General features: G+C 44.0%; 1 protein-coding gene across 1 annotated transcript; it reads left to right on the top strand.

Annotated features, from left to right (window-relative positions):
* Window positions 1-23,754: 23,754 nt before the first annotated feature.
* ntn2 (netrin 2) lies at window positions 23,755-53,165 on the top strand. Its single transcript, XM_063894198.1, has 6 exons — window positions 23,755-24,989; window positions 35,525-35,713; window positions 41,477-41,626; window positions 43,879-43,932; window positions 48,380-48,454; window positions 48,545-53,165. The coding sequence occupies exons 1-6, from the start codon at window positions 23,951-23,953 to the stop codon at window positions 48,928-48,930; spliced, it is 1,893 nt and encodes a 630-aa protein (XP_063750268.1). The 5' UTR covers window positions 23,755-23,950; the 3' UTR covers window positions 48,931-53,165.
* Window positions 53,166-72,089: the final 18,924 nt, after the last annotated feature.

The following is a 72,089-nucleotide window of genomic DNA, read 5'->3' as shown; positions in this document are numbered from 1 at the left end:
CACATTTGCAGACTGTAAGGAGAATTAAAGAAAGGCCTGGAGACAATTAGGATTGGGGATCATGGGGGAGGAGATGGGTGGGGGGGGGTAGCAAGTTTTGTGGTGAAGATGATGAGGCTCTGTCTCCTGACGAGACTCGATTATTATGAAGGATTGCAGTCCGATTGGGGATGATTGGAGTGCGTCGGCGGGTGGGTGGTAAAGGGTCTGCGGTGACTTTTATTCAAGCTAACATGTGAAAGAAACATCCATACCTGTGTGTAGGTACTCATGTATGCTGATTGCATGCACCAATCAGTCCCACACACACACACACACACACACACACACACACACACACACACACACACACGAAAGAAGGTGTGTGTGCACACACACACCTTCTTTCGTGTGCATGTGTGTGTGATCACTGGGCTGACAGACAGACAGAGACGGAGACAAGGGTCTGTGGCTGTAAGTAAGGCCCAAACCCCATGGTTGTAAAAGCCAGTGAGTCAGCACTGCTGAGGTTATTGATGATGACAGGGTATTAGATGGAGCAGAGGGGAGGGAGGGCACACACACGCACACACACTGACATGCAAACACACATAAATGCAGTCCCTGCAGATGATACGCGGCATTCTGTCAGACCACCAACCCCGACTTGTGGTGTCTGGAGGTGTGTGTATCAAGAATTTGCTCATGTGTAAGAAGCGAGAGATGCATCTAAGAGAGGGTGTGTGTGTGTGTGTGTGTGTGTGTGTGTGTGTGTGTGTGTGTGTGTGTGTGTGTGTGTGTGTGTGTGTGTGTGTGTGTGTGTGTGTGTGTGTGTGTGTGTTTCTCCACAAATCCCTTACAGACTTTTTCACAGTCTTCAGTTTATTGGACTCTCTAAATCACAGCAAGGCTCAAATTGGTCGATTATTCTTCCCTGTTCAACTTTAAGCCTGATATGCATGTGTGTTTTTATCTGAGTGTTAAAGATGGGAACTCTTTCATGCCTCTTAACACACCTCCACTGCTTCAGGACTGATCCAATGATGTCAACCGTCCATCTCTGCAAGATCTCACACACCCCGACCTGGAGTCTGCAGCAGCAGCGGGCGCCGAATTCATGACATGCCACTACATCAACACAGCGGCCATCTTTGCAACAGGTGACTGTAGTCAAATAACTTGTGATTGTAATCAAACTCCGGTCACCGCAAACGAGCGGGGCTTCTGATAATTAAGCAGACTGGTAATGCCATGGGAAATGAATGCAATTTATGCCACAATAAGTCATGAGCACATTCATCATTCACAAGACTGTGTTGCTTCAATCTCAACGTTGCAAAGACCGCCTGGAGTTTAAAGAGCGGTTTGTGATGCCGAGCGGGCCTGTCCTGCTTAGAGTGCAGAGGGAAAGCCAAAGTCTCCTTCCTTCTTGTTTGAAATCATCTCGTAAAGCATTTCTCTGTGCACACAGCTATTATTTGCTGCCTTATTTACTCTTCTGCGCCCTATCAGTTTCCGTTCTACTATTTTATCGCCTACTCCAAAGCTCTTGACACCAACAATTTCAAAAGTAATAATGAGATAAACGGTGTCGATTGTATGCCGTTGTTGTCCTTAGGAGCTGCCATTAAACGCACTGCAGTAAGAGCACGGTTGGCCTATATGCTCTTACGCTGCTACCCTTTTAATCAGACGCATAGTGTCAGAGTCACATTTCTGTAGTCATGCTTGCTGATTACTCAGTTTAACTCTTGTTAGATGTAATAGATATTGTAAGCCCAAAGTAAGGCCTAAAAATAGAGCTGTGGGTGGCGTGGCACTCGCAGGGCTGGGAATAGTGCATATTCTGAGCCCTGTTTCCATGGTTACTTGTGCTTTCTCCCATTGCCAGCATGGGTCTCGAATTCAGAAAATAGTCCTTTTGCATCAATGGCCGTGTTTTTATCCCTTTAAGAACAGCCTAAGTTTACTTTTTATCCTGTTTTTTTTCCCTCACCGACCAGGAAGTGTGCGTTAAAGTTTGTGGACCGTGTTTGGGACATGCCGATGTCACAGACTGAGGATTGTGAAAGTGTTGAGCCCCGGGGCTAAAAATGTGTGGACACAAATACGGCATTAACCACCTACTGACTTTACCATCTTTACCTCATCAAACTAAAATCAGAAACCTGGCTTGTCAGTCAAATGGGACACAAATTTGAGACTGTTTTAAGCCAATTGACCTCCACGGCCCCAGCAAATTGAGTACAACACACACACACACACACACACACACACACACACACACACACACACACACACACACACACACACACAGCATCTCAGGATATAAATTAGAGTTGGACAGCACTCAACCCCAGCCCACACAAACACAAGGTGTTCCCAGAGTACTCCCGATACCTAATTGGTCCCTGGTCGTCATAACGACACACACAGGTAAACTATCTTTAAGTTGTTTACTAGACTACTCAACCTGATCGTGATTGCCTTGGCTGGATTATATACACACACACTTATGAGTTTTTCCCCAATTAAAATCTATATTTTCCATATCCATCTCCTCTCAGCTCACTGATTGCTGCTGTACTCCCAACACACACACAGACACACACACACCTCCCCCTCACAGCCTGTCCGGCGGCTGTCTCCCTGTACCCCTCTGTGCGCCTAGATGGCATGCTGAGAATGTTTACTTTCGCCACAGTGTGTATTTACAGAGCCTAATAGTTTTTTAGGCCGCAATGGCGCCTTGCTTCGTAACATGTGTACAACCCACCTACTCCCTCTCACTCCCTCTCTCTCTCACACACACACACACACGCACAGAAAACATACATTGCCCCCACCTGACAACAAATCAAACCTTTGGTATTTTGGGGTTTGGCAATGGTGCGAGCCCAGGTGACACACAAGGAAGCGGCTACAACAGAATGGGATGTTCCCTCTGCTGTGATCGGAGTGAATGGATCAGACGAAGCCAGAGATGCGAGTGTGTGTGCTATTAGAGGTTGAATGAATGCACGAAGGGCCCGCAATGAATGGACACATGATGTCTTGAATAGTTATGCGTGACATGGGGCAACCAAAGAGATTTGGGAATGTGTGTACACACTGTGTGTGAGCAAGTTTGTGCGAGGGAGAGAGAGTGAGGGAGATCGCGATGTGTATTTGAATCAAACTGATTATTCAGATGATGTGGCTTGAATCAGAATCAGAATACCTTTAATCATCCCAAGGAGGGGACGTTTTCATTTGTACAGCACAAAGAGCCAAAGACAGCTAAATATCACACCCTAGATACTGAAAAATATACAACAATCACACAATTTACAAAATACACAAAAATAGACCTCAGAAACCATTCTGAGTATAGCAGCCAGGTATATATGGCACAGTTATTAACACAACAGGGGGTGTTATAGTCAGTGTTGTTATATGTGTGGGGGTCTACCGGGGGCCATGATGGTTATAGAGTCTGACCGCTGCAGGAAGGAAGGACCTGCGGTATCTCTCCGTGAGACACCGCGGGATTGAGTTGGATTTTTGATGGCAGATTACTCTCCAGATTACTTAGTATGTAGCTTTTGATCATGAAACATGAGCATATAGACAGCCGGTCATGATTACATACCGTGTAAAGACCTCAATTAAGAAAGACTAAGTCAATTGTAATTCTGCTCAGCCTCTTCCCTAACAGGTTCCTCTCCAGCAGTCGTTAAAAAGGTATGTTCAATTAATGTTTTGTCCCCCTGAGCAATTAGGTTTATTAATGAACAAGGTAGTGTTTGAACACTGAATGACATTATGTCATCAGTATCCTGTTTCTGTACCACTTGAATTTACACATAATTAATGTTTAATTTGAACTTGTTGAGACGAGTAAAGCTGAGGGAAGTGATGGGGATGGAAAGCTGAAATTACACGTACATCAGAGCATCCTTATGTTACTTAAACAATCGTGCAATCTTGGGTGTTTTTCCAATTAAATCCATTGTAGAGAACCAGATGTGGCAATAATGCATCATCAATGAGGAACTGGTCAGAATCTGGGGCAGCTGAAGAGACCATCCTGGTGAAAATGAGGGAAATGGGTGCCATCTTTGTGCTGCTTTAAGCACGTTTAACTCTCTGTTTTGTATCCAACGCACTATTCGGGTGGTCTTTATAGCAAGATCTGCACTGACATTAGTACTGACAAAAAGGTTGCATACGAAAGAAATGATCACAATTAACTCCTAGAAAACACTATGGTGGAATAACGATGTACAACAGTGTGAGCGTATCAGATGAATGTGTCCTTTAACACTGATCCCTATAAAAGGGGTGAAGAGGGCAGTCTACTCGATCCCACTGAAAGGGCAGAATAGGCATTAAGAGTGGAGTCTGAAACACTCGGGCCATTGTTTTATTTTCTTTCTCCCGTAAGACAAAGAGCGCGAGGGAACAAACAGTTGAAAATAACTGGCTGTGTTTTCCCCACTGGGCCGCCGTGCACGACTCGGGCTGCTGATCCTGATGTACTGACGCCTGCCTGTCTGTCGTATTCAGCCGAGGTGGTCTATTCAGAGTGAGGGACCAGGGGACACACAGCCCAGGGGGTGTGGACGTTCGTGTGTGTGTGTGTATGTGTGTGTGTGTGTGTGTGTGTGTGTGTGTGTGTGTGCTCATGTATGTGTGTAAGGGGGAGGGAGGAGGCACTGTGAGCAGCAGAGAATGCTTGGTGATGGGTTACCAAAAACAGAGCACCAGGGGACAATAGGATCCAGGACATTCCTGACATAACCCCAACACACCGGGGAGGAAGTGGAAGGGGGGATTTATTGGTGTCAACGGCCCCTCGCCCCGAGAGGAGGAACGGGTGCCTCTTTTGTCCCCTCCGGCGTTGGAGATGGACTGAATCGAGACGCCTTGCACAGAGAGGACGCCTCTAAACACATACACACATAATCACTCCTTTGAAAGAAGAACCACCAATTAGGGAATGGACATATATGGCTATAGAGGTTTATGCTCAAAGGGGGGGCAGGTTTTTGTGTGTCTGTGTGTGTGCTGTTGCATGCCATACTGCATGCACTTGTCAATAGGATCTGAATGTAAAGGGAGAGCCAAATGGGATGCTTTTCAGCTCAGATTGCACGAGGGTTGACCCCATGGGAACACTGCTATGAACTTGTTTGAGTCAGAGGGCATTTAGTCTCATTTAGGAATGGTTCACATTACACTGAAAGAGACCGCAATGAACAAGACAATGTAATACTCTCGTAATTGGCCGGACAATTGACAAGTGAGTTTCCCATAGTGTGACCCAAAACTTTGTATGTGCCACTTAAGACATGGGTCCTAATCTACGTTGAGTGAAATGAGTTATGATATTTATTTAATGCCTCAAACCGAACAGAAAAACACATGGTTTGAAGTCAGTTATGTTTCACTTTCCCACGAAAAGGTGGAATACCACCCATTATGCCCATTTAATATTACTCCACTGGTGAGAAGAAACATTCTTGTAGTTTTTTAGGGTTGGTTTTGAATTGCATTGTAATTACTGACCCACCCTGAGCCTCCTTACAGCTTATGCAAACCATATTGAAGGTAAATACCCCTTTTGTGAGCGGAAAGGACTACGGAAAGCTGACCACTGGGCCTGACATAGAATACCTTTTCTCCATAGATACTCAAGACTTAAACCCTAGAAAAACATCCACACCGCATTGGCCGAGCACTATAATTAAGGTGATTGATTTAGAAAATACCAATATACCTATATATATATACGCTGGATAAAAGTGTCAGGAACCTGCACAGGAGTTCTTATAGACCAACATCACTTTTCATGTTCTTCACCACAAATGTTTACACAAACAAAATAGAATTCCTCTCGGTAAATCCAGAGAAACATACAGCTATCTTTGAGGATTTAGACCGGCAGAGTGCTATATTGATGACAGACGCCCTAAATCAAGCTTCTTTTTTTTATCCCAGCAGCTATAGGAACAACCTGGGGTCAGTCTGAAAGATTTCCTATACTACACGTGATGGTTCTGGTCAATGGTCTCATACTTTGACCTCCTCAGCAAACCCCGAAACAGGTGGAAGAAAATGGCAAACTAAACCAATACTACCATCTAGTGGTAACATATGATGCTATCTCTTGCTGTCATTGTTAATGTAGAGCCAAACTACACTGAGATTATCATCGAGAAAGTTAAGGGATAACCCACTAACCTGTTGCTCTTAAGAACCCTTGTAAAATACTCTTAACTTAAACAGCATACAGTATCTGTTAGTAGCAGGGATCACACAGTGTTTTCTAAGCAGTGAACTGACTCTTACTCATTTCTGTTTTCTTTAATCAACACATCCTCTACTTAACTTTGTAGCAGTGTGTCATTCAAGTTGGATATCTTAGAAATGTGACTGTCATGGCAATCAAACAGCTATTTGGACATTTTACTGATATGAACACATGTCAAACTCATGGTGGCACAATGTCAGGGATCAGCGTTTGTACACATCTGATCCAAAGTGTGTCCCAATGCATCATTTTGACAGGAGACTAGAAAAATGGTACCTGCTGTTGGAGGGAAAAGAAACAAATCAGGAAATCAAAGAAGTGGTTAATCCTCTGGAAACTCTGAATGTAGTTGAGATATTTGGATCTGGACTAAAGTGGTGACAATAGACACTTGCATCCCAAGAGCTAAACTCCTATCATGCCTGAAAAGATGATCAATTTCAATCGGAAGGAACATTGGTGACTCGATTGCCTAGGGTTTAATGATGACAGCACATTATGTAAGTCACAGTGTGTCCACTCTCTCCAATCTCCACAAATGTATCAAATGAGTGAACACCCACTCTTCATAACTGCTAAACATTTCCATTTTTGATGTTGATGAACTTCGACAAGTGGGAAAATCTGAAGCATTTCAAATTTTCCTCTAATAGACTACATATTTATTGGCTGTTATTTACTATCAGTTTGTTTGAATTGAACCTCCGCCATCATCCACTTCCAGCTCACTGGATTACATCTAATTCATATAGAGAGGCCGCGTAGCCTTGGGTGGCATTGTTGTGGCCGCACAATGTATTAGCTAATCGACAAGACAGTGCCAGATTCTGCCGCTCATGAACATCAAGGCGGAATGAGAACCAGAACACGCGCGTTCATTAGAGCGTTTCGGCTCTCTTGGTCTTTCTACATCTTCAGAACACACATCGAGTTCAAATGGGAACTCCCAAGCACTTCCAGCTGGCAACACTTTGGGATAATGATGCTGGATTCCACACAAATGAAGGGTCTAAATACCACCAGAGAGGCACCTGAACCCCCTCCTCAATGCACAGACATGCATACATGTATGTAAAGACACACACATACTTCCAAGTACTCTTTTTTTCCCCCTCTGTGGGTTAATCACACATGCACTGCACACCAAGTGGGAAAGCCAATTTCCCACCGTCATCCTGGACGGTCGTTGCTGTCAAATGTAAGCAGTTAACCCAAAAATAATCCCACAGCAAGTCAACAGTATCCACACGCACACGCACACACACACACACACACACACACACACACACACACACACACACACACACACACACACACACACACACACACACACACACACACACACACACTTCCTCCGAGTCTTCAGGACTGCAGATTGGGTTACTGCAGATTCCTCTCTGCGGCCTCAAGGTATCCTCATTTAAAAACTCTCTGCGGTTGAGTCATCAGTGTGAGTTGGGAAGAGACCACCTTCCGTGGTGTGATGTCAAAATGATGGATGGGACAATAATACTGGCAGGAGAGCTATTGATAGCTCTCTTTCCTTAATGTTGACATGTTGATGCCGCACACCCCGAGCCATGGAAGTGCAAGTGTGACACACGGAGGCAGAACTACACACACACACACACACACACACACACACACACACACACACACACACACACACACACACACACACACACACACACACACACACACACACACACACACACACACGGACATGATGGTATTATAGCCATTAATATCTCTTCCATTCCCATTCAGGCCCGGGGTCTTTGAAGTGGAGTGGCAGCTGAGCCCTGAGCGAGTGAGTTTGTGAGAGGATGTATACAATAACGCCAACACGCCGTCTTGACTTAAGATGAGTCGGCAGAGGGAAAGTAAACAGACGGGGTTCCCCGAGAGGCTGTCGTTATAAACGGGGTGTGCTGAGAGGGACTCAAGCTGTTTATTTTTACATGGGACCTCAGTGTCGTTTGAAGTGCCCTTAGTTGTCCCTCTCTTTCTCTTGACCTCCTTTTCCCGTTCCCCCCCAAAACCTTGCCATAACCTTACCCCCTTTCCCCACCTTACACACACCCACCCCCCTCCCTGGGGTTTTTGCCAGCAGCAGCTAATTATCAGTGGGTTGGTTCCACCGTGCCCCTGTGTTCGGCCCACTCCTCTACCACTCACTGTAAAGGTGTGTGTGGGGGTGCAGTGTGTGACACAGAGGCTCAGTGCTGAGCTGAAGGGCATCAGCAGGAGGTGCAGAGCAGTGATGAACTGCAGCATCACAGTGGGAGTCAGGTGTGTGTGTTTGGGTGAGATGCATGGAAATAGTTTACATAAATAAAGTTAAGAAAAGTACCTTTACTCAAGTACTTAATTTTGTTCTGTTTTTAATTGTATATTATTCCTGATCATTCTGCATAATGAATACTTTGGAATATAATCACTTTGTTGCTAGGTAAATATTGCACATCTGGGTGTTTGTATTACTTGAAATTTGAAAAAGTACTTAATTATGCACGTTAATAATGGCAATATTTGCACAAAACATGTTCCACATTGCATCATTTCACATGTTCCACTACTATATCTAGTAATTGAACATGGATTACGTGTTTATTGAACCGTTTTAGTTGTATTGATTGTGTTGTCGTCTGTCTGGTGCCGTCATGGGTAACCTGCTCTGCCTGAAGGAGTGTGGAATCAGATCAGGCTCTGATAATACAGTTTGTGTGTGTTAGTAAAATGAAGTGCTCTGTCGAGGCCTAAACGTGGATTGAGTAATCCAGGAAGTGTTCAGTGACGCGCGTAACGGCTTGTATCGCTTTAAACCAATGAGGTAATTGATGACATCCGAAGCCCTGTATGGGTTCAATTGTATATGGGTTAAACCACTCCCACTTCCCCATTTAAGAACACAACTATTGCCCCTCTTGCCATTATTGGCACACAAATTAGATACTTTACTCACAAGACACTTTAGGTTATTATACATTTTTAATATATTTAAAAACTTACCTGTCCCGTTAATTCACGGTCGGGCGTCCTTTCACAGTGTTTGGCCAAAAGATTCCCACAGGTACGAACACAAACACTACCGTTCCGGGAGGAACCAAATGGTAACGTAGGGGGGTTCGGACGCTTGGTGAGGATGTATGTTTATTGTATCGATGTTTGATATGTTCATTTCGGAGGAAACTAGCAGTAATTAAGGCAGAGTTAGATTATATTCTATATATATTGCCTATGGTTATTAGCCATGCAATTACATTTAGAGAGTTCCTGCTAATGGAAGCATCCAATCAAGTATAGCAGGGACACAGTATAAAAGCACACCAGTTGCATGGCTGCCATTTTGATATTGCTTGTTGTATGTGTGTAAATAAACACCACACATGTTGGTTCACTTCACCACTGCCAATTGGCAATTTTTCCCCACTGTATCATACAGCTGCTAAATGGTCATTATTGCAGGTGGTGTGAAGAAGCTGGGTCCCACAATGGAGTGTAGAGAGGACAACAGTTGGAAAGAAAAATGGTGGTCAGTTAACCCAGGCAGCATGGCATAGGCTAAAACAGGAGGGAAGTTGTGGAGCTGGCAGGCCTGGAGAAATCTCAGTTCTCAAGCAGTGCTAGATCAACTATTGGAGTCCTCTCTTTAAGATCAACAACAGAAAGTAAGCAGCATCCATCTCTATAAATACAGCATCTTTTTCAAAATATGCCTAACAGGATCTCACAGAGTGGGAAACGTTTGTGTCAAAGCTTTTCCAGCAGGATTACCTTTTGCTAAAGTTGATCAAGGAATATTTTGTGAATAATGTGTTAAATGAGTCATTTCCATCAAAGAATTGACCATTTGGTTCACAATGATCTATGATCTTAAGACTCTAAAGTAAAGCAAGTTCTCCAGGAAATGTGTTTGTACGAGTGTCGAAATGTGTTACTGTTTTTAACACCAAAGGACAATCTTGAGAAAAGTTAAAAAATACATTTTGGAAAAGTTCAATACCTAATTAAAAAGAGTGAAATATCTCATTTCAATCAGGTTCACATTTTAGGTTTTTGTGTTTTGTTTTGACTCTGTGTTTTAATTTGAAGTTGGACATTGGCTATGAATACTGCTTTAATTTAATGTGGTGCAATGTACTGTATTCTTTATGAATTTTCTATTAGATTTTTGATGTCTTTTTTAAAATTATTGAAGTTTTACCTTTCATCAAATAATTGTACATTTAAAACACAGGTGCAAATAATAACATTACGATGACTGCATTCCATTTAGGTGTTTTGGTGGCGGTCCGCTCTGTTGTGTATGCTGGCTCACTTGCAGGGCTTAGTCGGAAAACTTAAAGGAGCAGGGCTTCATTAACATTATTAGCAACACCTGTTCTCTTGCTAAGACAGGTCTAAATGCATGCATTAACGAACCCGGCTAATAAACTACGTTGATGCATCTTACATTATTAAGATAGTTCTGGTTTTACGAGGACTACAACAATAAAGAATTAGAGCTTATTAATGTAGAGCGTTCTGCTGGTTGGTCTCTGTTCGGAAAGCTAGCCCTACACGTGCTTAGCCACAAGAGGGCGCCATTCCTCCACTATAACCAGGTTCTGTGTGACCCCCGGGACAACGGTAAGCATCTCTCCTTGCGCCCAACAGCAGGGGCGCCAAACAGCAGGGGTGCCAAAAATGAAGTGAGCAAAAAGCCGGAGGCTGACATTTTTCTCCAGGGTGTCCGCCGCAGGGAACCCAGCGCTGAGAGCCCCAGGCTTTGAACAGACACACCACCGAGGCTTGTTTTGCAGACAAAAATCAGCCGACTGATCCAAGTGCAACAACTCTAAAGGACCGAGGAGAGCTCCCCTCTTGAATCCCGTCTGACAGCAAGTGAGTTGCCTGTTGTTAGTCCTGCTTTCTTTAATTCTGTCTTTTTAAAGCATTGTAATGTCTTCCAATTGTAACTGGAAAGATAATCTAACTAGATTAGTGCCTGGCTGGTGGAGCTCTTTTATTCCACAGAAATGTGTCAAAATTGGCATGTATGGGAAATGCGTGAACTGTCCCAGTGTAGAAAGACACAGAAGTGAGTCAAGGACATACGTCACAGCAGAATGCTTCACTTTATTGTTTTATTACTGAACTACTTGCAGTTTTGTGTTCAATTCCAAGAAACTCTGTTGGACCAAATTAAAATAAGCCTGTAGTGATTGTTCCAGTTTCTCTGTTTACTGGCCTACTTTCTAAAATGGCTCAGTTCAAACTCAAGCATTTTAATTAAAAACATAGTAAAGTTAATGATAAAAGTGTGTCTACAGAATCATTCCTACACACATTTTAGAGGGTTGGAGAATAAAAATAAAGACCAGGGATCATTGGAAGAAAAGCAATTAGAAGGAATAATGAAGATTCATTAAGAAGCTAATAGACTCTTGTATTACTGACGGAAAAGTAATTTTAGGCTCTGATTCACGTGAGAAAATCTCAAGAAAGGGAGGAGAAATGAACATTGATCGAAGCCAAACAGGAGAATAAGTAGACTAGAGGCTTGTATCGATAAGAATGCACGTTTTCTGGCATAACTTGATACTGACATTGCTCAAATGTTCTAATTACTCTTTAAATAGCAGTTTTATTTACATTGACTTGATTTAAGCCTGGTTTGGATGAAGCTGGCATCACTTTTACCTTTTGTGTTTAAACCCATTAATTGCCATTGTCTCCTTAATATGTTCCCGTGTTGTTGCTTCACTGGCATCGTCAATTAGTATTGGCTGCAGGTGTGTATTCATGTAGGCGTTGCACTCCCATAAATAGGATTGAGGTTAATGCGTATTATCTCAAATCATCCGGGGGTTTGAAAACATATTTAAACGCTCTTTGTTGAAAGATGAATTACTGCAATAGAGGTACCAAAGCGCAGCTCGGTCCCGGGCCGGGCTGATCCCCCAGAGGATGGTACAGTGCAGGGGGGCAAATACAGGAGGAATGTTGATCAGCTTACAGGGAGCCGGGACGTGCTCGGGATTTGATCGGCCGCGATGCTCGAATAATGCTCGCCCGGTAGGAAGGCTGCACCTGCAAAAACATGGAGCAACACGCATGCTTTTACCTATACATGAATGGGAATTCCAAGTGTGTCCGTGTCGACTGGTTTTACAAATGTTTTTCTACATGATTTGGAGAGTAGTCCTAATGCTCAAATGTGATTGGCTGCGACCATTTGTATGTATATCTATATCCCTTTTTGTTCATTCACTGCTTTGTGTAGATGTATATCAGTTTAAATATATTCGGTACTATTGGCTGCAATTAAACACTGTTCTACAATGTAAACCAGTGACCTCTCCAGTGCGCTTTTACGCACGCTCTCCCCGGATAGCCTACATAAAATTGAAAGCTCTCATCACGGCAAACCACATTAGCTGTTGCTATTTAACCTACACACTGAGAGAAGTATAAAGCCATGGGAATGCAGTTAAGAAGTTAATGTGCTGCTGTCATGGCCGAGGGCGCAGAGCCACATTTTCTGTGCCAAAACGAACCTCTTTCTCTCTCCGCACACGCACTCGCACACACAACCCTATCTTCATGATGCAACAACGAGTCAATACCATGATACGTTTAATTTGATGCCACTTTAATTATCGTGTATTAATAAGCCATCTTAACGTCAACATTGCTGCTGCTTTGACGCACAGGCCTACCCCAATAAATCCAACATGTGTTGGGCTCTAATTTTGATTAATAAGTTATAGCATTCTGCATCTGCCTCTTGTTTCTCTGAGCCCCGGAGCACCTACTCTTTTCCAACAGGTTCAACGTTGTGTTCTCATTACGACCTCCATATGGCTGCCTGTGAGCACAGCGAGCCATGGGGCATTTGGAGCTGGCAGCACAGTGAGAATCAGTCCGTAAAGCGGCGGAGGTATTTGTTGTAAAAGTGAGACCAGTAGTGTTGTTGGAGGTAAAATAATCTTGAAGCAAGTGGTCGTTTGGTCAAGTGTTTATGTTCGTGTGCGCGTTATTTTTGGCTACACGAGTTAATTACACGCATCGCCAAATTGCAGGTAAAATGAAACTTAAGTTAACAAAACACAGAACACAGCGGGATTTCGGAATATTTAAACCCCTCACACACACACACACACACACACACACACACACACACACACACACACACACACACACACACACACACACACAACCACACTCTGTCTCTCTCTCCTCCTTCTCTTACATGGTTGGGAAAATCTGGGTTTGATTTTAATGGGGAGTAGCCTACCACGGGCTCGCTTTACAACCTATGGATGTACTGGAGGGATTTCATTCTGTCAGAGCTTCGGGCGCAGATGCAGTGGTCCTCCTCCTCTCGTTGTCCCCTCACTTTTGACCGTGTTGCACGCGTTTCTCTTTTCCTTTTTTAACGATGCGAGTGTGAGAAACACGAGACACTTTTGCGTTTGGAGAGGACCTTTTCTGACGGAAGACAACCCAAAGGCTAATTGGTGTGGATCTCGGGGGACGTCTTTTTTTAAATTCAGACACGGCGACATTCACGATTTGACACCGGGGGTAAGTTTGTAATTCTTGGTGTGTGTTTATCTGACATGCTGCCTGTTTTGGATGGGAGCAGACTTACATTTTACGCACCACTTGCTCTCTTAGAAAACAAGTGACTCAGCTCTTGTCATGACACACTGTCCATTACTTGCCATTTGTTTTAAATTAAGCCAATGACTGTTATTACTTCAGTAAAGACTGAGGTCGTGTGACTAAGTAGGCGTTAGGGTCGCTGAATCAGCGGGACGCGCTGCATCAGAGCTGCGGACCACAGACAGGTGTCTCCTCGGTTTACAACCAGCGGGTGTTAGCGAGGAAATCGGCCCGCGCCGAGGATTTAATACGAGGTACAAGAGGTGGACTATACGGAGCCATGAGCTTTAGTAGCGACTTGGATTCAGAGCCAAATGCAGATGCCAAAGCAAGCAGCGCGCTCTCGGTTCCCCTCTTCCTCAACACTGCCCTGGCCGAGGCTCGCAATGCGTTTGTCACTTCTAATATTTTCCCTTTTGCTTTAACACCACGACTGGTATGTAAAAAAAACATTTATAGATTCTGTAAAGCAACGTTAAAGAGAAAATCGGTTGTCCATAAGTTGTCTTCTCTGGGGTTCAATGAGGATTATAGTGATGATGAGCTGGATTTGACAGGGAGAGTGTCAGGAAACCGCCTCCACAGAAATGATGAGCTCTCTAAGCTCATCTACTCTCCTCACAAGCAGCAACAAGCCTGGAAGTGAAAGCGAGAGTCCATACGGATTGCTTATCTTCCCTGCTTCAATAGACTTAAAGTATGCCCCTGTTACACACTGAAACAGTGTCAGCCACTTGACCTACTTCTCACTCTCACCGCAAATGACTGGAATCAGTCCATAAAGAGGGCCTCTGAATCCTCAGCGTTCATTGAGGTCAGAGGGAATGTGAAGTGTAAAAGGCTCGAGTTTAATGCCTGCGGTGAAGAGATGTGATGTTCATCTCTAACGTGGCTATTGTTTCTCTGTTTTTATAAATTAATATCTAATTAACAATTGAATTGCATCACTCCCTCTTTCCATCAATAACAAAGCGAGGGAGGTAGAGCCAGGAGCAGCTGAGGGCACATGACGTGGAAGCTAATCCAAGGCAACATAGTGCAGATTTGATTCCCTCCTAGGAGTGTGTGTGCACTTGTATGTGGTATTTATGGACCCCAAAGAAAAGTGTACGGCTGGAGATTGAGAAAGCTGCAGTAACATAAGTAGATAGTTTTCTTGTGCTTGGAAAAGCAGGATTCCTCAGAACTGTTGGCTCGGTCCACCTGAGCGAGTAAAGTCAACACACCAAATATGTTTCTCTCCTTTGGGTTTACAACGGGGTGAACTGATCTTTCGTTCCGTCAGTCCTTCATTTGCAGTTTTTCACTAAATGTTAACATCCCTCACATCTGTGTATTTTTTTTGTCACTTACAACAAATTACCTTGAGGCGCTTAATAAAATTAGCTCAACCGTGACCTTGCGTAGAGGCTGTCAGTGAGATCAGAATGATCACCTTTCATTTTTCAGCTGCTTCTCTGCAGCCCCCATATCAGGCTCTGGCACCAAGAATAAAACGCTCTTGAGTTTTCCTGAATGGCAGTTTAATATTTAGATTGGACTCCACTTGGAATTTCACATGTAGAGATTTTATGTTCTTTCCTTCCTGGGTCATTTCCATCCCAGATATGAATCAACATTTAGATCTGCAGATGGATGTGGTGATAAAGTAAACTCTTTTCACACAGTCTCATACTCACACATTCATTGCCTCCTCTCCAGAGGTGAGAGTGCTGTCTTGCTGACTTAAGTGGCCGTGTGTTTTCTCTTTGGGTGACAAATTGGGTGTATGTGAGCTTGCGTTTCCTGTTAAAATACCTGTCGTTCGTCAGCGTGACACCCAAGATGTCTCTCACCGTGTGAAGAGCATCCAGGGGCAAAGATTCTCATGATTCATCCTGCCGCTCCCCGCGCCCTGCTAGGCCAGCATGTGTCAACTGCATATTTCCTCCAGATGCAAAAGGGATAAGTGTGTGAGGTCCGCAAGTGTCTGTGCCCACTTATTAGCTATCAGTATCTTTATCTGGCACACTGTCAGACATGGTGATCAGATTTTTGACAAAGGAACTACATTTATTTACTTGCTGTTTTGTGCGGATAGGCCATGACCACTTATGCTCATATTCTCAACATGTATTGGGCATTTCAGCACAGAGGGAAGAGCAATTCATTGTTATACAGATTATACAGCTGGACCTCCTCTTTGTTAGCATGCTAACCTGTTAACAGAGAGTGTCAAACAGGAATCAGTCATTTTTAAGCTCCCCAAAATGACAAATGTTCCTGATCAGGTCATAAAGACATTTAGTGGCCATAATGATTATCAAGTGAGCAAAGGAGGATCTGCATGTAGGGATGAAGTCAGGTGAGGATGCTTAGGTCAACATCTGAAATGGGAGAAGGCTATTTAGTACTGTTTTTAAACACCACAATCATTTCTTAACCACATTTTTTTTAGCATTGATGTCAAAGCTCTCCTAACCCGTCTAGTGATTTCTTTTAAGAGTCAGCTAAAATGTAAGAACTATCATAAGGGATCCCAAAACTTAATGCGAGGGGATACATATTCCCACCATCACTCCTCAGGGGCTCTAGATTGTTGTGCCAAAAACCGTAGCGTTGCCTCTTCATAAACAGTGACGGGGATTTGTAATAGTTACAGTAGTGACATGCCGTCGGCCTGCAGAAAGAGCCGTTAAAGATAACGGCAATGAAAAGATACTTATTTGTGGTTGAAATTTGAAGCAGAGACAAAAAACCGACGTGGCTTCTTTCCGTTTTTCACAGGGAGGCAACGGACCTCTGACCTTTAGACAAACGGTGCGTGTTAAGAAAGAATAATGAAAGATAAAGAGAGGAGGAACAAGGGAAGAGGGGAAAGGGAGTTTTCTGATGAGTCACCAGCTTTGGCATCCTTCAATGTGTCTTCCTGTGAAAGCGAGGGCACATATTGAGAATGAGAACTAGCGTAGAGAGAGCATGTGTTTGTCCGACAACAACGTGTGTGTTTAAGTGTAATGTACGCAACCGTGCCAGTATTCCAAGCACTTAATAAAATGATTTGTGGTTTTTTTTTTTCCCCCTGTGAGTTCAAAGCGGGTCCTTGCTTTTGGCTTTGGGGTAGAGGTTGCTCTTGTGCAATGGAAAGAAAAGAGGCTGTTTTCCTGTTAGGGGGGCTTTTTGGGAAAACCGCGGCTCTGCCTACCGCAGCCAGCCTTCAAAGGGCTTTGAAGGAGTGCTCACCTCTCCTTAAATCCTTCCATGCCGCTAAACGAGCCACTTCCTCTCAGGAACACCTCACCTGCCGCTCCCCGTCCAACCACACTGCTGCGGTCAGGGTTAAGCTATGGTCCATGGGAAATGTTCAATCAAGGAGCCCTCAGTCCACCCACACACTCTAAAAACAGAACACTCTCAGCTTTTTAAAAAATGTCTCTATCATCTCTGTAACCGTGCTGCATGGCCTTCATCCAGCGACAAACAAGAGGAAGGAATCTGCCTCTGCCCAATATGGCAGGGCGGAGGGTGTCATCCTTCTGTCTGCGCATCTTGACAGCACATGTAGAGGAAATATTTCTTGTATTTGAAGGCAGATCATAGTTTGACATGGAAGGCCGTAAATCTTTGAACTCTTGTCCCTTTTCTCACAAGTCCATAGCTCTGCAGTTAAAACTCCAAGACCGAGAGCAGCTTTTTCCTTCCCTCAAGTTGACAGCTATATTTTTTATTGGAGATTTTTTCCAGGACTGAAGCCTCGTGGGACATTTATACCATACTTTTTAATTATACCCTTTCTTTGATGTTTCCTTTTTCAAAGCAAATATGCCCCTGGTTGAAGAACAACATGGTTTTTCTATTTTCTTTTAGTGACACCAAAATATACTGTTTTAAACCAAAGATGTGACTAAAATCAAACGGAATAATGGGTGTCATGTTAGTTTCAAACCCAGCTAGTACTGTACTAACACACTTGTTGTTTTAAGATGTAGTATAACCACCCAAAATACATGTAAAATACTATGTTTAAAATACTATTTGGAGTTCAATCGCCATATTTTACTTAAGAATCCTGTCACATACTCAATTTCTCTCCTATATTTTTATTCTCTTAATTGCTGTTTGCTATCAGCTGCTGATAACACACAACTGGGATGTGTTGGGGCTTAATATCAGTGTCAAAATAAAACAATTCTAGATATTTGTATATCCGCCTGTCTTGTCTCTCATGAATCGATTCCTCTAAACCCTGAGTCACATTTACTAAGAACTTTCTGTCTGCTCATGTCCTTTCCCCTCCCTAAGCCTCCCATTTTCTCACCAAAAACACTTCATTATCAGGAAGGGTCCTATCGGCATTTCTCCTTTTGCTTTTCAAATACCAACATGTACGTATATGTGCAAATACAGCAAGCGGTAGCTGAGCACAACTTCCTGTCTGTGAGAATTATCCAGACCCTCATATTCCACCTCGCGCTGTCTGTCTGCTCTCCTCCTGTACGGTTCTGGATCAGGTTCTGTTGATCCAGAGAACCGCCGTGTGGGCTCGGCCACAGAAGCTGCTGCATTCCTCCGCTGGGCGTTCAGCCTTTGCTCCTGCAGTGTCTCTTTCTGCCAGATGCAGAGATGGAAAGGCAGAGATTATATCGCGTGTATGTTTTATGACGCTTTTTGGGCACTCCTGCTTTGTGATTAGCCCTTGCACTTTAAAACCTGACATTTATTATCCTGGTAACAGAAAACTAGTTCAGGTATGGCCGTGGAGTTTAGGTGCAGCAGTTTGAAGTGATTTCGAAGGTTGGAGTAAGTGTAGAAACTCTGGTGATTTATCAGACGAAGCCTTCCAGAGACACTCGCACAGCGCCTGGGAGCAGACATAAGCAGACTTTAGAAATTTGTCAGTGATCCCCCTGCTAATGACGCTCTCAGCTGTGAGAGCTGACCCCCTCCTGCCCTCGGCTCTCCCTGCTCCTCCTCCCCTTCTCCTAAATCCGTAATGAATGCCAGCAAGGAACTCCAATCACCCTCACACACACACACACACACACTTACAACAACAGTAGGATTGCCGTCACCACTGCGGAGACGGCCATCAAGTGGAATTCAGGCCACCAATATCTGACCCCTGTTACCTGAGGCCTGTCAGTCATGTTGATTCATCTGGACAGGTTTCTTTACCTAATAAATTGGTGTGTGGGTGAGGATACAGTTGGTGATGATGTGATTGTTGATGAAACAATTATTCAATTAATTGATGTAGCCAAAATAAATCCCCCAAAACTTGTCACAATGTAACTTTGTTTTAAGTCATTTTTTCAAGAAAAATGGCTCAAAAAAAGTATTTTTCTTGAGTAAAAATGATTAATCTATGATGAAAATGATCTGAAATGTGACCCAATAATAAGACCCATATGAGCTGTTATGTTGTTCCTGTGTATTGCATCATAAACATGCAAGCAAACCATTCAGGAGGGTTTTCGACTGTTGGTGTTCTTTTATAGTAATACAACGCATCTTTCCATAATGAGTATTGGAGGTGGTCCTGTTGTTAGCCTATTAAAAAGTCCTCCATGGTTCTGGGCAGCCACTAATAACCCCACCAGGGATTACTGTACAGCAGGCTGGGGGGACAGCAGGGCACCAGTTTGGGCCCCAGCTTGCTGTCAACCAAGAGAGGCGACCCCGTAGACCTCCATTCACTCCCAGTCTTAGTGGAGCCACCACGCCAACTTTCGAGCAGCGTGAAAGGTTCCCACTTGGGATACAAAGTGGCTCAGCTGTCCCTCTCCTATCCTCACCTCCCACTGTGCCCTCCCCTCTACACCCAAGCCAAATAAAGCCTCTCAGCGACTTCTGTTTTCCTAATCTGTGAACTCTGACAGAGGAGCCCGCGCTTGAAAGAGAGACAACTCAACATGGGATGATCTCCCGGTGACAGAGAGAAGCTGAAAAAACGTTGCTGAAACCACCGGGACCACCCTGTCATCTTCCTGTTCCTGTCTCTCTTTCTCTCTCTATTCCTCACCCACCTTTTTTAAAGGAAGGGAAATGTAATCTAATTTCCCTTCCTTCTGCCCTCCATCATCTACCTTCTCTAATTGCGCTGTCTCCGTTTGATTTAAACCATTGAATCCGTTCCAATAGCCAAATGGCCTGAGTAGCTTTGGTGGTGAGACACGACTGCTTATGCAGGGGGGCTTCCACTCTAAAAGCCCCATATTTTTTTTCACCCATTTACCTACTGTGCCCATAACACTAATGGCCAACTCATCTAGAGTAACACTGCAGTAGCTTAGCCAAAGAGGGTTGTAGCACATCGGCATAAGTACATTTTCCTTGCCATTAATCCACAGAGGAATGCTGCCGTGATGAATTGGCTATACTGTTTGTATTTATCACCACACTCCCAGTAGCCATTCACTTAGAAATTTCTGAGCTGCTGCAGGAACAGTTTATCTTTTAGCTAGGCTGTCCTCATACTCTGTAGCTATACCTATGCAGCATATGTGCTGTAATGTGTGTTTGTTCCATGTTATTGGGAATCAGGAAGCTTAAAAAGCAAGGAATTCTGGGTAGGGAGAAGGTTTGGGTCAGGAAGCACTGTTATTAGAGTGTAGTTTTGTTGCCTGAATGTAACTAACCTGTGTCCATTTATTTTGAACCGATTATGCATGTCGCAGGGAGTGGAAATGGACATGTGTTGCTTTTAACAAATTATACTGTTGCAGGATTTTGTGCTACTTTAATGATCTAAATGTGATAAACAATGGTAGCCAATATCACGTTAAAAACTCAGGTTGAAAACTGATGGGTTGCTTAATCGCTGGGTCCCTTACTTGGTCGATTAAATTGACTAATCGATAAGTCAGCTAAGAATTTTTTTTGACACGAACAGCCTTAGAAGCTTGTATCGTAGAAAAGCTGACACGTGTTTTAAGTCATGGAGTCATTCTTAGTTGATACAAGCAAAAGTCTGACATTTGACAAATAGGCTTTTGATGAGAAGATCAATATGTGCTTGTACACCTAATATGAAGCTACAACCAGCAGCACTTCTGTGTGGTAGTCATTGTCTCCCTCAGAAAGACGGGGCCTGCAGCTGTTGCTACTTCAACCACGTTTAATGAAAGACAATGTCTGCCCCCACGGAGGGGAGATTGTGGCTTGTTAAACACATTGTCAATGCTGAAAGCAAAGAATTGTTTTTGTTGAAACAGATTCTTAGTATCTAAAGGTCAGCCAGCTACACACTGTGCTGACATCCTGCCAAGGCCTCATGGATCCAGCAAGATTTTGTGGAACTGGCTCAGTGTTTATAGCAATGTGGAATACGTTTTTTAATAAAGAGCAGCTCTTTGCCAGAGCATAGTGTTGCTGGACCGCCTCCGAGAAGCCCTAACACTTGCTGCGAGGCCAGCATCTATTTCAGAGGGCGCACAGAGTTGAATTAAACAGCCGTGTCACTGTTCCCTCTCTGTTTAACCTACAAGCTCATCTGCCAGACGCGCCTGACAGCACCAGACTCTGGAAGAATCTCCCAGCAGGCCCGGCGGCACACGGACCGCACCATATTTAGTCATCCACGTTAATCTGCCTCCACTCTCTCCATCTTTCCCTTTCTCGTTTTAAATGTCCTTCCTTTTACTCCCTCCCTCCGTCTCTGTCACTTTCCCTCTCTCTCTTACTGCTTCCATTCATATCTGTCCTCGCTCGCCCTCCCTCTAGTCATTTCTGCTTTATCACTGTCGCGCCCCTCGCTGTTTCTCTCCCCCTCTTTTCTTTCTTATCTACTGAAACCCTTCCTTTCTCATTCCTGTTTGTCCTCTCTATCCGTCTCTTAAGTCTGTAAGCATGTTTCCTGCCTGGTTTTCATAAAACTTCCTCTCACTCCCTCAACAGCATACCCATCAAATACTGTCTGAATAATTCCCTCTTTCCATATTTTTCCCTCACCTGTCATAACGTCTACTCCTTCCTCCCACTCTTTCATACCCCCTTCTTCCCCTTCTCAGCCTCCCCACTGTCTCTTTTCCTCGGATGAACATGCTGCTGATGGAAGCTGGGCCCGATGCTAATGAGTTGCTAATTCCATCAGCCGGCTCTTCGTGCCCTCCCCGGTGGGTGTCGGGCCCGCCAGCTTTACCGTGGCCAGCCTTTTGATGGAGTGCCTTGGCTGATGAACTCCCGCCTGCGTGCCCACTTTAACCTCCTCGTCCTCAGACACATGTCATTGATCAATGTCCTGATCTGTCCTGGCAAAGCCCACTTACTCCAGTCATTTATGAGCAGGCCCATTTCCATGCAATCCATTTTTCACATGATGAATATTGTAACAGCGCTGGGCTTTTTTTTTTGTGTTCAGGTCTTCAAAGTTCTTGGGCTGGCTACTTCCATCCTCAGCTTGACAGGAAATACACACTTTGCTCGCATTTTCTTCTCGTCAGTCTTATGCTGTGTATAATTCCCTCACACTTTTTTCCCTTAACACCCTTGGGAAGGGGCCAAATGACTGGGTTTAAGCACTTGAGCAATGCAGAGTGCTCCTATTTACCAGGCCACTGGGCTCTTTTTTTTAAAGGGGTTGCTAGCTTTGGACCCCTCCAGATAAGAAAAGAACGAAACTTTTGTTTTTCTGACTCCCCTTAAACCGCCTGTCTGCCCTCCCCGCTTGACTGAAGTGGATACAGAGGCGGCCTTTTGTTCTACGGAGATGAAGAGGGATGCTGTAGTATAAGAGGGAGAGTGAGGGTGAGAGGAGGTGGGTGGGATTCATTGTAATTTAATAAATACCTCGCTAAGAGGGCTGGGGTGCCTTCTCACCCCCTCAGCTGTCTGTTTTGAAATGGGGCTCTTCTGGATTTGACACCCAGGGAAGTAAAAAGGGGATTAAGGAAGGAAAGCCTCCGGCTATATATATCTCTTTCTCTGTCCTTTTCTTCGCCCAAAGGCTTTACCCCCCCTCCAATCTTTCTCTCTTTGGGACAGAGAGGCCCCTCGTCTAGCTGTGAGCGTATGAATGATGTCATCCAGGTATCTATCTCGACCCAGAGATTTTGAAAGGCTTGAATGGAGTCTCATAGCCTCAGTATAATCTTCAAGCAGCTATCACTTATGGTGAATGTTCTGCTTCAGTGAATGTAGATAATGCTTCCTTCTCCAGGATCAGCGCGGTGTCACAATAGTGTTGCAACGGTTCATTTCCCATCAAATTCGTAAGAACTTGAAAAGTAGATCCATGTCTTCATATATGAAAATAATTCCTCTTATAAAAAAAAAAGGCAACCTTGAGGCAGAGCCATGACCAGGGTCACACACGGTCCACTGCTTTGCAGAATAGCCAGGGATTATGGGGTGACTTCTGCCATGCTGCTGAAGCATGACCAGAAAGCTTTGGTCCACTTTTGACCTGAATGGAAGTCCTGAATGAAAGGCCGGCATTAAAATTCAGGATGCAGTCACTTGCAGCGACTAATGTCTCTCTTTAAATGGTCACATCCTTTCTCTTGGGGCCCCCGTCTAACTGTCTTATCCTTTGACAGGCTTTTAGTCAATGAAAATATGCACTTGCAAATGTACAGTACAAGATACAATTGAATTTCCTCCCTGAGGGCAAATGTAATTCAGTTTGGAAGTTGTTCAAAGTAGTTTTATATACAGTAGGATTAGATCAGCGTTACATTCTATTTTATATCCTATTATGGTAAAGATATATCCATGACATTGACCTTTCTGTTTGTTTCTTTTTCTTGCAGGAAGGGCTCTGGTCAGCCTGAAGTGAAGGGTCACTGAGCTCAGACACTTCGCTTCCACTGACTCACACTTATACACACATAGGGGAAAAGTCACACACACACACACACACACACACACACACACACACACACACACACACACACATACACACACACACATCTGCACCACGACACATTCATATTTATACTCATAGATGTTTGGGTACACACAGAAAGACTCTGCATAAACAAAGACACACACACACACACACACACACACACACACACATACAAACTCTCAGGCCCTCTGAGCAGGATGGGGAAGCCCTGGAGGTGCCTGCTGGGCCTGATCCTCCTGGCATTATCAGCCTCCACCCACAGCGCCGCCAACCCCTTCTCAGGGCAGCAGACCCCTCCCGACCCTTGCTATGACGACCAAGGCGCAGCCCGCCGCTGTATCCCCGAGTTTATTAACGCTGCCTTCGGGAAGGAGGTGACTGTGTCCAGCGTCTGCGGCCGGCCTCCATCCCGCTCCTGCAGCGTTGTGGAGCGGGGCGACGATCGGCCGTCTGTGCGCTCGTGCCAAATCTGTGACGCCGCAGACCCTCGACGTGCCCACCCTGCTTCCTACCTCACTGACCTCAACTCGGCGCACAACCTCACCTGCTGGCAGTCGGAGAACCTGAACACCTCGCCGCACAACGTGACCCTCACCCTATCGCTGGGAAAAAAGTTTGAGATCACCTATGTCAGCCTGCAGTTCTGTTCACCCCGACCCGAGTCTCTGGCCATATACAAGAGCATGGACTACGGCAAGACCTGGATGCCCTACCAGTTCTACTCCTCGCAGTGCCGTCGTTTTTACAATCGGCCAAACAAAGCATCCATTACCAAGCAGAATGAGCAGGAGGCTCTGTGCACAGATGGCCACACCGACCTCTACCCGCTGTCTGGAGGGCTCATCGCTTTCAGCACTCTGGACGGACGGCCCTCCGGCAAAGACTTTGACAACAGCCCCGTCCTTCAGGACTGGGTGACTGTCACCGACATCCGCGTGGTCTTCAGCCGGCCCCAGCTTCCCCGGGAGCAGGGACTGGGGGCTGCAAGCAACAGCGACGACCCCATGGCGGTGACATCGTCGCTGCCAACTTATTTCTATGCAGTGGGAGACTTCCAGGTGGGCGGGAGGTGTAAATGCAACGGACATGGCTCCCGCTGTCTGAAAGACAAGGAAGGAAAACTGGTGTGTGACTGCAAGCACAACACGGAGGGCCCTGAATGTGACCGCTGCAAGCCCTTTCACTACGACCGGCCGTGGCAGAGGGCCAATGCTCGCGAGGCCAATGAGTGTCTGGGTGAGACTTTCCCTCCATTTGTCATTCTTTATATGCTTTGTAACATGTTTCAGTTGTTCTGCTGTGGGACATACTGCAGACTACGCTGTGGATAGGTTAAACAAACACAGGAATTATACCAAACCAGAAGCCTGTTTTCAAATGTACGTCCTTAAATTAAAACAACGTAACAATATATTTATTTAAAGCCAAACCATGATGTTCTACTAAACTTAACCAAAGAGTTTTATGGAAAAAGATGCAAACAAGAGTGTGGAGACAGGGTTGTTCTGTAAGGACATCCTTTAGCCCTCTTTAAAAAGTAGCATGGAAATGTGTTGAAACCCGCTCTTTCTACAGCTGCTCCATTTTTAGTTGAAAGCGTTTATGAAAATTAGGACACGGGTTGTACCGAGTCATGACCTTTTCACCACCCACTCAGGATATGACGGCAATGATTTAACTGTGATGACCTGTGTTTGACTGTCACAGCGGTAATTAAGAGAGCTGCCAGAATATACCGGATAGGTTTGTGTTTGTGCAGGTGAGGAGTTCTGGTAGCACATAGTTGAGCTTATAAATGTGGGCACCGTGTCTGAAAACACGAGCCAAACCTGTTCCTTGCATTTCCCATCAGTCCTTTCTATTTGCCGCTCCTCTACAGGGGAAAAAACAACCCTACTTGTAACAAAATTCATGTTTTTCTGGACTTGTCTCTTTTTCAAGAGCAAGTCTAAACAGTGGATGACAACAGCTCGAGTCATTGGCACCGCGCTACAGCTAAGTCTTCCAAGAATGTTCTTTGGCAGTGTTTGCCTGTACCTCAAGACATGCTCTGTAAAAGCCATACAGACATGCTCTGAAAGCCTGCCAAGTAAACATTATAGCAATTTCTGTGGCAATTTTTGTTAATGTAAATGGGTTATATTTATATTGGATTAGGCTTTTATGTGATATTTAGAACATATATTAATTTCATGGCTGTACAAAGATTTAAGACACATGCCATGTGAGCCATGTGTTTTCACCCTAACTCTGGAATAGGTTCTCAAACATGTGTTTCTTTGGTGGTCATTTTAACAGCGTTAGACTTAGTATAAATAGAAATAGGTGGAACCTGTTTCAAGTCAATTTTGTTTGTCATAAAATTGTGCGAGCGTAGAAAAATAAAACCATATTAGCACCCGCTGTCCCCATTCTAACCTTTCCTCATAATGACATGACATTACAGCCAGAGAAGCAAAAACAACCAGGAGCAACACATTGAAAAGCAGTGTATATTTTCCTACCATGTTATAATTGCCCCGTGAGCTGGCCTGAGATCATATTTAGCGCAGAACAGTGCCAGATCTGTGGAAACGGGACAGAGAGTGACAGAGCCAGAGAAGTATTTTGGCCTTTCTAGTACCGTGAAACCTCCTACGGCAACACTACCTTACTTTGGCTTTTACACCCTCCCTTTTTCTGCTCCAAGATACAGGCACACACGTTACACACCTAGCCCCTTTTACAACAATATCCTGTGAATCCCTTAGTGTTTTCTCGCTCAAGCTTTTGCACACGCCTTCTTTTAAATGGCCCGTAGTTGTTTCCGAAATGTTACACCCGCTTCCCGTAGGGCTCTTCTCAGCGGGATTGATATGTCACTTCCATCCATGGCTTCTGGACTAAACGGCCCCGCTGCACTGGCCAACTCTGATGACCTAATCCTAGTGTTGATACAGGGCAATTAAAGCCTATTGCGATTTGCACGCTATACCTGATCATACATCCGGACACGCCAAAGTAAGTCCCAGACGTCCATAATTTCATGTTCCAAAAGCCTCTTTACAGCTTATTCCTGTAGAGCTGGGTCCAACATATCCTCTGTGTAGCCTTTAAAAGCCCGCTCCGATGTATATTTAAACCCATTCTTAAAATGCATCCGCCCCTTGTTGATTTTTCTCTGCTCAAAATGGTGGCGGGCTACATTGCGAGCCACTGTGGCAGCGAGGTGTAAGTATTTAGCCCGGGCAAGTGTGTAAGAGTGGCATGTTACAGAGCCAAGGAGTCCCTTAGGTGTCACCAGAGCCGGCATGAGGCCTGGCGGGTGTTTGGGTTGGAGTTAGGGTCTGAGGGGGGCAGGCTGAGGTCACGATCCTTTGCGAGGTGGTGACAAGGTTAAGCTGACGGGGAGATGGTTTGTGAATAATGAGGAATTCAGAACAGAGCCAAATCAATATTTGTTGCACACTCTGGGTCTGTCAGTCCTTGGGAAATCAAGTGCCTGGTTACCTGTTTCACAACAGTATTGTTAACATGCTTTTAACGATATTGCTCTGCTCTCGCTCGTAGCCATCCTGACTTAAGTCTTCCCCCAGCACAGGAACATTGTCTCTTACTGGCTGGTTTGATTGTTCGCCGGTCTTACTAAATGTTTGACATGCACCGCACCAAGATTACTGTCTGCGCTCTTGGCAAGCTCGTTTACTGTCTGCAGACACAAGCCATGCACACACACGCCCCATCTGCCTCCTCCTTCGCTATGAATCCTGCCTCAAGACATGAGTTTACAAATCCCTGCTCTAGTAGTCAGAGAGGGCAGCCTCGTAAAGGACCGTGTCTGTTTGTATTGAGGGAGACATGATGGAAAAAGCTGTGATTTATCTGCCCACAGGACAGCATCAGGAAACAGATGGATAAAAGCTATTTGGTTACTGGTTGTGATGGAGTATTGGCTTTTCTGCTGGCATGGTTGATGCCGTTATGTAAATAGTTTTATGTTGACTTAAACATGTGAGACGCTGTATCATGCCATAATAGAGCCTGCCAAAGTCACTGTAGAAGATGAAGAGGACTCTCATGGAGTCAACGACAACGTGACATCCTGAGTAGATGATAATTTATGGCGGTGTAGCAGCTCTCTGCTCTTGGCTGTGTCTGCAGCCATATTGGTCCTGTTTGGCTGCAGCACCTAGCTTTTCTTTTTTCTCCAGCCCCTCCTTTCCCTCATTTTGGACTGCAGGAAGTCCAGAGTCCTGCTTTGGGACGCTAAGAGTCCAGGGCCAGACATCATCCATCCCTAATGGACCCTTAAATCCAGGTCTGCTCCCAGTGTTGCGCCAGGCACACTGTTTTGCATTCATAGCATTAAACACAGAGGTCACATGAAGGCTGTTTGAATTGCCTTTTTGCTTGATTTGCCAGAAATGCAGGTGACCTGCGGTTAGTAGCAGAGCCGGGTGTTCCTGCTCTGCTTCAGCGTCTGGGTGTGGGGTTGTTGAATATTTGTAATACTAAGCTTTGACATATTGAGTCCAGTGGGAAATTAGTGATATGATATTCTGCACAAGAAGCTTCCTTTCAAATTAAATTAATCAACTAAATAAGTATTCACTGCAGACTCTCATTATACATCAATGTCATCACCTGAAGGAAATTCCCACAAATTAGTTATTACTTCTAAAAATAAGTTATTATTACATCACAGATGTTATTAGATCATGTCTGCCACACTTTAATAAATGAGCGGAGTAAAGAGAAGCAGAACAGACATATTTTGAAGTCACAAGCCCGCTCAAACCGTGTGTGAGGGCTTGTGGTTTTTGGTGGGCTGAGCCTCTTTTTTTGGAGGCTATTAGGGGGAATTTGACAGATGTGTTTCTTAGGTGTGTGTGTGTGTGTGTGTGTGTGTGTGTGTGTGTGTCCTCAGATCTGTGGAAAGACCACAGAAGAACAAACTCACTTTTTATTTCTTCTCTTTTAGGTTCCCTTACCGACGAGAGGCAGATGGGTTTTTATTATATGCTGATTTGAATTTCAAAATAGGCTTTCACACCATTTTTTCTCCCCTCCACCTCTCAGAGCGAGGGCAAGCAGAGGTCAGACCCTTGATCCAGTCACCTAGTAGAACTTGTGTGCTATTGTTCTTGCGACATTATTTAGTTTGCACTTGGGTAGAACAAAGTCACAAGTAACTTGGAGAATCCTGCAGCCTGAAATTGTCCTCCATGGTTCGGCTGCAATGTAGCTGTCCGTCTCTGGAGGGCAACGAGATATGAAACTCAGTGAGATGCCGAATATAGACGAGTGGGGAGGAAAAAAGCCAGCGCTTCCCCCGATATTACTACATGTATGTGCCATGTTCCTACTTTCGCTAATTGACTTAAAGACCGACCCCCCCCCCCCCCCCCTTCCCTCCTCTGCCGCCTGTCGCTGGAGGCAAACAAGGAACCGACACTTCAATTACTTACAGCGCGACACACAAATGAGCAGGAGATGTTTGTGTGTGTGTGTGTGTGTGTGTGTGGGGGGGGGGGGGGGGGTGCTGGGTGCCGAGCAAAAGAAAGAAACTCATTTTGCAAAAGAAACCTCCTGTGCGTTCAAATAATTACACAGGCGAGGAATGTTGTTCTAAAATCAACAGCCCTATGAAATGATGCCTCTGGGGTGGTTAGCGTGAGACGCAGAGGCTACAAACATGGTGTGTGTGTGTGTGTGTGTGTGTGTGTGTGTGTAGAGTAACCTCCATCTGAAAGACAACAGGATTTGGTCCATTTGATTGGTTTGTCCCCTAGCTTTGCTCTTTGCTTTTATTCTCTCTGTCAGTATTGCAACTTTGGTCCTCGGCCAACCCACAAGAGAAGGGATTGATGCTTTTCCCGTTCCATGAAGACACCCATAAAGGCTCTCTGGCAAACACGGAACATGGTGAAACAAACGTTAAGGACAGCAAAGTGTCAAATAACAACATTAACGTCAGCCGGGTTAAAACTCTTGACTTTTTACGGAAAGGCTCTGCGACTGCCTGAGGCCAAGTGTGTGTGTTTGTGTGTGCATGTGCATCTTTAGTGCATGTGTGAGAGCCACATGTACTCTTCTAGTGTGATGTAGCGTTTCATCCCTGTGCCAAAGCAAACTGGTGGAGCTGCAGCGTGCCCACCCTGCTCTCCCAGGCCCCCATCGACTCTCCCCCACAGATGGTAGCAATCACCTCCCGAGGTGCCCGTCACCGCCGGCGCTCTCCTCCTCTCTATCCTGGTGTAACTGACTCTAGTCAAAGATTAACTCTCTGCGTGTTCCCCTCTCTTCTACCTCTTCTTTTATTTCACATGTCCTTTTTGCTGATATAAGCTCTTTATTCTACCCTCATTGAATCCCCTCTGTTTGGGTAACAGTTTGCCTCTATTTATGCCGCTGAAGCCTGTTAAAATATGTGGTTTTTGGCTGTGGTGTTGCTGGTGGCAGCAAGATTCAGAGGGGATTAGGAGAAAATGCATGTCTGTTTTTAACAATGAGTATGTAATAATCGCTCAGCTCACTTAAACTGCGGTTTGGTCTGACTGTGGCTGACATATTTGATATCATATGAATGTACTGCATTCATGCATACGAAATGGATACTGTCTGTTATTGTATGTCTTCATTGGCAGCCTAGAAAGAAAACATTAGGTCAAATGATTTTATGTCACTGAGTCACTTAACATTACCTCCATAGCTTGACAGGCATTCTTGTTTAACCCAAAACCTTGATCTTTATCTCACCCTCATCAAATAAGGGTGTTGCCTAAACCTAACCAAGTAGTTTCAGTCTTAAGAAAACATTTGTTGGATGAAAACTTGTCGGCTAAAGAATCTAATTTAAACTGATTGTAATCTCATTTCAAATTGAAAACTATGGTTGTTGCTGTAAATTTTGTCAGCCATCATTTGTCAGGATGATTCATCTGCTTCCCTTGCTATGTCACAACCTGATCAGAGAAAAACAAAACACATTAGGTTATCCCTCGGCATCTCTACTGTCATCTGTGAGTGCATCGGTGCATTTCCACAGAAGGCTCCATCTGCCACTTTCTATTTCTAAACCAGCCCAGCCATCGCATGCATCCCCCGGACTGGACCTCATGGTTGTGTATGCCAACAGTCATGTCAAAAGTACATCTGTTTTTACCTCAGGTTTCACTGATTCACCATGATAATTTGATTGCACAGCAGACGTCTACTCCTGTGCTCAGGACTTCAGGATTTTGCCGGTGGGAAAAAAAATAAAAGCAACCGAGACAGACAGAGAGTGAAGGAAAAGGCGGGACACAGATAACAATGTTTAGATGTGGGGAAGTGAAGTAGACCAGAGAGAGGGAGCACAGCTAAGGACTCAACTCTCCACTGACACCAGGCCCCCCAACATGGCAACCCTCCAGCCTAATCTTGTTAAAATCTCTCCCCGCCTGATGCCATCCAGAAAGAGAGGAAGGGGAGACACAGGAAAGGATGGACAAGAGAAAGGAAAGAGGGAGAGACAACCAGTGAGAGTATTTGGGATAGTGTCTCATGAAAGTAAGAGGAGCGAGGAAGGGAAGCTTAGGGGAGGGGTGGGTCAGGAATTAAGGGGACTCTTAGTTCAAAAGGGCTCCCAAGAGCTGCCTCTTAAGCCCACGGCATGAGGCTAACCGCAGAAACCAGCGGAGGGGAGGGCTGAGACCTGGTGTCAGAGCTAGAGGAGAACGATATGGCTGTGTGGAAGAGATGGAAAGAGCAAGTGGCTTTGTTACAAAGAGGTTAAAGCTGCTATAGCAAACACAGCAGGACTACAGCAATTGTAGTTTCCTGTTAGTCTTCAGCTGGAGTTCTTAGATCTCCATCTCAGCTTGTTGTCCACCGCTCGTTAGAGTCCACACACTCGGCGGTGTTCACATCCGTGTAAGACTCACTTCTGTTTGACTTTTGTCAGCATTTGTCACTTGATCCATGTCATCTTGTGAGCGGTTACTAACGCTTCAAGCAGTGTGTGTGTGTGTGTGTGTGTGTCTGTGTGTGTCTGTGTGTGTGTGTGTGTGTTCCCACACTGTACACTGCCTTGGCTCTAATGAGGAGCTAATTAACCGGGTGTTTCCCCCCGGTGCCCTGAGCAGGTGGCTGGAGCAGCCAGGCGTAACTCAGCCCAAACACACCGACACACACACACACACACACACACACACACACACACACACACACACACACACACACACACACACACATCATGGCAGGATCCCATATAGCAGAGCCTGGTTGGCCAGGCGGAGAGGGAACCCAAGGGGGGCTACAGCAGGTCTGCACTACAGGCCTGGGCCAAGAGGGGAGAGGTGTTGGTGGGAGAGTGCTCTTCCAATTTTGAAGGACCAATTTTAGCCATGGGATTTGGGTTTTGCACAGGCATCCAAAATCAATTGGCTGTGCTTACCGGCTTGGCTTTGGTGAAGCTGAAGGGAAAATAAGGTTAGATTTATCCCTGACACATGAAGAGGAACAGTGAGGCGGTGCACTCCACAAACACAATCGCATTTTTTATTAGTCGAGTACGACTCTTTACGGGCCGACTTGTCATAGCGCAGATAACACACCAGACCATGAGCTTGTTTGGAGCATGCTCACGTGTTGCGTCATTTGTAGTGGAAGCTGAAAGTTGTGTGTTCTTCTTCAAGTCTACCTTTCCTGAAATATATCTATTTTTACCTGAGTTTAAAAAAAGTAAGCCCAACTTAGATCACAAACTATATGGAGCAAGATATTGGATAAAAACAAGACATTTACTCCAGCAGTTACTCCATCTACTTTTGGCTCGATTCATTGTGATGACAAAGTGGTGCAACTATTCTCCACTCTAATATTTTCCTAGGGGCTTTTTGCTCCTTTGCCTTGATTCCTTCCTTTGTTGCAGCATCCCTCTGTGTGCCAAGCTCGTAGCTTGTGTTTGTTGTTTGATTTCCACGACAACATGAGAACCAGATTTTCGCATCTTTGAATTGGACACTGAAACATAAAGGAGCCACGATTCACTAGAGGATCTCAGTTTCTCCACCACCGACAGGGCGCAGAACAACAGAAAAGAGTGTCTGTTTTTTCCCTCCGACAGATATGAATTAGTGAGGGTTTTTTGCGAAGCACTTGTGAGGCTTTGATGTGTTAATGAATTGAAAAATGGCCTTCAACAGTGCTCGGTTATCCCCGCTGAGCCTAATTTGCGTGAGGGGGTCTGCTGCGGTGGAGGGGGTGGCAGGTTTGGGGGGAAAGTGGGGTGTCAGTGTGTGTGTGCGTGTGTGTGTACAAGCACTTCAAAACAAACCCATAAACATTCCAGGATCCTTGGGCAGCTGCAGCTCCGAGCTGAAGTAAAGTCCACAAAGCATGGAAACCATAGAACCATACAAACTCTTAATTGAACGTTTTTTGCTTCATTGTTTTTTCTAAGCAATTAACCTCGGAATTCAATTTCATTCATTTTTTTTTCCAATTAACAACCATTCCCTCAATCTCTGTCACAAAAGCCATCACTGCCACACATGCTCAATCATTCAAAAGTGTTTTATTCTGGAGCTTTCTTTACATTCTCCACGCTTCCACACATCCTCTCCCACTTCAGACCTAGCCGGCCGATCTTGTTGCACAGCTGTGAATCGAGAAGATGCCATGAGAGGTACCGTCGGTACTCCAGCCGGGGAGAGAATGTGATCCATGGCTTTCATGTGCTGCTACAAGGTGTTAATGGTCACAAGTGCTCACAGCTGTGTGTGTGTTTGAGACGCTTGATCATAATCACAGTCCCCCACCTCGTTCTCCCCACCAACAGCCCCAGACTCTCACCGGAGCGGGTGTGTTTTTTGTCACATTGCCTTTAGAAGAAGTCGGACAGGCTGTTTTGTTCACATGCACGCAGATTGTCATCAATTTGGTGTTTTATTAAAGCTTCAACACGGACAATGTCACTTAATATAAGAAGCTTTGTGCAACGTGCAAGCTGCCCTCAGTATCTCCTTTTGGACAATTCTCCAGGGTCAAAGGTCAATCCACATCTTGAGCCTACAAGTTCATGAGAGCACTCCAAAGCAGCAGCAGCGTCTCTACACAAACAACCCTGCCTCAATATTGATCCATAAGCGAATCAGTATTTCATTAACTGCAGAATTCCATACAAATTGGGCTGCGTAATAACCAGATGGAATTGGGAAACAGTCTGGGAATGTGCTCCCCCTTTTTTTTCCAGGGTCTGCGACCAGGGAAAACTGGGCCTCTTTCCCAACCTGGTGCCAGGCTTCCTCTTCAGTGTGGATGGAGGTGCATTGCCTTCACTGCTCACAAATCACACATATCCCATTCGAGCCATTGTCCTTATCTGTACGAGCCATTACAAGTCAGTTTTGATCAACTAGAGGAGCTCACTTCACATTTCCAGATCATTGAGCTCAGTGGAACTGCAGCACTGACCTTGGCTGCCGCAGCAGTGCACGTGTCAGCCAGGGATGATGAGACTTTAAAATGACATGTTGACTTATTTTTGGTGCTTTTTCTCACAGACACATGGAAAGGAGACAGAAAATGATCCAAAAGATCCAAAGATATTAGTTTAACGAGATATATTAAACTGAGAAAACAAGCAAATCTTCATTTTTTGCAAGGCTAAACCAACTTTTTCTGGACCTTTTTTGCATTAAATATTACTTCAAGGGGTTATATTACACATTATCCAAACCTATCATTGTTGCTCTTAAATTTCTCTAACCGCCTTCACTAGTCACTGTGTTGCATGCATCTCCACACGCATAAAGAGCCTCCTATTACTTCAGACAGTCTGCCTTCACTTATTCCCCATTATTGTGTCTTATTCTCTTCAAAACATCCATTGTTAGAACATTTTTCTCAATCCGTTCCCACCAGAATAATTAATATCACCTTCTGTTGTGATGCCCTAATAATCAGTGTTTGCCATAACTGCTGACATTTCTGGTCAAACATCTCTGCTGTTGTTTACCTCTTTCTAATTTATCTGCGGATAACTTTGAACCGGAGCTTAACTCTTCTTTGAAGCCACGGCCAAGTCTTCATGTCTCAGGTCTGACTCTGATTTAGCAGCAGAGGGTATGGATCAAACTCTGTTACACAAACAAGAAGGAAAGCTTTCTCATTATGCTGCTCAAAAGCAAACCCCACATGTAGAGTGAATATGTCAGAGCGGTGAACGAGGCCTAACATGGAGGAAATAATGGAAAGACTGGTGAGGTGAAAAGACATAAAGGAATCAGCTGGATTTCAAGTGGAACTGCGAGGAACTTTTAGAAGATATTACCTCACGTCGCATGTCCCATATATTGCGACTTGGCTCATTTAGAAGACAGCTAGCTCCGGACCGCTTCTTTATCTGAGAATTTCTAGCTTTTAATAGATCTTAGGAGCCTTTACTCATCAGTGATTCATGAAATTGATGTCTCTCTTTGCAGTGATTAATACCTAATGGACTGAGAGCTGAATTCATTAATTATGAAATGGAGAAAATGAGTTCTGCAAATATCACTTTTGATTGATGAGTTCTTGAATAGCAGCCAAGCACACAGCCGCAGTGTGGATTATAAAGCACTCGCTGTTACACCGCCTTACTGGAAAATCTCCGCCAGCGTTCTTGTGATATACACGGAAGTAAACACAAGCTAAACTGCAATGCAAACTTCAAGGGAACATTTCCTCTAACTGTGAAGATACTTTTAGTTTTACCCACATTTGCTGATGTTATCACATCACTGACAACATTCTTCTTCCCTCTGCAGCGTGCAACTGCAACCTCCATGCTCGTCGCTGCCGCTTCAACATGGAGCTCTACAAGCTGTCGGGGAGGAAGAGCGGCGGCGTCTGCATGAACTGCCGCCACAACACCGCTGGCCGCCACTGTCACTACTGCAAGGAGGGCTTCTACAGAGACATGGCCAGAACCATCACTCACCGACGGGCCTGCAAAGGTAAAGTCCAACAAGAAATTATGCACTAGTTAAAGGACAACTTCCTTTCTCAAAAATATGAATAACTTTTACACTAGATACACATTTTTTAATTGTTAACAAAGAATCAAATAAAAAGTCTTAATGAATTTCAATTATTGGTAGGTTAGTAAGGTATCCGGTAATAGTAGGGTTTTAGCAGGGCGCTATAAGAGACATGGATTATACTACAGGAGTTTGTCAATGTTAAGCCTTAAGTCATTTTGCTGTATTTAAACTCAGCCCCAATTTAGATAGAACCGGAGGGTGAATCCCTCTTTATTGGTCACACACACGGCAGAACACCTCTGCATTTAACCCATCCTAGTACTAGGAGGGGGGATTGGAGGTGTCCGGTAAGCAAGTAGCAGTCCACTTTCCATATTTCAAGTCTGTTCGGGGATTTGAACCGGCGACCCTATGATTCCCAGTCCAAGCCCCTACTGACTGAGCCACTGCTGGACATGCATTAATCTAAAATATTCTCAGTTTTTCGATTGTTCATCATAGCGGAAGCAAATACTGTATATATAACCAAAGCTTTATTCCCCAGTTCCAGGTAACATGGAAGGGGTCAAACATTCCTTTAATGCTTTCACTTTATTTGTCTCTAATAGATCTTTTTCATGTGGGTTTCCATGATATTTCCCCTGGTGGTTATAGTTTCACGTTTTTCTACACATCATTTGTCAATCAAGCAGAAACAAAGCTCCATATTCTCTCCTACTTTCTGTTTATAACATTTGCGTGTCTCTAAGTGGCAGGCTCTCTTGCTCTATTCATACATGGTGGTGATCAGTGCTTATACAACTCTTAATACCCAGTTCTTCTTCTGCTGTCAGAAACTTAAAACACAAGAATTTTTCTCGGAAAGAATTACCAACCACTCTATGTTTAGAAGGACTAATGGAAAAGTTCTCATGAACAACGATCACTTTTGTGTTATATCCATCAGTAATCGAGTAGCAAAAATGAACATTTATTTATATGAAAATGTCACGGATTATTAATTTAAGGTCAGTTTGAATTTTCTTTTGGCAACGTGCTGTGCTAAATGTTTAGAAAATGCTCAAACAAAAGCTGATTGAGATGTTCTAACCCCGCTAATACTCATGTAATCACGTCTGAAAGTTATTGGATACACGCACGCTCATGGTAACTTTTAATAAGAAATATCAGCGAGTCTAGCTTGCCATACTAAAGCAAAGAGAAACAAATTGATGCATTGCCCAAAGCCTTTCTGGCTGTCACATAACATGTTTCTCAATACCGCACACACCGCATAATATAATCACTTGACCGAGCCGTTTCTCTTGGAAATATATATTGGACCACTTTATTATTTCACATTTTCAGTGAATATCTTTTAGCCTGATATTTTACTGGAAGCCCTACTGGACTAGATGCTAAAATAACAACAACTCCCTTTACTTGTTGCTCAGGAAAATATTCAAATCAATTGCCGAGACAGAAGTGTTTCTTATCCTTTTGATCCTGATGAAGGTAAAGAATCGCTTCCAGATAATAAAAAAACGGCATCCGACAGAGCTGCCAACCCTCATAGCCATGAAGAACTTTTGGTTAACATTTCATGACGAAAATCTCCCGCTGGCCGCCTACACCGCCGCTCAGTTTTCCTTCTGCAGCCGACCCAAGCTGTAACCAAACACCAGAGGTTAGAAATGGCACGATATCACGCCGCACTTGCCCATGTTAGTTGCGCTAAGATGTCGAGCCATACATCATATAACGGCAATGCTTCACAGCGACTCGGTCACATTCCTTGAAACTGAAGTAATTCGACCTGTTGCTGCACCAAAGCGCTGACAGAGAGATCTGACGGGAGATCAGTCCTGAGATGTGCGTCCACGTGTGCAAATTGTTTCCTCATCTTCCATTTCCTGCAGTATCTTGCTGTGATGTTCTCACACACACACACACAAACACACACAAACCCCCCTGACACTGCAATTTGTCCTTATCAAAGCTCACGATCAGGTGGTAAACAGTTTATCTCCCTCCTTCACAAAGGCCCCAGATGTGACGGAAATGAAAGTTAACGTCCGAAAAGCCTCCGCTGAGCGTCTGGCTCCATGATTGATCGGTGCAATTCTGCAGCCTTCTAGGAGCCGTCATTTTCCTTTAACTCAGGCCTTGCTCACGTTTTTTTTTATCTCCATCTCCCATGATTTGATATAACCGCCATCTACTTTTCCTCCCGAACTCCAATGTATCTCACCATGACTCACTACGAGCCTTCAAACCTTTGTCTTTCTCTTTCTCTTGACCACAGTGTCCCTGATATTTGCCCTCCTCTGTGTTTTATCTCCATGTGTCAGGGTCAAGACAAAGGTCGGAGGTGCGGTGTGGCTGAGCAATAAAATACAGGTGTTTTTCTAAAAGGCGAGACAGGAGTGGGGGCCGCGCAGGCTTTGAGATGACAAACAGGCCGTGTCTGTTTCTAATGAGACCTGCTCTGCGGACGGGTGTCTATACACACACTTTGTGGAGTATATGAGGAGGTGTAACCGCCTCCATCACCACCCACACAGAGAAAACTGCAGGGTTCCAGCTCTCCAGTTCAAATGCCCAGGAACCAGCCTCTCCGCGGGCCCTTTACAGTGTCACGAGCATTAGCAGTCAGCAAAATGAAAGAAACATGGCAATCCCCACATGGCCTGGCTGCAGTATATGAGCTCCTCAAAAGTACAAGGTTTTTATGTGAGTCCAAGCCGTACAGCTGGTATCCGTTTGACCACAAGGAGCATTGATAAAAGGCATTAAAAACGAGGCCATGGTCCATTTGAAGCAACACGGGCCAACATAAACCACATTGGCAGTAAGTCATATTATGTTGAATATCTTTTTTAAAGCAGACATGAGGATCTAGAAAACACAGCGAACAGGAGAAGTGTTACACAACCTAACCTTAGGGTCATTTTAGGTTTGGAATATTGTACCTGGCAGCATAAACATGTGATCCTTAATTCCTTTATTCTCTAACATTGGTTGTTTAAAAGCATGTCAATTGTTAAACACTATATGGTAAAACTGTATTATGCTAATAAAGTGCACAATTTTTACCTTTTTAATTCATTTTCCCAATTAAAAAGCCTATGAAACCCAACTTACTACTTGAAATGTCCAACAAAGGGCACAAATAACACCCCTCTTTGAATGTGCAAACCAACTGTCAGTAACGGCAGACTTTATCCCATATGCACGCACATGCACAGAGCAACGCGAATCAGTTAAACTGAGCCTGTCAAAGGACTACAAATCCCTACGCAGGGCCTGTCACGTCTAGCAGTCGCAGAGGCTTGAAAAGTCATCAACCTCTGAGGACGGCTTTTTTACTGCTTCTAAACTGGCCCGAGCCCCTGCACATAAAACTTCAGAAAAGCAGTTCAAGAAGGAGATCTGGGGGTGGAGATTGACACCACCACCCCCGTCCCCACCCTGCCTCTCACAGCCCGTTCAGATTTGGCACTTGCTGGCTGTTTACGGAACCATGTGCACAGACAATAGACTACGATGTCTTTACAGCCTATGATTGTTTAGACGGGAAGTGAGAGCTCCTAACATTACTCACATCTTGTTCGTAGAGAGCGGATTGAGTTGGAAGCTTGTGCTGTTCGGTGATCAGCCACGAATCCAACGGCATCATGTCTCTGCAGGCCTGACAGACCGACTACAGGGTTGTATGAAACGGATCAAATAAAGGGGGGTTACATATGTTGACCAAAAAGACTATGATGAAGTCCTAAAGTGTCTTTGTTTTGTCCAAAGCTTAAAGATGTTAAAGTGACCGTCATGGAGAAGTGAAGTAACCAGAAAGTATTTACATTTAGTGATCTAAAATCTGAAAATGGTGACTTTTTTTTAATACAAATTACTCTGAGATTAGTACCTGTTAACAACTCTTGTGAGTGAGAATATGTGGTTGGCACAGACCATCACACACACAGCAGGGTGACTCTTGTTGACTTGACCTCTGACATCCTGCCATATGCAGATGTGTACTCCCTTTAAGTCGGACAGGAACTCTTACCAAGTGCCATCAAAGCTCGAGTTTGCGCTTCTCGCTTGCATGACATCAAATGGAAGGGATTTTGCACGGACGCTGAGGCATCAGATTTACGTCCCTGTGCTCAGCTTCAAACAAAGAGCAGGCACTCTGACACCTGTGGACCGCTTGGCCTTGCCGGAAAAAAGGCAAACGTGCTTCTGAAGATCTGAGCCGACGTTAATCCCCTTCCTACCCCGCAGCCAGACACACACACACGATCACTCCTGGGTCAGTTTCAGCCATTTAAACCCTCCCCTTTGCCCAGTCAACAGGTGGTAGGGTCTTTAGCCTCTCCTCTGTTGTAGCGGCGAAAAAATGTCCGGCGCAAATAAACACATTCACAGTTCCGTCAAGTGGTGGGAAGAATAACCGTGACATGTTAGCAGCTGCCTTCCTCTGGCAAGCCCTGTAACAAGCTGTTGGGTTACAGGGTTTTTCCCCAAAGTGTAATTCTTGTCTTTTTTTGATAAGTTTGGACAATTAAATCTATCGTGTTACAGTTGAGTCACTCTCTTCATTCATTTCGCACTAGCCTGCGCCTGTTTCCCAAACCATAACATTGCAAACAAGGCAGAATGTTCCTCTCGCATTTCCTGGTTTGTTTTATTTCTGTAGATAAGATAGGAGAGGATACTTTTCTGTACGCCGACTTGTTTTTAGTTTTGCACAGAAAGCGTCCCATTCTAAGTGAAACTAATCAGTCACACCCCGGCAGACCACTCCGCAAGATGTAAAAGTCTTACATTTGTTTTGATATGTCACTGATGTGTTTGTCTGGCTGGACTGCTGTGAAATGTCAAGTATGCGTTTATTACTCAAAGAACAAATGTGTGTTTATTTGGTGGAGTCAGACGAGACACAGTTTGGTTGGATTAACTGTTGTTTATGCTGCTCAGCACACCAGAGGCTCTGTTTGGACTATACTGACACGCTGTCTCTGTCCCTGTTTCTCTCAGATCCTCCACTTCACATTTCACTCTCCGATGTGTTGCTTCATCCTCTCTATCATCTAGTAAAGCTCTCTTAGGCTTCACCAACATCCCAGCTCTTTTATTTAACACCTCTTTAAAATCGAAAAAACCTCACCTTGTTTGTGGGGGAATTTAATAAATTGCCCTAGAACCAGCACAAGTCGTAAAAGCCTCTCCAAAGCGAGGTGACCGGTGCATTTCTTGTTGCCGTTGGCATTTGCTGGGCATCGACTGAACTTTTGGGAAGTGATGAACGGCAGCATGTGTCACCTGGCAGGAACCAGACAGCGGTTAGGGAGCGGAAATGAGCAGAGAGGAGGGCACAGTGATCCCTTCTCAGTCTCCTGACAATTTCAAACACACTTTTATTAATCTCGCTTTGCACAAACAAATAAACGTTCACAGTTTCAAGGAACCCTAAGCACAGCAGCAGACACTGAAGCCCTGAAACATTTGTGACCATTTGTATATCAATTACTCACCGTGTCACCTTGGAAGAAAAGGTTTTTGTTGCTCATTTTTGGGGCGAAGTATTCCTTTTTGCCCAGTAACCTGCTTGTATCCGGGAAATAATCAGATTTTGTGTCTCATTTTAGTAACATGTTCAATAACTCAACGTCTAATGTATGTTCTCTCTCCCTTCCTATTTATATCACACCCCCTCTCTTCCTCACACCTGTCCCTGAACCCACACCCCCACCCCAGCCTGTGACTGCCACCCTGTGGGTGCAGCCGGCAAGACGTGCAACCAGACCACAGGCCAGTGCCCCTGCAAGGACGGCGTCACCGGCATCACCTGCAACCGCTGTGCAAAGGGCTACCAGCAGAGCCGCTCGCCTGTGGCCCCATGCATCAGTGAGTGAGAGACACACACACACACACACACACACACACACGCACACACTGCACTCTGCTTCATAATTTAATCATCTTGGCAGTGAGTCAATGCATAAAACTGCAAAACACTGGCACACCCCATTTTAAAGAACATAACAGAAAAGGCATAATGGATTGTTTCAATACAGTAGAGAAAAATACACGTAAAGCAGAACATACTCACAGCAGTGAGATTACAGGGCATAATTGAAAGCACACGTCCCCGAAAGTCCTTCTGGCCTCATGAAAGGCACACCCAACCCGCACAATCTCTGCATATACAGCACACTGTGGGTTTGCACAGCCACTGAGAATGCAATGATAATGTCATTTAGAGCAGCCCAAAACATGCGTGCAACGGGCCCAGATACAAACTGAAGAGTGATCTTTTTGGAGAGCTGGTAGTGTGAGAACTCGTGAGTTGGTTATTGTTGTTTTACTTGCTGTCGATGATATAGTGTGTGTAGTTTGCATGTCAACTACATCAGCTTTTTAATTTCCTGTGACAAACACGAATGTGTGCGTGTGGGGGTTATGTAATTTGCCAGTGGCCCGGCACATGCGGGCATGTGTAATCGCGAGCAGCTTTCCACCACACTGCGCCAGGCCGTACGGGCACACATTGCACACACTCACAAGGAGAACCTCCACCAAAGCAGTCACGCCACCCAGTGCCGCACCAATCTCCGCCACACTGTGCCACATGGTGCCGTGTTGTTTCTCTCACATGCCGCTCCAGAGCAGATGGCGGAGGGGCGAGAAGACGAAAACAACTGTGGTCATGCATGGCAGACCCCACTCGTTCGAGTGCCGCTGAACCATCCCAGTGAGAACAAGAAGAATTGTGTACGTGCGTTTTTAAGTACATGCGCACATTTAGATCCGTTTCGAATAGAGTTAATGACAACTGTGTGTGTCAATATGGCCTCACGGTGGGCAATCTTACTTCCTTTGAGGCTCCCGGACCCCAAGACAGAAGACAAGCCCATTAAGCAGCCAATTAGTATGATGGCAGCAACCCTCATCTGAATGATCCTTTCATCATCTGTCTGTCTTCACAAGATGTGGCCATGGGGGCACGCGGACTCAAAGTGGCTTCTAGCAGCTGCGCCTGCCTTCACAAAGCTCTGTGCCCTTGTTTGTTTTTGTTGGCGGGGTGTCCATAATTTCAGAGAGACAACTGCTGCTTTTCCCTCAAAACAGCTTTCCTACAAACCCCCCCACCCCCCTCCTCCTGCCAATACACTCCCACTCGCTTGGTTCAAACCTTCAACCTCCAAATCCAATCAAAAGCAGATCCTCTAAGCCGGGGTTCCAGTAACTCTGTTTACGGTAAAAGCAGAGGGCCCGTTGTTAGCATTAGCATTTGTATTGGAAAGATGCATACGATTAAAAATGAAGTCCTGGAGGAATTCCACTAGGCACTTTGAGAGTAGCCAGCGGGCACAGCGAGGGCGGGCTGCATCTGTCTCAAGACGATCCAACCAAAATTGCCCCCTTGCCATCTGTCCATCTGTCTTGTATGGAGATTACATAGCAGTGTTAACCCCACATCTGTTAGGGGAGGACGAGACTAATCTAGCGCAGCCACCTTTCTATTCCAACCTCAAAGTATCAACCCCTGCCTCAGATGTGTGCCGACTTTGAATGGATTGACTTCTCCAAACTGGATTAGTGGGAGGATTTGTGATGCATCCTCAGAGTTTGGCTCAAAAACTTGAATTTGTTCTTCTGATCTCCGTTAGTTCTTCCACTTTTTCAGGACTTTTAAACATGTTCTTTAAAAATGACAGTGAAACCACCATGTTAGTCTGTGGAATGCATGGTTTATTTAAGCCCGTCTTCCCTCTCACCACCAATAAGTATCCCTGTCAGTCTGCCAGTGTTTATCTGGCATGTCTATCTGCACTGCCCCATGTGTTTTCATGCATGTAGTTGACATATGTCACAATACAAACCTACTGTATGACAGCCTTGGTATTTAGTCCTGGTGATCTTGGTGAACTCATACACCTTTAACTTCTTCTCAACACTAACTTCTCCTTATTTTTTGGGCTTATTGTTATATAAAAAAAACGTTTCCATGCCAAGTCTGCGGGGTAAATTTGAATGTATTCAGACTTCTTTAATGCACTTTAAGCATTCAGCAAAATCTAAACGACCCTTCTTGAAAGGCATGCCTGTACATCTAAGCAGCAACATAATTTGTGTGTTCCTTTTGTGTGTTTCAGAAATCCCGGTAGTCAACCCCACAGCTGTGGTGAGCAGCACAGAGGAACCAGCAGGTTAGTTTTTGCTCTCTGTACCTCGCCCATAAGCACCACTGCTTTATGAGAGGAACAAAAACATATTTTTCAAAATTTCTGGACTCGAGTTTTAAGGTGTGGAATAAATATTAATGAAGGGTGGGTCCCCCTGCTTTTGTAGATCGGAAAAGAGAACGAGTGCACCGGGACCTGCAGACTTTTTCCATTGTCTTAAAAACCTGTGTCCTTGGCACAGTTTCCCCCAAAACCGCTAACCTCAAGGTAGTGGAGCCTCGCTGTGCGCTCTCTGTAACTGCAGCTCAAAGCCAAGGCCGCTAGATAGGCAGCAGAGGTGATTAGTTAAAGTTTAGCTGGGAGACATATTGGAAGGGGGAGTTTTGAGGCGTGAAAAACTGTTGGCAAGAGGCTGAGGGGAAATTTGTTCAGTCGCTCCCTCGAACTGTCCAATTTACGCTCCGGTCAATTACCCTGCCCTTATTTTTCATCCTGTGGCTTTTTTCATTTGAAGGGTGGTGTTGATTTGGAAATGTTGATTCATTAGTTGGTTTATAAAATATATCATCACTCAGGCTGCTGATCATCACACACACACACACACACACACACACACACACACACACACACACACACACACACACACACACACACACACACACACACACACACACACACACACACACTTTACAGCACTAGCATCTAATTGTATTATTCTTGTATCTTCTCTCTTCTACTAACTGTACATGTTGTCAGTAGATCTCTGCTCTTTCACTTCTTACATTTCATATACAGTTTGAGTTATAGCGTAATGAGGTCTATAAGGGCCGATACAAACTTAAATTTACAGGAAAATATTGAAGTTGAAGGCCAAACTTGGTCACAGTCGATACACATTACATAGGCCTATACTATAATGAAAAACCCTCCTATTAAATTGATATAGAATGTTTAATGAACATTAGTTTAAACTGTTCTGAAAATATGCCTATTTGACTGCTGCCAAGAGTTGAATGTGAGTATTATTACCCTTCTTATGTGCATAAGTAAATATCATAAATTGGCTTATTTAAATAAGCTTGAATCAGTTAAACACAAGGACTGGAAACAAGAGAAACCCAGGAGGAGCCCCCTAGCCGAGCAGTTACATCACACGTCATATCACCACAGCATTTAATAAAACTATATCAAGAATAGCACTTCTTTAATAATATCAACCCTTTGTGGAGTACACTGTGACCTCACAAAACACATTTTTGTCTGTAACTCAAGAATTCACACGCTAATAATGACTATTTCACATGCATATCTATATGTCATTTTTGACAGACATCAATGGTAAGCTGCACTATGACTGTTTGGCAGAGGCATGGTGTGAGGAAGTCATTCTAGTTTCCTCTCATTGCTTGGGCTTTTGAACTTTTTCGAAAAAACAAAAAAAATGCACAGTCCAGCCCTTTCTTGTGTGTACTTCTTCCCTGGGAAAATGTTACAGGGTCCCGAAAACACAAGAGTTCTTGATCACCAATTCACCTCAGGCGCCACCAAACACCCCCAGAGCATTTCCCCCCAATCCTTCTCCAAACCCGAGGCCCTAAAAAGTTTTTGTGTGAGGGGCGGTGTGTGCAATTTGTCCTTGTCATGGCACAGTGAGAGGGGCTGAAGGGAACGAGGGCATCGAGAGCCCCAGAGCCAATACTGTTTTCAGTGGGCCGGTCTTCTGGGTCAGTGGGCGATTTCACCGAGTGCTTTTCCAGGTGAACAGCCAGCAGTAAGTGACTCTTCATTCATGGGAAACACACACTGTCTCCCAGCCAGCGTTTCACCACCGATACCTTCAGGCCAGCCCCTGTATACACACACACACACACACTGCCAGTATACTAATGAAATCCATGCACAACTCATACGAATGCATGCCTGTCACAGTTGCATGCACACTTACATGATAATGATCTGCACATGAAGCTCAGTCCTAATGAAAAAGACCCCGAGCAAACTATGATATTTAACATCATCTATTTAAAGAATGCGTGCGACAGACAAATCCATCCACACCTACACCTCTGAACCCGTCCACATCTACACCTCCAATCATCATTTTTTTAAAGCCACCCTGTCTCGGAGTTATTGGAAGCTGCCATCTGCTCTCTCTTTCTCCCTTTCCTTCCTTGTCTCTCCTTTCTCTCTGGCTAATAAAATCTCCAGCACTCTGATATACAGCCAAGCCTCCTGGACATTTTTATGGGCTCCTTGGTCCCCTGTTTCTTTTTCCTGCTGCACTCCTTCCATTGCTCCATCCGTCGCCCCCCCCCCCAAAAAAAAATGAACGATGAAACACCCCGACTCATGCAACCCCAAAAAATGTAATTCCTCTCTCTCACGGCCGCTTTTTTTTTCTAATTGGGGCATTTCACTTTAAGCTATTTTATTTGGTTTGCTTTGGGAAGCAACATGACTGAATGGTTTTCCTCTTGAAGGCAATGAGAGGCCTGACCGCAGATACCAGTCCAGCATGTGGTTTTCCAGTTTTATGCCCGACATTCCCAGCCAGCAGCATGGTCAGGTTTTTGTGCCCCTTTACTTAAGCTGACAAAAACCATGTTGACTCTCTTGGCAATTGTTTTTAATATTCGTGTGTCCTCCTCATAGTTTTGTAATTTAAATAAGTGGATCTAATGTTCTACAGTTCATAAAACCCAATGTCATGTGCAGAGCCTTGCTCATGATTAACAGGGTCTTTTTCTTGTCACATCTCCAGTATCAGTAGTTACCATGAGCACAATTTAAAAACACTTGTTATTGATTTCTAACAATAACATCTGCTTTGTAAAGTTCATTAGGTTTGGCCTGTCTCCTTAGCTCTGCGTTCTCTTCGCTTTCAGCTCATGGAAAATGCATTTTGGGATCACAGAGCAAAGCAAATCATTTAATATTAAGATGACAAAATGAATATTTCAAGATTGCTGGAAAAAACATGGGAAAAGATGCATGCATATGATCTATCCGACTGACCTGATCTCCAACTTTCTTGGTCAGAAGTAAAGGCTGTCATTTGTTATTCAGGTAGAAAAGTAAACTTGGGCCAAATTGTAAAATGATGTGAAGTAGTTGCTTCCTGACCTTGACTTGCCTGAAGAATCAGAGCATAACTGTTTCCACTGCAGTTTCCATATTCGCGTGACGGTTTAAAGAAGTGTCAACCTCAAACAGACACTTTAGATGCATGACCACTCAACGAAACCAAGGCTGCTTTAAGACAGTCAGGAGAAGATCAGAGATTGGTCCCTCAGCCAAGAGGTCTATTTTAACTCACGATCGTAATTACAACACCTCATTACGAGGCGGCTCCTCCTCTGAATGGTCAGTGGAGGTCATCTGTCAGGTGTGTGGTCTCTGTCGTCACGCTGGCAGCCAAGGTCTATTCACATGCATCCAACCATGACCTGCCTCCACCACGCTCTGTCTTTTCTCAGACCCCCGAAAACATGTCAAACCCAACACTTTACTACCCTGGTGTGTTTCAACTTGCGTCCCGGCACCGGCTGTTGGAGCAGTGTGATTTGTCAGACGTTTTATTTTAGCACACAAAAACCAAACCGAGCTCAACATTATCCAACCTTTAGCCCCTGTCAGTGAGTATATATTGTTGTGAGGGGGGAGTGAGGATATAAGCGTGCTGGAGTTGTAGTAGTAATTTCATCCAAAAAGTAGATTTTTTTTTTAGCTTATTTACATCCGCTGCAAATTATGTGTTGTTCTCATAAAGTAATAAAGTAAATAATGGGGTTTCTTACTGTATTTACTGAGTATAGTATCCCACTGTACATGTTCAATGCATTTGGGGAAAATATTGCTGTTTATGGTTATACAATAATACGGATTGCAAAACAAATGTGCAAATAATTAGTTTTGTTGTACGTTTTAACATCCAGACATTTTTCCTTTGCCTGTTTTTTAAGACTGAAAGAGATTAAGGCTACGTTAGCATATAATATAATACTGCACCTAATAAATAACACTTAACACTGTAGTTATTTTACCGAATGACAAACAGCTGTAGAAGAGAAATGGTCATTTAGCCTTTTGTTTGAAATACAGCAACTCCTGGATAATTGTTGTTGTTGTCAATACTTTTCATTTTAAATATAATATTCTTTCAGTGTTCATATTCATGTGTTTGTATTTAACTAACTTGGCATGTGTTCATGTGAAAACCACCATGCACATTTTTGGAGCTGTTGCTTCTCTTGGTGGTTTCACAGCACATAAGTTTCTCACACTAACTTTACACATGTGCTGGTGCTGCTACAAAAGCATCACATGATGCTCTCTGAAAGCCAACCTCATGACAACGATTCCAATTTCAAGTGTGTAAGTGTGCCATTATGTGTGTAATGCAAGTGTCAGTAAGCACTCCTACAGACTGCTATAGAGGAGTAAATGTTTTTTTTTCCTTGTCTTTTTGCAGATTGTGAGTCGTATTGCAAACCAGTGAAGGGCAACCTGAAGATCAACATGAAGAAATATTGCAAAAAGGATTATGGTAAGAAGGTGTAAACCATCACAGCCATGATTAATAAACGCACTGTTAGGACTGTTGACCTGAGTGTGTGTTTTATGAATGTGTCCTCAGCGGTGCAGGTGAACGTGCTGGACATGGAGACGGTCGGGGACTGGGCGAAGTTCTCGGTTAACCTGGTGTCTGTGTACAAGAGCCGCGGCGAGCCCCTGAAGCGAGGCGACAACATCCTGTGGGTCCACATGAAGGACCTGGCCTGCAAGTGTCCCAAGATCCAGATGAGCAAACGATTCTTGGTGATGGGCGGCAGCGACGGTGGGACAGGCACAGGGACGGGTCCAGGGGTCGGGCCTGGGGGCGGGGCCAGCAGTCCAGGGGGGGAGCGCATTGGCCTAATGGCTGATAAGAACAGCCTGGTGATCCAGTGGAGGGACGTTTGGACGAGACGCCTGAGGAAGTTCCAGCGCAAAGAGAAGAAGGGGAAGTGCAGCAAAGCGTGATGGGAAAGAAGTGTTCATCCCTACCTCCATCACCCACCTTCATGAACCCTTACCCAGCAACTCTGTCTCCTCCCCCGTCTTCCACCATCACAGGAACACTGCACATTAGAAAGACTGCATGTACCCTTCCTGTTTTTAAGGACCACGTTTTGTGTATATTGTATAATTATTTTCCTTTTTTATTTTTCAAGGTTTGTCTTTGTTGTGTCTCTTTTTTTTTGTCTAATTGGTTTGCCTTTAAAAGGGACCATTAAAAAGGGTATGAAGTGTAGACGAAAGCAGACGCCATTCCCTCCCTCGACGACGACAGCGGAAATGTCCACTCGTCCCCCGACGAAGACCCTCTGACCCTCAGCCTCTGCTTCCTGTCAAGACCCGACTGTCTCCTGCCACTTTGTTTAATGTATGTGTCACACTCTGAGGATTTCATCCAACAGTGTTTGTCACTGACTGACTTCAGCAACAAAACAGGCTGCATATCCTCAGCCTGGCCTCCTCACGTTTAATTTTTGGAACAACTCGGATCAATTCGAGCTGGATCACCTGACAACCTTTCAACGTTTGCTGTTAAAATGTTAGACCTACTTGCTAAAGGTCTCTGCAGTAACTTCTACAGACTGTAACTATGAAACTGTAGTCCCGTGAGGAACCAAGGGCTCCCTTTGCAGGGACGTTTTCCACAGCAAACCTCAGTCGCACCACCACTGCTGCTGCAACCAGACAGCCCTCACAGAATGAACTGCTCGTGTAGGCTCTTGTATCTGCAAGTATTCTACGCCACAGCTCATAGTAGAGTTTATATTCTTCGTGTGGCTACTTGTATCTCATCCATCCGTATCACAGCCATATCCTTATTTGAGATATATCCTTTTGTTTCATTTAAGCAGAACAAACCCTGTTTGCATGTGAGTCACATTCCAGGCCTCCGGGGCTGTGCCTCTTCACCACTAGTCCCTCTCATGAGTGGTTTATAAAGTCATGTATCACCATGATGACTCATGGCTTGTCACATTTTTCTGGAAGAAAGATTAAGCGGTGTGGACAAATGGCTGGAATTTCAGAACAATCCCAATATTTCCAAGGAGACTTTTTCTTTGCTTTATGGATAATGTCTTCCGCTCGGTAGTGGCCTTCCAGATGTTGTTGTGTAACCATTGTCATTTCTTTGTATTTAAATGTCTGAACATTTGGACTGGCAGGCTCTTGTTTGCCGAAATAAGAGATTGAAACGAGAGTTCCTTTTCATGCAGTAAAAAGAAAACAAAGTTGGATAAACAACATAATCGTGTTTTTCTCTAGTGTATTTTGACAAAATGAATGAGGCTGGAAAGTTTTTAGTGCTCACTGATTGTATTATGACATGTGAGGATCATATTTCATTCCTCATGTGCTTTGTTATGTTTGCATGTTTGTGGTTTTTTGCTGGTCCATCAAAACCTTACAGTGAGCAGAGCAAGACCTAAACTAAAAATGAGCATCCAAAGGAAAACTTCCCAAGTCATCTTCCCCCCCCCCACTTGCCTCCCCTTACACAATCCCTGTCATCCTTTGCCAAATAAGTGTAGTCAGTTTTAAAATTCAATTAAGAGGACTATAGAAGTCACGACCAACGAAAACCACAGAGAGACCGTCTGGTTGCTCTCGAGCTTTTTAGCTGCCTTTTACTGTTATTTCATTTTGTAAAGCACATTAGAATTTATTTAAATAGAGTACAAGATAAACACAGTTTTGAGAGGTACATCAAGCTAGCGTAGCAGCGAGTGTGCGGGCAGGCATGTCATGCTAGCGAGTGGTTACGCTCCCCTGGCTGCGGACGTATGTTTGGTTTGTGATTCTTACAAAAGTGTCTCTCCTCTCCTGTCCTCTCTGTGTCAGCCACCACCTTCCCCAAACTCTCTCTCTCTTTTTTTAAAAAACCCATTTTGCATGTTGTGTATTCAGTGTCTCAGATAAGTGACAGCTCAGAACGAGGCTGCCAAACCCCCTCAGTGGTTTACTGTACCACGCTGTAGCTCCTGTTGTCACGTCTTCCGAGAATGTATGTCAAACTGTGAAGAACACACTCAACACACGTACGGTCTGATTGTAAATGTTCATGAAGTACAAGAATGTGGACGCCATGACAGTGTAATGCTATTATACACTTTGAACGGGATGTTGCTCAGTGATTCTGGGCCCGTCTGCTTTTATAATGACAAATTTAATCCAAAACAAACCCTTAACCAAAATGAATTATCACCCACAGGGATGTTTGTGGTGTGACAAAAGAGCAAAGTACAAATAAAGTCTGGTAACACTCGTCTAAAACAAACATTATAACCACACTTGTAATGCGTTATGTTTATACCACTGTATACGTTTAGTTATAAGCACTCATAAAATGAATAATGCCTTAAGCAATTACCATAATTGACTGTTGAGCATTTATGACCTTATGACTCACTGATCATCATAATACTTTAGAACTGCTGGTCACTCACTGACCTTTGCTGCATTATAATTCCCATTGTCGTAGTTTTTATGCTTTGTTATTATAAGCTACTCTTAGGGTGGTTGTTGTTTGCTTTAAGTAACGTTCAACAAAAATACTCAAATGTAAGAGCAACACACAAAACCCAAGCCAATACTGACCACCTACAGAACCCTATAATGCATTATTAGTCATATCATAATGTAATACAGCTATAGAAATGATCAAATCCTTTCAAAGGGTAAAAGTATGAAAATGTGTTATATAAGACCATTTCTGAGTGCTTAGAACTATAATTAAACAGCGCTATTGGCAGATTATAAAGCATGTTTGAAATGCGTTATAGACGTGGGAGTCATAGAGTGTTACCAAAAGCTCTGACAGCAACGATGCCCAGGGCACAATTCCCACCGTTGGAATTTCTCAAAAATGCAGAACCAAACAGTCAATTATTTGTGTGTTGGCTGTCCGCAGTGGCCCGTCAGACAGGTGGTGTTACAGTAGCACCAGTCTCCTCGCCCCGGTATGTGAGTTTGGCGTGACACATTATGATTGATGGTCAGACTGCGTGCCCAGGAGGCCTCTCTGGCACTCGAGCGCCCAACACACTTGCTAAGAAACTGCGGTGTCTTGAATCTGGACTTTCTTTCATGCACAAAATCCTCCTTTCCTTTTTCTATTGGCTCTGTTTTCCTTTTCTCAAGTGCCCACCCTGAATGTTGGAATAAAGATAAGACGTAAAGAGTGAGCCAGATGTCGTTCGGGGGGTGGAAGCGAAGTCTTGTGAAAGCTTTTTTTTTTAGTGAGCCTCATAGGGAGAGCCGTCCTGTTGCTTCACGTTAACAAGCCCAGCAGCTTGGCAGTGGAACTGAGGCCATAACTGCTCTGCTTTGTTTCCCCCCCTTCCCCACCCCCCATCTCTTCGCAGCATTTATAGCATTCACAGGTGTGTGTGTGTGTGTGTGTGTGTGTGTGAGAGTGTGTGTGTGTGTGAGATTAACCTTACCCGATTAAACAAGTGATGAAGAGGATGTAAGAGAGCGCTCAGTTGACGGAGCACAGAGCGTCTCCGCCTGGCCCCCGTTTAATGTTTGACGAGTCTGAACAGTTTATGATGAAGAAATATAATTTACATTTCCCCCGACCTGATTCCCATTTCTTCTTTGGTTCACTTCCCTCATGTCTTGTTTAATGAGTCTTGACACATTTTCAATGTTGTAAATATGTTCCGAACTGCCTCTGCCATTCATGTTTGTCTCTTGTGAAAGCGTCACTTGGCCCCGGATGACTCGCGTGTATGGATGTACAAACCAGATGATGTTATATGGATGTGGAAACCAGTAACATATGCTTTTGTGATCACGGCCAGAAGATGTGGTTTGGATATTACACAGAATGTATTCTTTTTATGGTTTTATGTTGTTTCCGGACAACAACAGCCCTATCGCTAATGACTTTGAGGAGAATCTAGTGCAAATGTGACGCGGGGTGATCACACCCTCTGCTTTTCCCATAGAGTCACGGACAGGAACTGACACAACAACCCACCGCTTTCTGTTACATCAATCTGCCGGGAGTATTGCTTCACTCACACATAAATCGTCCACCTATCATTCTTTGGGAACAAAGGGAGAATTCTTCCCTCAGTTCAGTCCTGCTCTTCACTCCTGCTATATCAAAGTCTTCCTTGTACATTTTTCCTCTGAGGCAATGAACCACTGACTTTTTAATCTAAATGATACAAAAATAAATTATTAGTTAATGAGCTGTGTGTTGTGTTGATCATCTGTCTCTTTAATTGCAGTCATTAGACTGAGCTGCGGAAATAATGTCAGATTGATATGTGTGTGTTTCCCATTGGAAAGTATGTTCGCATACAGTAGGCATGCTTCAGTGTGTTTCCACTCACAGGGTCGAGACTGGGGTCTGAAGGGGGAGAGGACCAGGGAGAGCGGCTCCCCTATAGTAACAGTGCAAGGGCCAAGCTCTGTAAATAAACAGCAAGGCACACACACACACACACACACACACACACACACACACACACACACACACACACTCACTCTCTCGAATGTGTACCTCACCTCTGAGGGAAACCCAACTCCAGAGTCAGGTCCAAAGCAGGAAACTCCTTCCTCTGTTTCTCTCCCCCTTCTCCCTCGCCTACAGTCTCCTCTCTCTCCTCGTCTCTCCACCCCCTAACCAAACAGGCCAGCTCCATCCATCCTGCTGAAGGTAATTTACAGGAAAGCGACCATTTATCATCTCTCTCCCCAGGCAGGGCCATCAAGGCTTTGAGAATAGAGGTAGTTGACATTGTAAGGACACACACACACAAAATGACATATGTCTTTGCATCAAGCACATCCATCCAGAGCATCTTTGCTGTCAGCCTGCCAGTTTGTATTCCTTTGTGTATGACTTTCTAACCTTATTGCTTGTGACAGAACTGATATATTGAACCAAGTCGAGAGGTAAATGATGTGCTCTGTCCTGATGGACTTTCTGAAACGCACAACAAGGTTTCTTTTGCTTCAATACATTTTCCGAATCTCCTAACCTGAACCTAGAGAAAACCATCCCTACAAAATCATCACTGTCCCTCAGTGTGTGTCAAAAGAACCGTTCCAAGAATCGCATTTTTAGGCTTTTCTTTTAAAACTAGATAAATGTAAAAAAGCCCCCCCGTCCCTTGAGTTTTAAGACAATAGTATGGAGAGATATGAAGACTGCTTTCAGTGTTATGAAGTCGCAACTAAACAACTATCATCTAAATGTAGTGTGTTCTGTGGCATTTTTTTAGTGAACCTTGGCTGATCTTTCCATCCCCAGAGTCTCTCAATCCAGTAGGTTACCTTTCCATCCATTAAGAGGCCTTTTCCCACACTCTTTGTATTAAAGGGTATATTAAACGGTTTGCTTGCTTTATGACTGGAATAACGCCTCTGCACCAGTATATTAAAATAAACAACAGGATTTGAAAACGATTTTCTCACAACTTTTGACTTGATCCCTTTTGTTTCTCTTTCTGTCGCTGCCAACACCATGGCTTTCTCCCTAATCCACCTTTTATAAATGTGTAATTGTAGGCTCCACAAAGACTTTAGGAACTTTCCCTTGCGATTGTATCAGTGATATCTATAATTACAACGAATGGATAGAGAGAATCATGTTGATTATTGTTACCCCTCTGCGTGAAATTCAAGTGTGTTTGGAAAACGACTTCACTTTTTGCAGAGTAAACTTGAGCTCTGGCGAGTGACTCTACTGGGGGGGAAAGCTGCTTCTTAGAAAAGAGCATAGCGGATCTGGCCAAATACTGTCCCTTCTTCGCCCTCCCCATCTTACTCACAAACACACACCACCCAGCGGCAGGAGAGGGGGGCTTACCAATCGTGCTTTCATAAGCTGCCAAAGCGGCTTCATTGGCTTTAAATGGAGCCTCATTACCACTCTGCTTCAAAGCTCAACAACAGCATTTTCCAGCATGGGGTCGTGTGTGTGTGTGTGTGTGTGTGTGTGTGTGTGTGTGTGTGTGTGTAGGTCTGTTTCTTAAATCTTCTCTTTTTCACTTTTCATTTTAATGATCCCTATGACTTATTTCCTCTATTTTTATTCCTTCTTTTTCTTTTCTCCCCTCGGAGACAGCGAGCGCATGTGTGAATATCTGAATGTATCTGTGAACACTCATTTATGCTTGTCTCTGAGTGTGTGTGAGTGTGTGTGGGTCACCAAGCTCTAACCCCCACTGCAAACCGCAAAAAATGTGGCGAGAATTCTGTGTGGACCCAGATCATAAATATTCAGTGGTGAAGGTCTGATCGCTCTCTCTGCTGCATGTCTTTTCTCTGAGTGAAACCAGCTGTCGACTGAAGAGACACCACTCTCTCTGGAGCTGACAACATGCGTGACAATGACCACACCTCCGCTCGCACATCTGTCATCCTTCAATCTTTTACATTTTTCCATCTTACCTTAAAATAGCACATTTTCTATGCCTCCACAGAGAATGTCTTCTTCTCACTTTCAAATCCATCCAAACCCACAATCACATTCATGGACAATTTTCCAGACACAAACACACAGTGTTGAGAATTGTAAGGGGCCGCTGTCGCACAAAACTGGGATTCAGTGTCCCTTTGTTGCTCTTTTTTATTGGAGAAACAAACTTTATTGGGCCAGTGAGTGATTGAGAATGAGTGAGGAATAGGGGGGTAATTTAAAACCAGTGTGGTCCCTGATAGGAGCATTGTGCAGCACAAGCCGCTCCTAATCCGCCCCTCAGCTTTGTGTTTGATTGGGTACTGTTGAAAATGGGGATGAGTCTGCCTCTTCAAAGCCTGTAACATAAGAGGAATGTGTGTGTGCGTGTGTGTGTGTGCTGCCGCCCATGTATTAAGGTGATCACAAAAAGCGGATTGTGTGCAGATGGACAAATAGAAATTACACCGATAGATTTTGCGTAAGCCCCTTTGTGAGTCGTCTCATTTTAATAGCTTTGCTTCAAGACTTACAATCCTGGCTTTAGGGGTAAGTAATTATTAAACAGTCACTTCAATGTGGGCTCAAACACTTTTAATGAATGTATTGAAAAACACGCTTTCAATATGTTGCAGGGTTTTGTTTGGCGAGGAATCCTCCAATCGGATCATGGTGGGCTACTGTGGGATCAGGCCTGGGGCACGCATTTCAGTTCAGGATGAAGGTCGGATATCGAAATCAGAGAGCGTCTTGGCTTTGATTTGGCCAAAGTCTTAGGAGAGAGGTATGTCTAAAAGATAATTCACCTTGCACTCTTCAAAAGCTGGACTGGATGACGGATGGAGAGGACTTTAAGGTCACCGGTTAGATCCGATGTAAAGAGTAAATTAATCATCTGTACAGGAGGAACGTTTCATCAAACTAGGTCCTCTGACAGAGCGGCGTATGATGAGTCTCACATTTTATAGGAGAAAAGTATTTTTGAATTAATAGATTTCCGAGAGCATTATTCATTTACAATTTTACAAGTGACGACAGACTGATTGGTGAAAATGTGCAATTTGAGGAGTATCCATTCTGAATTGGCTTTGAGTCCAATCGGCCGTGTCAGCCAAACATTTTGATTAAATATGCATAATTCAGGGGTGACCTAGAGGCTAGCTGTGTTTCAAATAATTCTGACTCATTTTTGGAATACATACAGTTTCTAAAAGGACAGAGAAAGACATGTCGTAAAGTCCTATCGAGCCAGGGAGCAATGATGTTGACGAAAGCATTTATTCAAAAAACTCCGGTTGTGGACGAATTTTAAAAAAAATCTCAGATGAAACCCAGGTTTGATCGTTTTCCAATAAAAAAACTGCTATTATTTAACAGAAACTAGCTTCAAATGTGTCTTTTCTCTATACAACCGTCCATGCTGAACCATTTCTCGCTAATAAAAAAGTAGATCTGATAATAATGCTCCTCTCTCCTCAAGGCTCAGGCCCTCTTTCAGCTCCTCACCCCAGGCTATACTGTACCGTACTGCGTAAGGCCGTGCCGATCCACTTCAGGCCCCATCTGTTGGCATTTAGCACCAGCTTCCCCGCCTCTGCACTGATCTCCGGTCCACATTAACTGCCCTAATTTGTCTGCCAAAGCCCGCTCTGATTGCTACCATGTGATGTTATGTGAAAGGTGAGGGATGCCTACTTATCTGTGAAGACAGACAGAGAGAACGAAGGAGGGAGGGTTCAAACGAGAAAGGGCAAGCAGGGTTAGAAAAAGGGGTTGAGAAAGGAAAGGAAAGTGACTAGAGAATGACATGGAGAACAGAGACCACATGTCAGGATGGGAACTTCGGTTGGGTTAGCGGTTCATGAAATGTGTTAAAAGTGAACTTTGTGGTTTTGTGGAGACAGTAGCTTTCCCCCCAGAGACGACAGTGATGGGTCCAGACTGAGATGTCATCAAGCCCCACAGTTCAGCAGGACTTTAGTTGTCACGCTTCGATGCAAGCCCACATTATCCCCCAGAGAAATGAAAAGTTTCCATTCTGAGACTTTTTCTTTTCCTCTGAGTCCACTTCTCATGTCAAGGACCTGGAAGCTTCTCCATAGCGGTGGGAACTGTTGTCTTTGTCACGATTATGACAGTTAGACAAGTGAAGATCTACAGTGCTTAGACAGAGCTTGAGGTGCTTCTTCTTGTCATGGAGCTGACTGGTCTCCTTAAAATGATGATACTTTACAACAAAATTGCAACCATGTTTTAAGGGAAACCATCTTCACCATCTAAATTGGGGATACAGAAAGATCCCCAAATGCAATTTCAGAACTCATTGAGTTTAGTCCTGAGCCAGAAGGCAAAGCTCTCTGTCTACCGGGCCATTTTCGTTCCTACCCTCACCTATGGTCATGAAGGATGGGTCATGACCGAAAGAATGAGATCAAGGATACAAGCGGCCGAAATGGGATTTCTCCATAGGGTGGCTGGCATCTCCCTTAGGGATAAGGTGAGAAGTTCAGTCATCTGGGAGGGACTCGCGTTGAAAGGAACCAGTTGAGGTGGTTTGGGCACCTAGTGAGGATTCCACCTGGGCACCTCCCTAGGGAGGTGTTCCAGGCACGTCCAGCTGGGAAGAAACCGAGGGGTAGACCTATGACCAGGTGGAGGGATTATATCTCTTCGCTGGCCTGGGAGAACCTTTGAATCCCCCAGTCAAAGCTGGCTGATGTGGCCAGGGAAAGAGAAGTTTGGGGCTCTCTGCTGGAGCTGTTACCTCCACGACCCTGACGGATGAGCGGGAGAAGATGGATGGATGGATTGAGTATAGTAGGAGGGAGTCGTGAGCCAGATATCACCTACTGTAGAAACCCTTAAATATAACGGCAGTCCTTCCCATTGGCTAATCATCATCAGGGTTTTAGATGGGACAAAATATTGAATTGATGATTGCCAAAACTCCCTCCCCCCCTTCTGCAAGCCGTAACCTGCTCTTGGCGTCCCTTTCGAAGCCTCAGCCAGCTCATGCGTGACTCGACTGCAGCTGCTCAGCAGGACGTGGTTCTGCCAGGAGGACACCCTTGCTCGAGACCCATCACAGGTAACGACAGCTCCTCCGTCATTATCCCTACAACATATTTAATACGGCCATGGATATTTGCACTTAAACGTGTTGATGTAGTATAAAAAATAGTCAGAGAGTGAAAGACTTGAACCATGTTGCTTTTTCTATTGCTTTTTGACAGTCAATCACTCAATGGCCCAATAAATACTTGTCATTTACTGACTTGGGTACTCTTAAAAACCAATATCCAACTGTGCTGCTTCCCCGAAGAAAATAGTGCCCCGTTAAATCAGAGCACTCGCACAAAAGTAGTTTAAATTCATCCCAAAGTATTCAAAATAAAACATGTCAATTACACGTACATTAACTCAACCCCAAATGATCGATTAAGAGAGATAGTGCGGTAGGATTTTAAGAAGGGATCTTTTGAAGGAGGGCTTCCTAAGGGAGGAGAGGGGCACCCTTCCTCCCCCCGTCCACCAGAGGAAGTTCTGGACAACCAGGGCCTTGTGTCTGCCAGGGAAAGCAGGAATCAGGCTCTTGGTTCAACAACACAGGCACCTGTGAAAATATGGGCAGCACACCACGTATCAAACCAAATAAACTCACCTTGGCGTGGAGCGAGGGCACGCTCTGATGACAGATGCCACTCGGCAGCCACGCCCGCAGGCCAATGAAACACCTCGGTAGCGTGATGGTTAGGGCTGAGGACTAGATCTGGTTTTCGTGCCATAGAGGCTTCATTTGTGTAATATTGCGTGCATTATGATTCAGGTTGAAGCACAAATGCATGGCAAACAAAGGTTAAACTGTGTAGAGGGTTCTGATCTGCAAAAAAAAGCATTTAGAGACTATTAAAGGAATTACAACCTCAGCAGTTGGAAAACACCAAAATAAACTTACAAGGAGCGATGTAGGCAGTCATTTTTAATAAAGGCAAATTCCTATGAGTGTGTGTCACAGTTCAGTGGCTTGCTGAGCTGTGTAGGACCCAAGGCTTGACATGGTTGTGTAAAACCAGAGGAAACCACACTTCCTGTCCTCTACTCCTGTTTCTCGAGCGGTTATGGCTATGGCCATGGCAATACACAAGCATCACTGCATGTGGTATAACCAGAAAGCACTCGCAATTTACTTTGGCACATTAACCTCGGAATTACCAATGCCGACTGAGACCTTTAGGCGCTCAGAGACACAGGCGACATGTTGGGCAAGGATCATCCTGGCATTAACCATTCCTGTTTTCTTTTCCTCCTGACAGGCAGAAGTGTCAGATGGGGTTGAATATTTAAGAGCTTTGGAGGGATGCGACGTGTCGGTGAGTCGTTGTTTTCAAGTATTCATTGCAGTGGCAGAAAAGGAACTAATCCTGACTGGAAAAGCAATCCATACCAGTGCAATTGGCCGGAAAATCCTAACCACTTGCAGCATAACCAGACATAAAACCTTTCCTCTAAAAAACGGTACATTTCAGCCTTAGGGAATAAGGACTGAAATGCATTACACAAATTATTTCCATCCTAATGTTCAGTGAACCTGTTTGATTCACAGATTATGATTATTTTTACCTCACAGTTTCCACTACGTAAGAATGTCATATTTGGATAATTATACCATATGGCGCGGCTATTGAGCTTGTCTTGATGAAGTTTGTCTAGGAATGTCAAACCTTAAGTATTTAGCCTCACTAAAGCAATTTATAACGGACATGAGGATGGGATGAAAATGTTTGCTTTGATGTTTCTGGCTAAAGGACAACTACATTTGTACAATTCTTTCTGATTAAATGCAGGTGGTTCAAACCGTTGCACACAACACGAGAGCAATGATATTGTGAGATATGGGACTGTCAGTAAGGAGCAATAGAGAGGATCTTTGAGTAATGCTCCACCTGAATGTGCACCTGTCCTAGCGATCCAAGAAACCCGAGATAGGGATGGGGGCAGGGAAAACCCCACCGAAGTGATTGTGAAAGAGCCAGATGTGTGGTGTTTTTTTTATATATTCAAACCGACTTTTGTGTGTTTTTTGTTGCATCTTTTAGACAACAAGACATCGGTACTCTAAAATCGTAAAATTAAGATCTCTTTCAATGCTTGATAACCCTCACTGAACCAGCATGCACTCTCCTGTGAACTCTCTATATATTTTCTCTCATTCCTCATGCTTTGTAAAGTCAACACTGATGTTCATGCATAAAGGATAGGATGTTTACATAGCCCACTGACAAAAGCAGGCCATTTTGCAGAGAGATAAAGCAGCTTAGCGCATAATCAAAAACACAGCGGACTTGAACGCAGCATCATGAAGAAGCACTTAACTCCTGAATCCAGCTATATCCGCTCTGCTGCAGCACTAGAAACCTACAAATGACAGTTATCTCTGGGGTCGAAGGCCAAGAGGCAGGGGGGCTATGTGTGCCACGGTGCCATGACAAAGTTATGATTATTATTTCAAGGCTAAGGTGAGGATAGGGTTATTGGGGGAAAGGGAGCGGGGCGGACGTACCACACAAAAAGCATGCATAATAACAACCAGGTGAGAGGGCTTCGTAAGCTCGCTGGAATGCAAACGACTCCTGAAGCTCTGTGTGATTGCAAATATAAAAAACGGGATTAAAAGCGAGCAAGAATAGAAACGGAGAAAAGAGATTCAGTTTATGTCTTCTTCTCGTAAACACCATACTTGACCTTCACAAAATGTTAAATTTGTAGTTGAGTGAAGACAATCACAAGCCAAAGTTACTATTCTAAAACAAAATCTGTTTGTTTTAAGCCAGAAACACCATAAATCTCTTGAATCTACAACCACAACTCCTCTTAGTACCTTATTTGTCTTTCAACAAATCTTAGTCAGTCAGTCGAGGGCGACATTAGTTGGGAGTCAATTACAAGACACCTTCTGAAAAGTCCCTGAAGACCTGTTGGTTTGTGGTGTGAACAGCGGTATCGCGTTACACATTTAAAGTGCGCTGCAATAAGCTGACGGTCATTAGAAGGTGTTGAGCTACAATATGGCTAACACCAGCCCTACAATAATCACTGTGGTTATGACTTTTCAGCGGCGGTTAGCACGGCCTACTGTGGAGTTTGATCGACTCAAGCGCTTTGGAGTGAATTAATGTTGACTCGGAGCCATTAGCAGTTTACTTCGAAAATATATGGAGCTACATTGTTATTTGGGGGTAGATAATTTGAAGCAGATTTGTGACATGAAAGATTTTCTCTGACATGCATGGTTGTTTAGCTCTGAGGTTTAGCCAAAACAAGAGTTTAGTGAGTTTAGAGAATGCAAAAATGTGTGTTTGAGAATTTCACAATCGTGCTTTAATTGCTTTTTTCAAGGCGAAATAAATGTTGTGTTGTGCTTTTCTTTTCTAAGGAGCACCCCAGAAAAGAAAAGCACTCCTTTTTTTAATTTGTCAAACTTTTATTTGACTTTTTCCAGTTTTTTATTGGTGCACACTCGTGATTCCAAACAAAAGATGAGCTGTATACTCACTGTCATTACCCAGGTTGCTATATTTATACCTCTCAGTGTAATGCATGCATGCCTTCATTTTTTCATTCTTTTTTTAACTGCCACCATCTGCTTTTAATTAAGGGGCCATCTGGATACCCCCACCTCATACGCCCCACCCCCTGAAAGATGGAAAGTTACACTTGTGTGCAGCGCTCACTTTTATACCTGAGAGGTGAGCTGTTTCTGAGAAGAACGGTGGCTACACATTGAAGAATATGTCATGATGAAGTAGCATTTTAAGAAATTTATGCGCAGGCTACCGTTGATGTCAGCCATTATTTTATTCTTCATGGAAGCATTTGACCTTTGTAAACTAGTGAGCTGGTTGAAACCAAAAACAGAGCTAAAAACACAGCTGGATTTGAATTCATCAGGTGAACTGTTAAATAATATAGTTGCTTAATTGCTTGACGTGTAAATAGAATACTGGAAAAAAACAGGCTACAGAGCTCCATCTCCTAGATTTTGCCACAAAAGGGAGTATTGGAAAATAGATTTGATCAAATCCCCTGTGGTGTAAGTGTTGCTTTGAATATGGGTCGAATTAACAATCAAAACTGCGGATGCTAATCACGTTAGCTTGGCTATTTAAAAATGGCGGGTTTGTGACCATTCTTCCTGGCCAATCAGTAGGGTGTAGTGTTTAAATCCAGCTTTAATATTGAGCTTGCTCCCATGAAACCCATGAGTGATGTTAAAAAAAAATCCAGGTACCAACTACTATCCACAAGTTCTGGATAGTGGAAAACCCAAAAAGAGTTGAGGAAATCTTTGCCAATAGATCAACATTAACCAACATCTCCATCCCTCAAATAGATTGTACATTTGACAATTTGCCTCAGCCCGTTGCCAAATGTACAAATGATACTTTTAGTGTTACTGTCAACACCCAAAGCTAGTCAGTGATGTTGTCTGCCAACTCTTATAGCTACATCCCTAACAGCTGCCTCCCCACATCCCCCTCCTTCAGCCTTGGTGCAGCACAAGGATTCCCCTCATTTTCTCCCTCTGTCTATGTGTCATGACATCTCTTACCGCCAAGCTAGCTGCCCGGTCTATCCTTCAGCTTTTTCTCCCACGGTGCAGCGCGCAGTCGGTGCTGCAGATGGCATGGACCTCCGCCCACTGTCAGTACTCCACCTCACAGCCTTGTACATACCTGCGGCCAAGCCCAGCTGCGGCAGTACAAACATACAAAAAGCTTGCATTCCTACATACACCCTGGGCCTGCCTGTCTGCTTAGCATCAACCCTACTGGCTGAAGGGCTACTATAATGTTGTAGCAATGTTAGTGTAATGTTAGATGATGTTTAAATGATGCCCAGGCAGCATGCAGAGAGTCAGCCAACCCTTCAGTCAGGTTAAATCCTGAACATATAAGTAGTTTCATCACATCAACCCAGCATTACTTCTAAGAAAACATACATATTTTATATCATATGCCAGATTTTTTATACACATTTTTGGTAACAATTCTATAAAAATGTGTCAATTTGTTCTCCAAATGTAAAAAATGAAAACTGAAAGACTCAAAAGTAGTTCCCTGCTTTTTTCAACAAGATTTCCCAAGTAAAAACATTTCTCCGAGCTTTTTTATCAGACCTGACTCAACCTGTAAAACAACGTTTATTCAATTAAGCAGTGAGTGAATGTTGGATCCGTTCAGCAAACAAAGCTCCGCACGGCATTTATCATTTGCTTAAACTAAAAGCATGGATCTCTTCCAGGTGACATAGAAAAGACTTGTTGTGTAAACACTGCATGTTGTAAAGTAAACTATTTTATTCCATTTGTTTAAATAGAGATTTGAAACGTTTTCCACGTTTTTAATTTCATAATATTGAAGGTTTTTAATCTAAATCATAACCACACACCTTTGCCTTTATGTCGTGCAAGCTCACATGGATCTTGTCTAAGAATTGGAAGTGTCAGACTTGAATGCCAACAAATACAATGCTATGTTTTCTTTTAGCTACAGTTACTTTACAAGTTACCATGTTTTGCATTGCCTGAATTACATAGAAGTATACGAGAAAATCACCAGACTTCTCACTCACACAGTTATTGTCTGCTAGTTTGAAGCCTTCATGAATACAGCATTGTGTTCACTTTAAAAATGATAATCCCACTTTGAGTAAAACAGGCGATAAGGAAGCTAACCTTGTGATTGACAGGTCACACTACCAGGTGTCCAATGGATTTTGTCTGTGTGCTCATCCCACAATGTTCACCTGTTTTTCATTGAGTTAGATTTTGGTTGGCTGCCATTTGTGTACCTGTGTTCCTTCAGTCTTTTCTCCAACCTCTCATACATCTGGTTTTAAAATATGGCTGCAGCCTGAATTTGGGGCTTTTAAACAATAGTCCACAAACCAATATGTGACTTCCCAGAGAGTGCAGTACGCCTTCAATAAAGTCTATGAGCTAAAGCCAAAACTGGTTTGGCTCACTGTAGCTTAGCACAAGACTTAGCTGACTCAGCATGCTAAGTAACGTGTGGGTGTAATGACTTTGATGAATCACTGATAGGTTTTGGCATAAATATCTATTGTTTGACAGCTCTAACAGAACATATAATTCTTTCATGTGTGTCTTTGTTCATTATGTGTTAGTGTGCATGTGCATATCTGAACCAGCAGCCGGTCTCATTAAACGCACCATCCAGCTTGTAAAGGCCCTTCATAGACGCACACCTGAGCCGGCTAGTAAAGCCTGCAGCCGGAGCGACCTGTGCAGCTGTCTGCCTGTCCTGCTCTGTGGCTGCTATAGCTGCCGGTTACACATCCCATACTTTCACAGATAACTTATTACCTACTCATGCATTACTCACCTCCTTGCTGTAGTTCTTGATATTTTTACCTTGTGTGTATGAGGAAATGAATGACTCCAGAGTACATTCATGTCGGACTTACTTATCTGTGATTCAGCCCCATTTCCTCTTTCAGCACCACAAACACCTGCACAGTCATTTAAATACATATTGTAGTTCCCAACCCTTCATTCACTTTCCCTCAGCTTTTCCTTCCGTCGATACTGGATAAGTGCATGTTTGTGTGCAGCTTAACATTCTGAACTCACAAAAACATACACACAAACACACAATTAAGGCGCAAAGAAACACACACTTCCCCTCCTGCTGGTTTGCATCCACCTGAATATCAAGCTCATGGCCAGCAGGGTGGAAGTTGAGCTTTTCCCATTGGGAGTTTTCTTTTCATTACTCTACCTGGGGGTTGAACCCACACTATCACAATAAGCTTTATTTTTATCGACATGTCCAGACGGAAGCGGCATTCCAGGGAATTAGGCTCAATTTCACTTGGCCTCCAGTGTTTTTAGGGAATACCTCTCCCCACAACTGCCCCTATTCTTCCCCCCTGTTCTCTTTCTTGCATAGAGAACATGCTGCTCACTGAACATCTTATCTCGATACTGTATTTTGTTATTCTAAAATTGAATGATTAAATCTTATTGTTTGTCTTTCTGAAAGGTTTCAATGCATCAGTGGTTGTGCAGTGAATGGAACCCCCTGCTTAGACTCATCACCCTGGTCTCCATCTGAACCTGCTAAAAGGTAAAGACTTCTCTCTTGGATTAGAAAGATGTAAATATATAATATATGTTGTCCAATAACACAGAATGACATCCCGCCTGGCAGCCAGCACAGCAACTGCTATGTGTAATATTGTATCTGCCATAGATTGCATACTTAGGGGAGCCGTAAAGCCACGTGTTTGTGTAGGACTCATTGTTAGTGTACAATAGAGCGGGGGTATTTTTGAGGAACATTCGTAGTTGTTGTCGCACACCGCTGCAGTCTGTAAATCAACTTGCAGAGACAGAGGGAAGCCAAGACAAGAGTGAGCTGTAATATCTTCAAATATATAATATTAACAGAGCCTCGGCTAGAGCCTCTGGAGTAATATACAAAACTCGAAGAACAATTTCAATTTTGACACTTAGGTACTAAGCGAGGGCAGGTAATGAAATATTTGATATTTATTTATATATTTAAAACAACCAATGCTGGGCAGGTCTTTCCCAGGGAACCTTCGGTGTGGATTTTTAAATATTTAGCAGCAACCAAAGATATTTATTTTGATTGTCTATAAAAAAAAAGCACACCATGTAGACTTGTTAAAAAAGGTTGGATATGTATTGTTCAATGGAAGGGTCTTATAAAACATGGACTCTTCTTACACACCCTCTCACACAAAGACACAGTGACACACATGGACGTGCACACACACACACACACACACACACACACACACACACACACACACACACACACACACACACACACACACACACACGTGCAGGAGAGCCTGTCTGTTTTTCATCTCTCTCTTTCGCTCTGATATTTATTCTTTTCTGCCGTGATCTGTTAAAGAATCTCAAGTCAATAATTAAACCGGCCTTTCTCTCAATTTAATCATCTTGGCAAAATAAACCACATTCTGAGTTAATGTATTAACTAATGTAATGTTTTTCCCTTTAATTATCGGCTGACTGTGTTGTTTTATGCAGGATGGTTTGTAACTCTAGCCGTGACCATGTCAGCACGTCTGGTATGACAGAATGCAGGAGAAACGTTACTATTAGTGGACGGAGTTAAACCGCTGGATGTGGAAACTGTATCTACAGCCACTTTGGGTCAAACCACAAGCATCAACTTGATGTCCAACACTCTGAAGTCTTTGCATAACCCCAAATCCTACTCTTTTTTTTTTTTTTTTAGAGTGGAGCTTTTTCATATTTGGCTGTCCTGATTCTTAGATGATTTTTAATTAGAAACAGTTGATGAAAAGGACTCTGAATCCACCTGTTAAGGCTCAGTTTCTACCACCATAGCCAGGAAATAAACTGCTGGCAATAGCGTGTGTTAGCCTCAGCCTATTAGTGTTTTATCATCCATGGTTTGAGGTAAGGGAGTTTGGATGGGGGGGTTGACCTTGGGGTAGTGGTTCCTCCCTCTCAGTATAAGTCTGTACATAGAGCACTCCACCTGTAATTATGTGGGGATTACCTCTTTATATGAGCAAGCTTTATAGCGTCCGAAGGGACTTCCTGCTTCCCCCCCCAAAAAAATCCAATAAAAATCCACCTCTGCAGTATCTCAGCAGGGCACCAGCCAATCAGTGTCTTTCCTCAACACCCCATGTCCACCAAACTGATTTTAAGGGATATTCCATTCATTTGGACTAATTCATAAGTTAAAAAGTATAACGGAGAGTAATAGTGCCTCTCAGTTTTTTCACGCCAGTGTGCAAAGACCAACCACCATGTCTCACGTTATGGAGGTTTTCTTGAGCGCCGTGCCCAGAGCTGGTATACATACGTCTTCCTTTTTTTGCATTGTGTTGCACAGTTGCCATGTGAATTGGAAAAGTTACTGGAACAATTTGGCCTTTTAGTTCATCTCTAATATTTGAATAGTGGCATTGATCAAGCCACTAAAAGACTTAGGGTGCTTGACAGCTCAAAACCTATAAGGCACAACTCCTAATCCACATTTTCTTGAAGGAAAAGGAAAGAACTGTAAAATCAGGCAGGAATTCTGTTTATGGGGCGCCAGAACACAGCTGCCTGTTGGAGCTGGCCATGGAAGTCGGTGTCACGGGCAAAGCTGCGATTTGCTGGATCTATAGTGGCGTTATCCAGATGGTTAAGTCTTTTAAGAACACATAGAGACTGACACTTAAAAACACTCCAAGGCTACAGGTGCATCCACTGTCTCAGAAACACACGGCAACACTCTTCTACGTTGCACAATGTCATGTTATTGCTCCTGGACTGTGCCTTTACAGCCTGTAGCACCGCTGTCGCACGCAATGTGCCGACTGAAAGCTCCCCAAGTCACAGAGAGAGAGTGGGAGCCAAAATGGGAGGGAGTGACAGAGGGAGCATGCAACGGATTTTGACATAGAGTACGAAAAAAAAGACCATTAAGTGACTCGTCTAGCTTTGCCAAACACAGTCACACCCAACTCGAAGGATCAACTAAGTTCCACCACTTGTCCGCTGCCAACCACGAAAAATTAATTTCATGGATCAAAATTGAAATCTCCATTAAAGTCAGTGATTGGGGAAAATCCAAGAGAACATTTAGTTAAAGTCTGCTGTGTTTTGGTTAAAATATACAGCTTACATTTTGCAAAGTGAAAGCAAAGCCAGTGTGTACAGGTGGCTAACAGAGAGGAAATGCAATGAACAGTCAGTTTTACAAGTCTCAAAAAAAAACCAGGTGTATGTTGTGCCTCATTCTGGGCTGTGTTGGACTTTTCCTGGCCCATAAAACAAGCGTATTTCAAGGGAAACAAGTGAAGCACAGAGATTTTTGAGAGGCACTGCAGCACTTTTATAAATGAAAATCCATAAAATATATGGTTTCCTCAAATCCAAGTGAAAACAACCTGGGTCATCTTCTTTACGATGATCATTGTTGACCTTTGGGGGAAGCAGCAATAACAGAATGGTAAAAATACTAAAGTGCAATTGAGCCTTTCTTCCTTCCTCCGGAGGAAACGCATAAAGCTTGAACCTGCAATAATTGATATAAAATAAACTGTTGCTATAAAATGGAAATAGTCACCATGACGTAACCCATTGATTTTGGCCTTCAATGCTGAAGCCCAAGAACCTTAAAAAGCCTTACTTTTGGCCGTCACCATCTTGTTTTTTTTACCCAGAAGTGACCATATTTGTAAAATAGTGCAAAGCCAGTGAGGAGCAAGGCCCTGCCAACGGGGCATAGGAAACAACATTGTCAGCTACTTAGCTTGGTCAGCAATGTGTCTAAATTCACCTTAACTGTGATATTAATTGGGATTCTAATTTTGACTCACTGAAAACATGTTTGAAAACTAAGTGTGGAGCCAAATCCAGGTTGTCATTTAAACACTGTTGTAGACAGTAGCAAATTGTCAATCACAAGGCATCCACTCCCTCTGTCTCATCAACTATTGTATTTCTCGTCTGGGACCATCATTTTATAAAATAACAATTCCCACCATAAACTCATTAGCAAAATGTAGGGTCATTTTTTCATAGACTTCTATCAAATCAGACCAGTGGAGTCGCCCCCTGCTGGCCCATTGAACGTATGCAAGTTTAAGGCACTTTCATATGCTTCACTTTTCAGACTAGTAGGTCCACGCTCTTTCAAAGCTAGAGAACCTTTTTGTTTTTTACATTCAGAAGGTTAGAATTAATCATTCATTAAATACTGTGTTTTTGTCCACCTAATGAATGCTAGTCCAAGGATAATTCCCCTATTACCTTTTTTGTTGTCTAAAAAACTGGTGAACCGGAGGTAGCGTAAAGTGGACATTACCCTCACAGTCCTTTAATGAACTCGGAAAGGTGCTTCCCCCAACATGTTCAGGTCAAGAGGGGGCATTTCATTTAATGAAAGGGTTTATTAAACATTATACAGGCGGGGGTAGAATCATACCTCATCAGTTTTTTTGGGGCTGCTTTTTCTTTGGCATCGCATGCAGCCATAGCAGGTGCTGACATTCCTTCTCCACTTCTTCCCTCCATTCAGACTCTTTTTTCTGTCTGTCCTCAGTCTCTCCACAAACTCACTCCCTCTCTCTTCTTATTGTTCCCTTTTTAATTGCAGATATAAAAATGGCCAAATGCTGCCCCTTTGATGGGGAAGAAAATTCCTGGCATCTCTCAGATGTCTGTGCTGCTTTGCAGTAACCCAACTCCGGTTGAAAGCATTTTCCTGGGAAAAAGAGGCGGCTCACAATCGACGGGGCAGAGGGACACCTGCAGCTCTGGCGCAGCGGCGACTACAGATCAGCGTTGGACGTGACTCAACAACCGACCCAAACACACAGATGCACACACACACACCCAAACACTTGCATTCACACAGAAAAAGGACTCCAGCACCCGCCTACGCTTCCACACACGTACGGTAATTTCCACTCTGCAACTTCCCCCAACTTTTTCAATGCCTCTCCGTTTATTCAGTGATGTCCAGGCTGATGAGAGCAATATGGTGAAAATGAGGACAGCTGCTCCCATAAACCCTGTCATCAATTTGTCCTAGTCATTAAAATTGTCTGTAATTGGCCTAATTGTGGTCAATCATGCTTGCAAATGGTGCAGAAAAGTGAAGGGTATCCTTTTACAAGAAGAGTGGATGATGAAGTTGGAGCAGGCCGCTCTGCTTCAGAACAATGATTGCTAAGTATAAACTGTGTCTAATCTTCACCACAAATGGCCTATTTGATCAAAAGGAGAACCAATGACGCACTAAAGGCAGACAGGTTAAAACAGTATGAGGCTGTCTTTCTGAACGTCAACTTGTTTTATTTTAACTTCATAATCCAGAGCTCTGCTTAAAGTCAATATATCGTTTGATCAGTGGCAGCACCTTAGGACAGGAGCTGAGCCGCCACAGGAATCCAGTTCTAGACCTACACGGTGAGACAAAACACTTTCAGGTACTGTGAAACTAAATTCCTCCTGCGGGCCCATCAACTGTCACTCTCGGCCATGATATGATTGACTCCCAGAATACCTCTCTCTTCCGACATCGCATTTCTTATGCACACAAACACGGACACATCAGGCGTGAGGAGAATGTGACAGGAGCACATGAGTGACAGCTAAGCATATGCTGGAGAGATTGGAGGTGGGTGAGGAGGGAGGTGGTCAGAGGGTGTGAGTTTCCAGAGAGGTGTGCTGGGGCAGCTCAGGTCGACCGGGACACATGGCTGCGCTGGGAGGAATTTGTATTAAATTCAACCACTCCCCCCACCCAAAATTGTTTCCAGCCTGCAGCCATCAAAACGCTGTCAGATCAGCAGCGCGCTCTCAGTGTCTTCTCTCCCTCTTATCCCCCATCACACAGGCACACAACCCATCGCTCTCCCTCCACTTTCAGTCTTCGCTTACACAAACAGTCAGAGAAAGAAAGGGGGGTGTACTGGCAGTCTGGCTTTCTGAGCTGTGGTGTGTGTGTTGTTGCCTGTATTCTCGTGTCTCTGGAGCCATCCGGAAAGGTCTAACCTCCCGATTGCAGCGCTTGGAATAATTTAGGCGCAACTGCAAATATGTCTTGTGATTTCATGCATGCTTGGAAGCAGTAATCAATCTCTTTGAAGTGGTGGGCTGTCTCATTTGGAAACCAAATAAATGGGCATTTCCACTGAGTTGTTTGACATCAGGTTAACAGATCGTGGAAAATAGAACCATGATTGAAACTTTTTGTGTCATGTCGTATCATATCAAGTGCCTCTCTTTGTTTTCTGTCTTTGCTGGTGAGACCGCAACCAAAGCTTAGAAATTGTTGAAAAAAAGAAACCCTTTCAGCACATTTTAGCAACCTTCACTGAAGCACTTCCTCTATGAATCGCCACCACCGCTGACTTTGCTCTGGAGGAGGCGAATCAGAGGAAGTTTCCCCCCCAGTTCTGGTCCCAGGTCATGATTCTGGGTCCCAGCTGTGAGCGGTTTGATGGTTGGTTGATTTCAGACAGCAAAAACAACCTCTCCCCTGCTTCTCAGGCCAAAGGTACAAGGCTGTGTGTGTCAATAGAAGGAGGGAGAGCGAGAGTTACTCCTATTCACCATTCTGGGATGTGGAGATGCTGCGTGGGGTTACTCAGGGCGACCGGCCACGCCTGACTGGGGGGCCCAGTCGAGAGGCTGGAGGTCAATTAGAAGCAAATGTCCTCCATCATGATCGCTCCATTGTAGTAGGCCTCTCTCATGTTTTGTTGCGCGCAGGAGGACTTGATCTGACCCTGGCCGTATCACTCTCACTCCATATCACTCTCAATAACCATCATCCATCTGAAAAAGGCCTTAAAGTCGGTAAACCATTTTTTAAAAGCATCTTATGTCTCATTGCTTCCACAGAGTTCCTGTCGTCTCAGTAATGCAATCCCATTGTTGATTCTGCGATAGAGAAAGTCTAACTCAACCCAAGGCCCCTCAACCCCAAAGAGGTATGAAGATGGTTTGCAGTGGCCCTATTCTGGCTGTCAAAATTGAAAACACTTTTTAAAAAATGGACCAACTTTAAGATGTGCTTTCCCTTCAGAGCTGTGGAAACATCCGGCATCGAGTCGACACAGACATCTCCTTTTCAACCACGTCCTTTTATCATCC

This window comes from Eleginops maclovinus, chromosome 10 (genome assembly GCF_036324505.1).
Source record: "Eleginops maclovinus isolate JMC-PN-2008 ecotype Puerto Natales chromosome 10, JC_Emac_rtc_rv5, whole genome shotgun sequence".
Classification (NCBI taxonomy): domain Eukaryota; kingdom Metazoa; phylum Chordata; class Actinopteri; order Perciformes; family Eleginopidae; genus Eleginops; species Eleginops maclovinus.
This window is presented reverse-complemented; position numbering and strand designations above follow the sequence as displayed.

Bases quoted from the DNA above. Each gene is read 5' to 3' on its own strand.
- ntn2 (XM_063894198.1), top strand. From the start codon at position 23,951: ATGGGGAAGCCCTGGAGGTGCCTGCTGGGCCTGATCCTCCTGGCATTA. The intron at 35,714-41,476 runs GTAAAGTCCAAC...CCCCCACCCCAG, and splicing joins TCACCGACGGGCCTGCAAAG to CCTGTGACTGCCACCCTGTG. The intron at 48,455-48,544 runs GTAAGAAGGTGT...ATGTGTCCTCAG, and splicing joins ATATTGCAAAAAGGATTATG to CGGTGCAGGTGAACGTGCTG.